At 37.7% G+C, this 72,089-nt stretch overlaps 1 long non-coding RNA gene across 2 annotated transcripts; it reads left to right on the top strand.

Annotated features, from left to right (window-relative positions):
* The first annotated feature begins 21,520 nt into the window (after positions 1–21,520).
* Positions 21,521–43,137, top strand: LOC123569987 (uncharacterized). Of its 2 annotated transcripts, XR_006693877.2 has the most exons (5): positions 21,521–21,619; positions 25,408–25,852; positions 32,763–32,794; positions 40,030–40,106; positions 40,905–43,137. It is a non-coding gene; the product is annotated as an uncharacterized lncRNA (long non-coding RNA). The 2 variants fall into 2 exon arrangements; XR_006693876.2 differs by lacking the exon at positions 25,408–25,852 and having other exon boundaries at positions 21,529–21,619; positions 40,905–43,134.
* Positions 43,138–72,089: the final 28,952 nt, after the last annotated feature.

The following is a 72,089-nucleotide window of genomic DNA, read 5'->3' as shown; positions in this document are numbered from 1 at the left end:
TATCAAAGCAGTTAAATTTCTTCAAACTGTCAACCAGAGCCGTGTCAGCATCTTAAAGACAGCCACTGCTGACACGGCTCAGCAAAGCTGAATTGATCTTTCACCCCGTAGGGCATTCCACACGGAGAGCCAGTGCACCACCACCCTGAGCTTGACTTAAAGTTCAGCCTTTTCTGCCTGGTTGTCGGGAAGGCAAGCTGTGCTGTTCCATAGCAGTATTTAAAAATACTTCTGTTTCTGTGTATTAACACTTTGGCTTTTCTCTTGGCCTTGTAAGTGCCTAAGTGAGAAAGTTTAAGGAAAGAGGGGAAAAAAAATCGGAGGTAAATCCAATATGTTGTGTGTCCCATGACTTAAATGGTAATTGGAGTACCCTACTGAGAATTCAAATGACATGAAGTCGTGCTATTTGAGTACCAAAGAGTGTTTTCTTATCAAACTCTCAACCCTTTTTTTACCCTTCTCCATCTCCCAGTTCCCTGACCCTTCCATGCTTAAAGTCCTGTACATTTCCAGAAAAGATTCTGAAACAAATATAGCTGCCTCAGACAGTTTCCTTATTATTGTGACAGGACTTTTAAAACATTTTCTAGGATCATCTTGATTGAAGAATACTTTTCCATTTCAATAAGCAACCATACTTTAAGCGTCATTTCAAGACTTCTCCACAATATAGTTTATCTCCAAGTTACTTTTGTGCGTAACTGTTATGGAGCTATTTATAGAAGAAATCTTGTACCATAGAATTTTACTTTAAAAATATTTGCTCTTGGTTTGTTAATAGTTCTGCATAAAAATTTGCCTTTGAACTTACTATACTAAATAATTTGTTGAGTAAAATGGACTCGTGTTATCATAAGCCCTTTGATACAATTGAAACTTCCTTGAATTCAATAATAACTTATGAGCATTTTCTATGAGTCAGGCCCTGGGCCTACTGTTGGAATTATAGAGATAAATAAGGTAGTTCTTGTTGTCAAATAGCTCACGGTGTGGTTAGGGGATACAGGGAAACAACAACTAATGCCAACTAATTGCTCTATGTAAGCAATCAGGATAACATATTTTCCATAGACAGAATATCATAAATTCCCACATGTCTGAAAAAGAAACAGCTCCTCTCTGCTGATAAGAAAGCGTTATCATATGAAACTTCACATTTGATGAAATAAATGACACAGAATTGAAGTAATTTATCCAAGACCAAAAACTTCCTGGTTGACCAAGCTGTGGTTAGCATTTCCACACAGGGAATATATGATATCCAGGAGCTGAGAAGGAAGACTGAAAAATCTCAGAGGTAATAAAGTGACCATTATACTGATTCCAACTTAATCTTCCCTGAACTTCTGCTCTCCTATCAGCATACCATATATTTCCTCTAAAAAAGCACATACATTTTCTGACTTTTCCCTTCCTTCAATATACTAATAAAGTTGATTTTCTCTTTCCTCTTTCTTCTCTCGTCCTCTCCCCTCTTTCTCCACTCTCTTTCAATACACACACACATACACACATACTACATATAATATAGTTCATATATATGCTACTCACAGCTTTTAGCTTTCTTTCTTTAATTTCATAGATCCATCACAGTTAATGACCTTCAATATTGTGATACCAAACCATTGGTTTAATGTTCAAAGGTCAAGAGCACACAAGCATGTCCTGCAAGATAGTGATTGAAATGACCTTTAGTAGACTTATTTGTTCATAATTTTACCATTGAAGGCTGCTGGATATCATAAATCATAAGAAGAAACAAAGATAATTTAGTTTATGAAGGCCCATACATTAAAAAAATCAAATACATTAGGCCCAACTACTATTAAGTCTCTGTCTAGGATTCTAAGAAATTACCAACTGTTCGAATTTGAACTACTGTCTTGACTGCAAGTGTCATATCCATTCAGGAATCTTCACCTGATTTCATTTTCATTTTATAATCAAACTGCAATTACTATACTCTCTCTGCAACTATTCACAACACACATTTAGATATCATTGGGACATTAGGGAATACTTTTTTCTTGTTCTAAAATTTTCAAGAATATTTCATATACTTTTTCATTTCTCAGGAAAACTTTTAACACTACTGCAACCAAATGTAAGCTTTGTAACATGAGGTTTATGGAAATTGTTTATGAATATTTAGTTAACTTTAAGGCATGAGTTATCACTTGGTATATCTTACTTAAGCATTTTACTGTATTCAAACATCATTTCCCTGGAAGCTTTGCAACCATTTCAGAATAACCATTTACTTTATCAATGTGTGCTCTGAAAGGAATCACAAAGAACCTTAGAGTTTTTATATAAAATTTAAACTGAAAGAATGAGTTAGCCCAGCACATAGCAGCCTTCTTAAAGTAAAATTTTTGGCTCACTGGGGCTAAACAAAGGAAGAGATCAACAGGCTCCTAAATGTATGTTACTTGGGAAATGAGTGATTGAAAATACACACTTTTGTACTTAGCACCTTAGATGCCAATAGGGTGAGTGAGGAAATCGGAAGAGCAAAAGTGAAGGCAGGCCAACCCTGAGGAGCCTGTGGCCGTTGTCAGCCCAGAATGATGAGGATCTTGGCAAGCAGAGATGAAAGAAAGATCATTATTGCCAGGTCTCGAGAAGAGGGACTATTCAGGGATTGGTAAATGACTTGAAATGGCAGTAGAGATGAATAAATCAAGATGATTCTGAGGTTCTGCTTCAAGGTTGTAACACATCTAGGATTGAATTCATCACCTCTTTACAAATGCAGCTCCTCCTCCTAACTTGAGACACCCTCATCATCTCAATCATAGAAGGTCCATTTTCTCTAAAGTGACCCTTTACAAGAGCCTCCTACTTAGTCATTCTGACTTTAGTTTTCCTATATCTTAACAGGTTTGTGTAATCTATCACTGGGAAATTTTGAGCATTTCCAACAGCTCTGTTGATGTCATTGGTATGATTGGCAATTCAAATTGCATGGTTCACCATCATCTTCAGCCAGTGACCTTGGAGAGTTTGAGATTAGACAATCAACAATTGAACAGAAGGACAAATTTATGTTAAATTTGTAGATTATTAATCATGCATCATACAGTTTTCAAAGTATTTTCTCATTTAATTTTTACAATTTCATAAAGTAGGAATCCCTTTCCAATGATAGAATTGATACTCAGAGATTTAAAACTGGCTAAAAATCCCAGAAGTGGTACTTGTTAGTAACTTTCTGCAGAACAGAATGTAGAAACTTGCAGTTATTATATAGTTCTTTCTTTTTATCCAAATTTAACCCCCATATTAGAGATAGTAGTCTATGAGGCATAAACTCCAGGATTTATAAGCTTAACAACCAGAGATTTTATAGATTTATTTTCAAAAGTCTTTCAATCACACTAGGGACTTGACTCATGACTTTTAACCTTCCTCTTCTGTATGCCACAAAAGATTCCAGGGCGCAATCTAAAAACAGTATTTTATGACTTCTTTGTCATCAAAGATCAAGAAATATCACTGGACTTTTCATTCTCTAAATTGATATGACATGTAAACTAGCTGTCATGATGTCATGGACAGCCCAGTTGTCCACCCCTCACCTCTGCCCACAGCCCTTGGGCTAGCAGTTCCTGGGAAATAGTCCCCACCCTAAAAGTCATCAGACCCCAATTCCCAGAGAAGAGAAGGTTGAGTTAATATCAGGCCCTCTCTCTCAATTTATGCTTCATAGTAATTAACCTGATCCTTGTTGTTCATATTTTTAGCTTGAGCTCCTCTTGCTTGCTTTCCTTCCCTGCAAACACACACAAGTACATACACTTCCAGAATCTAAGGCCTCTGATTCCGTTCCAGACACCTCTACTCAAAGAACAGCTATGCCACAATAGATCACTTACTGGACTTAACATCAGAAGACCCATATTTAAATCCTAGACCTTCCTCGTACAATCAGCACGATCTTCAGCTAATATTTATGGATGCATACTGCATGTCAGACTCTATCTTTTGCTTTCCAAATGCTTTGACTTATTTCTTTCTCACAACATCAATATGAGGTAAGTATTATTATCATCCCCATTTTACTTTTGAAGAACCCAAGATACTGACACGTTAGGTTACTTGCATAAGCTGGTGAGTAGTAGAGTTAGGACAATTATTAACTCATTAACTCTCTCTACGCTTCCTTCCTCCTCAGCAAAATAAAGATAACAACATGTGTTTTATAGAACTGTGCCTGGATAACACAAGAAAATGTGTATGAAAATACTAATTATGCTAATTAAACTATAAGAAGCTCTAGAGGATCCCAACATTATTGTTATTGATGATGCCTTGAAACCACCTTTTGTCAGATCCTAAATGATCTGTCTGACTCTGATTCATGGTTTTATTAGACTTTCTAGCTACTTTCAACCTGGGCACCCTCTTCCATTTGTAACCTGCAGGTAAATATACATTGATATTAACAAGAGCCTCCATTCTCAAAATCAAATGAACTATTATTCCTCCCTTATCTTGACAGCTGATATAGGTATGCTGAGCTTATTACCTGCTTTACAAAAGGATTTCCCAAATGTCTCAAACAACAATTCCATGATATAGACATTCCTAAAAGCTATGTAAAAGATACATATGTGTAATAAAAGCTATGATATATCATATCTTTATAAACATAAGAATTCATACCAAATACATGGTTCACATAGGACAGAATCATCCCATAGCCAATTAAAGCAGAAACAAGAAATAGTAATCGAAGGCAGGCAGTGTGTGGCCAGCAGGGAAGCATTTGACCTTATGGTTTGTGTCCTTTTATGTGACTATAATGTCATGCTGTCTTAACATTAATAGAAGCATCAAATCCATAAATTGATTTATGGATCCAAAGTGCTTTGACTTTGTGTCTTTACCTCTATGTTTGAAGCCCAGCTAGCTGCCTGGTTTCTCTTTCATGGGCAGGGTGTCCTTCCTTATACAGCCTTACTTTGAATTTTTACTAAACACTTTACTTGTTTGCAAACTGTATTTTAAAGCTGTGACTCTAATCTATAAGATGTGAGCTTCCAGACAAATACAGTGTATTGGCAACTTGAAGATGAATGGAATCCTTTCTTTCCTATATTAAAGAAGAGGAGGTCCATTATTTCTCACAGCAAGGCTGCTACAGCACCACAGCCCTTGTTCACACATTGCTTTGTATTATTACATTGGAGCATCTAGAGAAGCCAAATTAGCAATAAGCAGAATAAGACTGCATGGTTCTGCTTTAGGGCACAACATACCTTCAAGGGGTGAAGCCCAAGGTAGAAAGAGAACAAAGCCTATAAGCCATCTTACAAATTTCTTTCCAAGTTTGCCTGCCTGCTTTTTTATTGATAAAGTATGCACAATTATATAAACAAAGAAGTAGTCTCAAAAGGATTGATTTGCCCAAGATTATGCAAATGTTAGAAGCATAATTGGAACTTAAGCCCAAATCTTCTAACATCTATTCCTAGTTCTTTGTGGTATAGCAATGCTAATGAAATGTAACAAATACTTATTGATCATCTCTTATGCTAGCATATATAAGGCACGATCCTTGCTCAAAAGGACCTTACACTCTATTTTTGAAACATGACATAAATATGTGAAAATTTTACATGCACACAAGTTATTGACAGGTTAAAATACAAGGTTATCATAAGTTCATATGGCTAGCACACTTTCAGTGAGAATGCAAAACAGTGCAGCTGCTATGGAAAACACTGCACGGAAGTACTCAAAAAATTAAAAATAGAAATATTAAAAGATCCCGGAATCCCACTTCTGGGTATTTGTTCAGAAGAATTGGAAGCAGGATCTTGATAAGATGATAGCACTCCCATGTTCACTGCAGTACCAGTCACAATAGCCAAGATGCGGAAACAACCTAAATGTTGATCTACAGATGAATGAATCAAGAAAATGTGGCATGGACATACAATAAAATACTATTCAGCCTTAAAGAATAAGAAAATTCTGTAACATGCAACAATATGGATGAACTTTGAGGATATTGTGCTAAGTGAAATAAACTAGTCACAAAAAGAAAACTACAGCATGATTCCACTTATATGAAGTATTTAAAATAGTCAAATTCATGGGATCAAAGGTTGGAATGGTGGTTACCAGGAGATGGAGGAAATTAGGAGTTACTAATCAACAGGAATCCCATCAGTTAACATGAATAAGTTGTTGAGATCTGCTGTACAATTTTGTACCTATAGTCCATGGTTGTTGATTATGTACTGTACACTTAAATTTGTTAGAAAGGTAGATCTCATGAGGTTAAATGTTTTTACCACACTAAAATAAAATGAAACAGAATAAACGAAAGAGAGAGAGAGAGCCTTGTTATTTCAAAATGCTATCATCATAGTCTGAATAATAGATCTAATAGAGAAAGATTTTAAAAGTCAAAAAAGTTGATATCAGATGAATTTACAAGTTTTAGGTGTATGTGATAAAATCTGTGTATTTGGATGAGTATGTGGTTCCTGGGTGGGAACTATCTGGCAAGTTGGATCAATTGTCAAGTTTATACTATTTATAATTATCCTTGATTAAATATGGATAGACAGAGAGGAAGAAAGTAAAGAAAGAAGAGAGGGAGAGAAGTAAGAAGAAAAGGAGAGAGGGAGGGAGGGAGGAGACACTGCAATGAGGGATGGGAGTGAGTAAATGTATAACGATAGGAAATTTTAAGTATAATCACCCTTAGAATTTGTTAAATTATCATTACATGATTACCTTAATACACTAGTCAAATTGTGTAGGAAGACACACATCCACACTCACACTAATTCATAATCACATTGAGTGGATCCATTCCGGTTTGACAAAGTCTGTGAGTCTTCACATTTTTGTCAGGTTTCTCTGCTCATTATGTGAATGGAACCCACTCTTCTACCTGTCCCAGTGCAGAGGCAGACTTATTCTACTAGCTCTCTAGACAAGCATGAACGTGTCAGAGCCTACAGTGTAAACAAACAACTTGAGTCTTACTTCTGTAATGATATTTACAAGTGTGTGACCTTTGTCTGTGTTTATGTATGCAACACACACCAACATGGCACAATGAAATATACCACAAATTTTCTCTAAGCAAGTAAACCAGAACTCAGCTGCTATATTTCCAAAAGACAATATCTCATGCCAATTAATGGAAATAATTCCATGGAAAAGCATGAACTGTATTATTGTATTTTTACACCGACAATTATATAAAAATCTTTCTTTTTTCATTGTAACATTTGCCAGCTGCTATTCTTTTGCAATGCATATGGGTGAGTGTTAGGGTACAAATATAATGTATCATCCAAACCAAGATACCTTTTAGAGCTAAAGGAAAAGCTATTAAGTAATGACCCTCAGACAACCAACATAAACCAGTCTGTCACAGGCAAACCGGACAACTGTGTGTGGCTACTCAAGCTAGGGATCACTGTGTAAGAAAATTCATGTACCGACATGAACTTTAATATAAAAATGACGAGGAAGCAGGGAGAGGCTCACAGGTGGGCAGTATAAAGCAATACCTTATGTTTTTTTTTAATTGATTTCTGCCATTTTAGGCTTTATGAAATAATCATTATTCCTATTTCAGTTTCAGGAATGAACACCAGGATTTCGTACTTCCAGTTTCCTCTGGCTTTTCCCTCCTTACCTACACACCCCATGACATGGAATAAATTGCATGAACCTGATACCATAACTCTCTACCCCCTAAAAAAATGTGCAACTCTGACCAGCAGTTATTGACTTGGTCAAGGGAGACAATTGTTAAAATAGATCCATTCAAGAGTACGGCGTACAATATATTAAAGGCTCTTGCATGTGCTTCAATATCCAGGCACTGATCACCATTCTGTGCTTAATTTGTTTTAATTGTTTTAACTTTATAGTGTGAAATCCAGAATATGAAATATTTGGCAGACACATGAAGTTGTGAAGGTATGAAAACATCTAATTACTCTTTATAAATATTTAATAGAGAGAAGCCAGACTTTGCCTGAGAATTACAGGCTTTGTAAATTACCATGGTAACAATTAGTGTGTTACTCCATGTACAGGTATTAATGAGAAATTGGGGACTTCTGCACTATGGAGTATACAATTTTAATCAGTGAAATGGTTGTAGAAGTTATTCTTGAAAATAAGGATAAATTTAGTTTTTATCGGTCATGCAAGTGTTTGCCCCATTTGCTTTTATCAGAATTATTTTGTTCTCATAAAATGTAATTTATTGTGCACCTACATTTACATGGTACAGTAAGCAAATATAGTTTCTGCCTTCAAGGGAAATCATAAGATTATGATATTTTCTCTCTAAATTATATCAATAGAGTTAATTTAGCTTGAGACTTCAGTTTGATAATGGGCAAAAATGGATATAGATTATTCGTGAGTGAATATGTCCTTTTACTCAATAACATAAAGTCTTTGTTAACATTTATTAAATGTGGTCAGAATTACCTAATCAAATTCCATTATTATGAAAACATTATATATCACACTATTCAATTATTCATTCATTCAACAAATGCTCCTAAGTGTTAGAGATTTGACAGTGAACTAGAAGATAAGGTTCCTGTTTTTCAACAGCTTGCATCTTTAGTGGATAGCTAAGATCCAAACACACAAATCTTATTTTAATATAATTTCAGATAATGATAAGTTCAATTTTAAAAAGTAAGACTTAAGTTTAGTAGAGTTTAATCTAGGCAGGGAGGGCTGTTTTTGATGTGTTTGTTGTTGGGTTTTTGTTTTTTGTTTTTTAGTCAAGATGGTTAGAGAAGGTATCCCAAAGCAAGTGACAGTTGAGTTGAATAGAGCCCTGATAAAAAAAAAAAATGGGAAGGGTAAGGAAGATGTTGAAGAAGTTTAAAGCTAAATGGAAAGTTTGAGAAGAAAATATTGACTATTGTGAAGTCACACGAATGGAGCAGAGTAGTAGAAAGAGTTCAAAGAGGTAAAAAAGGACCAGATCAAGCAAGTGATCCAAAGTCTCTCATAATCAGAATAATGGCCCCCAGATGCCCATGCTCTAATCCCCAGCACCTGTGAATATGTTACCTTACACGAAAAAAAGGGACTTTGTATCTACGATTAAGTTAAGAATTTTGAAATAGGGAGATCATCCTGGATTATCTATGTGGGCCCATACTAATCGGAGACCTTAAAATCAAAGAGCCTTTATTGACTGTGGTCAATGAAAGTGGTGAGGAGAGAAGCTGGCCCAGAATGATGCTCTCTTGCTGGCTTTAAGATGGAGGAAGAGGCCACAAGCCCAGGAGTGCAGGTGGCCTCTATAGGCTGAAAAAGACAAGGAAACTGATTTTCTCTAGAGGCTCCAGAGAGAAACACAGCCCTGTGGCCACCTTGATTGTAGTCCAGTGAGACGTGCATCAGATTTCTGACCTACACAAAGGTAAGAAAGTAAATTTGTGCTGTTTTAAACTACTAAGTTTGCGGTAATTTTTATAGCATCAATAAAACTAATATGAGGGATTTGAGCAAGGGAGTGATATGATGTGTGCAACCTGTGTTTTAAGTGATTACTCTGACAGCTATGTGGAGAATATATTGTCAACACTCTGAAGTATATTCCCCACATAGCTGTCAGAGTAATCACTCAAAACAGGAGTGGTTTAACACAAGAAACCCAAGATAGTGCCAGTAAGACAAGATAGGATGCCATAGTTGCTGAAAGCAACTATGATTGCTTGGACTAGGGTAACCAAAGTGATGATAAGAAGTGGAAACACTTGAAATAAAATTTGGATGTAAAATCGTGAAAGTAGTTCGAAGTCATAGCATTAAATGAGACCATCCTACTCTACCACTTTCGTCAATATGGCAGCCACTAGCTCCATGCAGCTACCATTAAAATTAATTAAAAGCTAATAAAATTAAATGTTCAGTTTCCAAGGCACACTTGTCACATGTCAAGCTCAATAGACACTTATAGCTATTGGCTACCTATTGGGCAACACAGATAGAGATTTTCATCATCATAGAAAATTGCATTGGACAGGACTAAAAGAAATGGGACAAGATAGAGAAGAAAATTTTAAAAGGGTCAAGACGATCTCTGGACTACTCCAACTCTCAGAGTGAGGGATAGGAAAAGGAACAAGCAAAGTAGACTGAGGAGTGGTTAATGTTCACTTTTTCCAAGATTTAAAAATATCAAAACACAAATTAGAATACTACACTTAAAATAGACAATGTGATTCCATATGTGATTAACATAAGTGTTGTTTTTGCATAGCTTTAGCTGTTAAATCAACTAACAAGCTGGAGGTACTAATGTTCTCTGAGATTCCAGTTATTGTTTAGTTCCTTCTAGAATGGAGCTTGGCTCTGAGGGACAGAGTCAGAACAGAAGAGACACAATGAGAGAAAGGGCGGAGTGGTTCTAGAGTAGAGTTTGCATCCTTCATTATTGTATATTGTGCCATTATTAGACGTGATGAGCAGAGAGTCTAATGGAAAAAGAAAAACAAGATTAATTTGAGTAACAGTTATTTTCCCTGGCTATGCCCAGACTCATACAAAGAAGCTCAAATTAAAGTTTTATCTTTGTACTTTTTCTATTTTCTTGAGAGCTTGTGTTTTATGTCACTAATAAACAATCACAAGCTGAGGATTTCTCAGATGTCTACTGCCCCTTAGCCACAGTCAAGCACTTGAAATCTTAGAAGCAGTTGACCTCTGATACCACATTATTTGATGGTTTTGATGTGTTCATGTAAAGAACACATCATCAAAAAAAGGGCAAAATTCTTACAAGGAGGCAGACCTTGGGTGAGAGACTAATGGGTCTCTGAAAAACCAGAGGAGAACTTTAAGAGCTGGAAATTCTGAGAAGGGCGGAAAACAGTACAGTTTAGAGAGAGTGCTGCCATTTTGATTGTTACCATGCAGTGTCTATAATAGTTACCTTAAAAGCATTTCACAAACTCATTTACTCTTTGAAATAGTGTTTTCTGTTATGGGATAAAGTATAAATATAGACTCAAGTTCAGCTTCCTGTAATTATTGCCTTGTTGGCATCAAAGAAGAAAGTGAAAGAAGAACTGAATAAAATGTATTATGAAATACAAAATTTGCTGAAAGACGAGAGAGGGGAGAAAAGTCGGATATGAGAATTCATTCATTCAACACGTATTTTACTCTTTGTCAAGCCCTGTCCTTGTTACAAGGAATGCAGTGATTGAAGATGCAGAGTTTTTCCCCAAGAAACTCACATTGCAGTAAAGCACTTAAAATGACCATTTCAGTAAAGTACTTAGTAGAGTGACCAGCACAGAGCACAGAGTATTCGTCAGCATTTTTTTTTTTTTTTTTGAGACAAAGTCTGGCTCTGTTGCCCAGGCTGGAGTGCAGTGGTGCGATAGCAGCTCACCAAACCCTCCACCTCCCAGGTTCAAGAGATTCTCCTGCCTCAGCCTCCCAAGTAGCTGGGACTACAAGTGCATGCCACCATGCCTGGCTAATTTTTGTATGTTTAGTAGAGGTGGAGTTTCACTATGTTGGCCAGGCTGATCTCGAACTCCTGACCTCATGGTCTGCCCGCCTTGGCCTCCCAAAGTGCTGGCATTATTCTTTTTTAGTTTGTTTGTTTTCTCAGAGATAAGGTCTAGCTCTGTTGCCCAGGCTGGAATTGCAGTGGTGCGATTGTGGCTTAATGCAGCCTCAAACTCCAGGACTCAAGTGATCCTCTCGCTTCCGCCTCCTTAGTAGCTGGGAGTACAGGCACACGGCACCACACCTGGATTATTTATTTGTTTATACTTTTGTGAAGACTGGGGTCTCCCTATGTTACCTAGTCTGGCCTCAAACTCCTGGGCTCAGGTAATCCTCCCACCTCAGCCGGTCAAAGGATTAGGATTATAAGCATGAATCACTGCACCCAGCCATCATTAATCTGATACGTGAATTCTCTCCTTCTGGACTCACTGTGGAACAAATCCTTCTGAAATAACTTCTGCTCCACCATTCTGTCTAAAAGATAATATCCTACTGATATTTTGACATATTTTAGCATGATTTTATTAGTCCATGCTATTAATACACAGCTAAAATATTAGAAATATGGGCAGTTACCACATTATAATTAGTGTAAGTTATAACTGCTCTTAAACATCTCTGCTAAGATGTATCTGTGTTTTTCATTGGCAAGGAAGTAGAGCAAAGCAAGAATAGCTTTGTTCTTCACTGACTTCACCCTTGGGTATTCCAGAAGTCAGTATTTCCTAACCTGGTTTTTTTTTAGTTTTTTTTTTTTTTTTCGGTCCTCTATCTCATCATAAGTCTCTCTTTCTGGCATGCCTTTGCACCTAATGAACACATGAAAACACACACGCAACGAACAAATGCACACACTAGCACATAGAGCTAAGAAAATAAAATAGTAAGAACATGCAACCAAGAATCCAAGGAAATCTATGTTCTAGTTAAGCTTGGTGATTGCAAGCAAGAGAACTGCTCAAATTAGTTCCAGTAAACAGTGGCAGGGGGAACATCTTATAGTGCCAGAAGGTAAGAAAGTGCTAAAAAAGAGAGAGAGAAAAAAAACAAATGCCAAAAAGACACAGGAGCCAACTGAAGAGTTTCCAATAGGCAAAGACGAAAAAATTTAAACAATAAAACAAATAGCATAATACTGGGTTATAATCGCAAGTATGAAATAAATATTCATAACAGTGTATGTATTCATTATATGAATATAAATAAGTAATTGAATAAGTAAATACATAGGAGAGAATTTAAAAATGTCCCTTGCAGAAGAATTCTAAGTAATTTATGTAGATACTCTGACCTAAAGGAGAGGGAACATAATTCCCCATTTCTTAGCTGTAGGTTACACATAGTGACTTTCTTCTAAAGAGTACAGTATAGAAAGCAAGGGAAGAGAGGCTAACTTTATAGTGGTGGAACCTACCAAACACTACCTCACCCAGGTGACCAAGTTGACATCATCAACAATAAGTTATGTTAGTAGCATGTACTCTTTTTTTTTTTTTTTTTTTTTTTTTTGAGACAGTGTCTGGCTCTGTTCCCCAGGCTAAAATGCAGTGACATGATCCTGACTCACTGCAACCTCTTCTTCCCAAGCTCAAGCCCTTCTCCCACCTCCGCCTCCTGAGTAGCAGGGACTACAGGCACATGCCACTATGCCTGGCTAATTTTTGTATTTTTGGTAGAGGCAAGGGGTCTCACTCATTTGCCCAGGCCGATCTTGAACTCCTGAGCTCAGGAGATCTGCTGGGCTTGGCCTCCCAAAGTGTTGTGGTTACAGGCGTGAGCTACTGCACCCAGCCACAGGTACTCTTATTTATTTTTTATTTTTTAAAAATTTTATATTTATTTCTTTACAAAACAAGGTGTTGTCTTGCTCACTTTCCCAGGCTGACATGCAGTGGTGCACTCATAGTACGACTGTAGCAGTCGTGCAATCATAGTTCACTGCAGCCTAGAACTCCTGGGCTCAAGTGATCCTCTTGCCTCCACCTCCTGAGTAGCTGGGACTACAGGCACACACCAAAATGCCTGACTAATTGTTTTAGTTTTTGTAGTGGTGGGGTCTTGCTGTATTGTCCAGATTGGTCTTGACTTCCTGCACTCAAACAATCCTCCCACCTCAGCCTCTCAAAATGTTGGGATTATAGGTGTGAGCTGCCATGCCTAGTCAATAGGATGTACTCTTGCAATGTGATGAGAATGGTACTTTATCTCTGTGAACTTCCTCTCCAAAACACATTACCCCAGTCTAATCACACACACACACACACACACACACACACACACACACACAACAACAGCAACAACAGGCAAATCCCACTTGGAAACATTCTACAAAACGCCTGACCAGCAGTCCTTAAAATTATCAAGGTCCTCTAAAACAAGCAGTCTGAGAAACTATCAAAGCCAAGAGAAGCCTAAAGAGACATGACAACTAAATGTAATGTGGTGTCCTAGATGTGATCCTGGAACCAAAAAAAAAAGTATATTAGATAAAATCTAAGGAAATCTGAATAAATTATGAACTTCAGTTAATAATGCTGTAACAGTATTGGCTTATTAGTCGTAACAAATGTACCACGTTGATGGAAGATGTTAATAAAAGCAATAATAGGGAGAATTAGATGTGGATTTCTGGGAAACTGTTGTCTTATCTTTGCATTTTTTCTGTAAATATAAAACTGTTCTAAAAATTTAAGTTTTATTTTTAAAAAGTGGAGAAAGTGAAATCTGGCTGGTTACTGAAGGTAAAAGAGAATATCTTAGAGTCAAAGATTGGACTCATGGTCATGCCTATGAAAAGCCAGACCTGGAGACTAGAGAGCATTAAGGCACAAGCTATCCTTGATGTTTTTCAGTAGCCACAGGATTTCTCATCTATGCTTTATCTGATATATTAGCTTCTCTTTCACGACCTTCTTTATCTACTAAGTAACCATGCACATGGTTCACCATGGCTAGCATTTCTATCTCTCAGTCACTGCATTAGCTTCAGCAAGCATTTTGGCTGACTTAATTCAATTTTTTCTTCATAATAGACATGGAATCTGATTAGCTGCCAGTCAGGCAATGGCTTGTCTGTTCTTAGAACAGATATGCAACCTTAGTCCACATGATTATTTTGGGAGGAGGAGGCAAAGAACCATGTGATATTGTAGGGTCTCAAATATGAAGGGTCTTTAAAATGTTCATGAAAGATGTGTATTATGAAAAAATTGTGCATGGATCTCAAATTTTTTTGCACCAGAATAAACTCGTACTAACTTGTTATAACGTATCTGAACAGAATCTCGTTTGAGGCACTAAGAAGGGTAAGACATCAGTTTGAAAGGAACCCCTATCAGAGTAACATGATGTCTGCTAAAACTGAAACAAGAACAAATAGCAAATTTAAGGTGAAGTTTGGGTGAAAGGATGGTGAAATCACTGACACTTTACAAAAAGTTTATGGAGATAGTGCCCTAAAGAAATCAGCATTATGGAAATGATAACTAGTTTTAAGAAGGGACAAGACAATGTTGAAGATGAAGCTTGAAGTGCACGCCATTCACATCAATTTTCAAGGAAAAAATTAATCTTGTTCATGCCCTAATTGAAGAGGACCAATTACTAATAGCAGTAACAATAACCAACACCATAGACATCTCAACTGACTCCGCTTACACAATTCTGACAGAAAAATTAAAGTTGAGTGAACTTTCCACTTGGTGGGTGCCAAAACTGTTGTGCCTAGATTAGCTGTAGACAAAAGTGGAGCTTTCAATGGACATTTTACATGAGGGGGATCAAGATCCTGAAACATTTCTTCAAAGAATTGTAACAGGAGATGAAACATGACTTTACCAGTACAATACTGAAGACAAAACACAATCTAAGCAATGGCTACCAAGAGATGGGAGTGGCTCAGTCAAAACAAAAGCAGACACATCAAGAGCAAAGGTCATGGCAGCAGTGTTTCGGGATGCTGAAGCATCTTGCTGTTGACATTTTGGTTGGCCAAAGAATGATAACATCTGCTTATTTATGAGAGTGCTTTGAGAAAGCCAAAGCTTGAGCTGAAAAACGCCCAGGAAATCTTCACCAGAGAGTCCCTCTCCACCACTACAATGCTCCTGCTTATTTATCTCATCAAACAAGGATAATTGTGCAGGAGTTTCAATAGGAAATCATTAGACACCACCTTACAGTCTTCATTTGACATCTCTAACTTCTTTTTGATTCCTAATCTTAAAAAAATATCTTTTGCTTGGCATAGTGGCTCATGCCTGTCATCCCAACACTTTGAAAGGCCAAGGCAGGTGGATCACTTGAAGTCAGGAGTTTAAGACCAGCTTGGGCAACATGACAAAACCTGATCTCTAACAAAAATACAAAAATTAGCCGGGCATGGTAGTAGGTACCTATAACCCTAACTACTTAGGAGGCTGAGGCAGGAGAGTTGCTTGTACCCCAGAGGTGAAGGTTGCAGTGAGCCGAGATCATGCCACTGCACTCCAGCCTGGGTGACAGAGACTCTGTCTCAAAATAAATAAATAAATAAATAAATCTTTAAAGAGCACCCACTTTTCTTCTGTTAATCATTGAAAAATATTGCATTTACATAGTTAATTTCCCAGGACCCTCAATTCCTTAGGATGAACTAAATGGCTGATATCATTGCTTACAAAAGTGTGTTTAACTTGCCAGAGCTTATGTTGTGAAACAATTTCAATATTTTTATTTTTATCCTTTAATTTTATTTTTCCATGAGATTTTTGAAGTCCCTTTATAGAAAGTTATTTAAGGCTAATAAGGACAGAGGAGGATAATGGAATAGGTTTAGTGCATATGACAAAACTGTAATAAAAATATATACCTATACTATAAATTCTAAAATAATATAAATATAAAGAAACAATGGAAATTATCCTGAACTATGCTACAGCTGTGTAACAAGCAATCTTGATGTCATAAGACAATACATATAGATTTAACTCATGAGTCTGTAGGATTCAGCCAATGTAGGCTGAGCTCAGCAGGGTTAGTCAAATATCTGTGGATTATTTCCATAGTAATGATGTCTGGTGGTTGGCTAGCTATCATTTGGGGCACTAGGGACACCTAGGTCACATGTCTTTCATTCTCTACCAGGCTAGCCTGGACATGTTCTTATGGCAAAGTCAGAGCAAAGCAAAAGAAGAGATGGAAATGGCAGGTACTTTAACAAGCCTCTACTTGCATCACAACTGTGAACATATGCTGGCCAAATTTAGTCGCATGGCCGAACTCTAAATCAAGGATCAGGGAAATATATTTTCTGAATGCTGTGCTCTGCTAAGTCACATTGCAGAAGGCGCCAATATGATTGGTGGTGGTGGTGATGGAGAACTGGGACAATTAATATAATCAATGTATTGCATAAATGAAATATTTAAGTTATCAGATGGTGAGATTAATTTGAGAAGCCCATCCAGACAAAGTGATTTTGAATAAGTGTTTAAGTCAAATTATAAGAGAGCGCAGATGGATGTATTCATCATTTTGTCTGATTTAAAAGTATTCCTACTTTTGTTATTATGGATAAAGGGATCAAAAGAGGACAGGATGTAGCAGCTTCTATGTCCTGGAGTGAAATTATGATTCAGTTATTAACTCTGCTGCTCGGTAGCCCACAAGAAGTAATGCTGTATCCTTCTATTTGGCCTTATCTATTGTGACAAGGCTCCGGGGAACTGATGCGCATGAAATTCATTTCATGTCTCATTCACAGAATGCCTGAGTTTTGAAAATACCTTTATGATGTTTCAGGTTTCAGTTACCTAGTGTGTGATCTCACAAACTCACAGTCTTCAAAAGAAAGAACATTAACTTCTCTCAGAAGCTTCAGATTCTTTGTTACGGGAAACCCAGGAGGCATCATTGCAGGAGAAACATACAGGAGCACACAGGTCACTTTTGATAAAATGTCATGTATTCTAAGGGCACTAGAAATACGTTTTTATGCAAACTCGCAGTTGAAAAGATAGCACAGGTTTAGATAAAATAGATTCAAACCATGCTTATGTATAATACATTAACAAATAGATCATAGTCTTCCCATATCAAAGGTTTCTCAAAATACTTCATATAAATAAGAAAGATGATATTGTGACCATGGTAGCAAATAGATAAAAAATGTGCAAATAAGAACAATGGCATTTTCAGAATCTCACAGGAAAAATACAGTAACATCTTTCTTCCATTAAATAAGAAAATATAAGAATACACAAAAGACTGGAACAAACATATAATGTCCTCTCATTCTGCAATATATTGCCATTGTTGCTTTGTATCACTCTTCTTTCCATGTCATAACAATTAAATCTGAATCTTCCATTTTGGTTCCCTTCCAACAAGCCCTTGAGAATAAGGCTGAATTGGCAAATGCTTGACACTCCCCTTAGTCCCCCAATGGTACACATCACAGTTTGATTTGGGAGCCTTTCCCAATAGAGACTATAGCAGGTCTACAAATCTATCTCAACATATTTCTCTGGTTAATTCCATGTGGGATTAGAACTAGCAACATGAGGAAACCAGTGTGACCTCCCTGAACCATTCGCGTCTCCTTCCTCTCTGCCTTGATTAGTCTAGCCAACTCCTATTCACCCCTCAAATTTCAGCTCACTTCCACTCTCCCAGAAGGCTGCCCTGACTGATCATTCTCATTTTGGTATACCTCCCGTGTTCTCATAAAATCCTGGGCATATCTCTATGAAAGAGCTGTTTGCACTGTGTCATCTTCTATATTTAGTTGTCTGTCTATTCCACTCACTAGTCTATGAGAGAGATATGAGTGAATCAAGAAGAGAGAAAAATTACATTGTGATTTGTCTGCAGAGAGCAACTAAATCTCATAGCACAGTGCATAGAACATGGCGCCTACCATTTTGGTGACTGCATGCTTGTCTATGAGATGGAGAGTGAGTGAGCAAGTGAGTGATTTATAAATTGAATTAACTTGAAGAGAAAAGGCCCATGTGTACGTGTTTTTCCTTCTATCCCTGCTCCCCACTCTGAAAACTACCAAATGTTGGTGACATTTTTGAGAGCTTATTTGAAGCAAAAACAGGCCAGTTGAAAAATGTCAGTCTTATGTAACATCTCTAAAATTCTTGGGCTGGGATGAGGGGGTGGGAGCAGCAGTGAGGTGCTGACAGAAGAGGTTTTATTTTTGGCTCCATTGAGAGCGCTGAGGATACAAGTTGATTTATTTATGCAGGCAGCTCAATTCCATGACAAGAGCAGTGGGGCTTGGAATTGAGAAACTACAGCTTACCTCTATCAAGTTACTTAAAAATTCTAAGCCCCAGTTCCTATTTTTGTAAACTAAGGATAACAAGAGCTACCTCCTTAGAATACTCCAAGGGGTTGTTATGACAAGATGGACAGATCACTGCAAGCCTCTTCACCAGGGATACACCCTGGCAATGTTGGCAGAATCATTGCAGCTACTGGAAGTCACCGAATAAAGCTGGTTATCTCTTCCAGCATCTTTTTATTCAAGGAGGTAGGGGACATATTAATTTTGTATTGAAATAAACAGGTATATTACATGTATAGAATGTAAAATACTCATGAATATTTATGAGACTTCAAAGAAATTTCATACTTAGAGCAACAGACTATCCCCTGAATTGCCCAAGGGTTCATATTTACTTTTCTCTACTGCTAAGTTAGGAAAGTTGGAAAAGCCCTGATTATGGTAAGTAGTTTCAAACACTTTCAAACATCACATAACTGTGTCAGATGGTCACAGATTTAATATTATTTATTTACGATTTTTCCTTAGAAATGAGTCTTGTGACTAAGTACAGCTTATAGATCCAAAGCCAGCAGCAGCTACTTTGTCTTATTTTATAGACCATGTATGGAATTCTTGAAGTGCATCTACATAATAATTTCCCCAATCATCAAATTAATTAATTTTTAAAATTTTTTTGTCAGTCATGAATGCGAAGTACATCTCTCTTTGGCAGATCCTTATAAGTAAACAATAAGAATGAGAAAAAATGTTAGACTTTCTGCTCAAGCAGTCTCTCCAACACGTACAATAGTGGTGGCAACTCAGCTTGCAGAAAAAATAAATTACGACTCAGCCAGTGTGGAAGAGTTTTCAAACACAGCGTGCAAAAGATGCTATTCTATGTTTGCTTTTACGATTTGAAAAGAAATCCTATGTAGGTGTTTTGTGAGAACTAGAAATTGCCACCGCTGTTTAATTTCATATAACAACAAATTCCTTCAATATGTGGTCATATTAATATTGCTGCTTAAAAGAGATTGATGCTTTTACCTACTCACATACACCTGAATGTGTGAGTAAGTGAAACCTACACAAACCTGCACAAAATGCTATTGAGTTTATTGGAAGACATGACATTAAAAGCCATCAAGCCCAAACTGCTATTCAGTTTATGAGACAATGTGATATTAAAAGCCATCAAGCCCAAATACAGAAGAAAATTGGAAGTATAGAAGTGTTACAAATAGAGAGGAGAAATCAAATGTAGAAGAAAAATTGTGAAGCAAGAGAAAGCAAGACTTCGGCAAGATAGAACCAACATTTGATACCAGAAATACCTGACAAGAGTGATTGTTATCAAGAGATGAAAAGATATTTGTATTTTCTCAGGTTCTATGTGCATCTGTTTGTAATTATGTTTATAACTGACAAACTTCTGTTTCATATTCCTTGTGAGAGACGTTTTTGGTTGTTTGGAGAGTGTGTACATTTTGTTTTGTGTTTTACGTTTTAGGGCTGTTGACTGTTAAAAGAAAAATATGGATAGAATAGGAAGACCTCAGGGTTTCAGAGTTTGAAAAAGTTCTAAATATCATTTCTGGACTTTGCTCAAAACTCTAGCTGAATTTCAAGTCTGAAACTGAAAAACAAATCCTAGAAAAGCTTGCATTTTTGCAAATGTATTTCAGACATCTGCCTAGCCTTTGCAAAAGTCCTATTTTCTGATTTACCTGATGGCCCTGATTCGGCTGTAGGTTATTGCAAGAAAGCTTTTCCTTTTAGTTCAAGACCCAAAGGACAAAGGATCCTTTTTTCCCCCTAACAATTTATTTTACAGGCTTCTCCTGGTTCAGTGATAGAAGAATACTCACACTTGAAAAGTACTTTGGACTTGATGATAAATGCTAGTTAGGTATTATTTCCATTCAAGTGGGCAAAACCCTAGAGAACTGATTGATAGCTGTGGGACTGCATTATGTGAAGGAGGCTCCTCACACCCACCAGGAGTTTGCCTGATGAAATGACTATGACTTGATCAAACTGTTAACGAGACACCTGCAATTCCAATACCAAAGACCATTTGGTCGATGAGAGATTCTTAACCTTTGTTACAACTTTTGGATGAATAATCTAAAGCTACAGACCAAAGATACTGAAATTATATCCTGTACTCTACTCCTTCTCACTGCTCAAGGCAGATTGCCACCAATATTCTGGAGAAAGAGAAAGAGAATACATCAAAGAAGGGGCAACTTCTGGACCACATTTTTAGAGAATGTCTTTTGGATTGTTAGGAATATAACAAATGCATGCACAGTACAACTATTTAAGAAATGGATATAAGCCAGTATACTCAAAAACATCGAATTCAGGGGGCAAGTAATGTTAAAATGATCTACATGGATTTTGAGTTGTCAATGCTTTAACCATTTTCTTAGAGAGGTACACTGTAAATTGAGTCAAATCTGCATTCAGATTTATATTAGAATCCTTGAGGAATTAAATCCAGAATGAAAAACATCACATTCAATCAATACCCAGAGTGGTCTGAGTTTATCTTACATGTGCCCCTTCGTAGGGGTGTGTGTGTGTGTGTGTGTGTGTGTGTGTTTGGAAAGTTTCGGGTTGATCAGCTTTACATGTCACTGAAAGATGCATTCAAAATAATTAAGAGCTTTAAGTGTAATGGAAACGCAAGTGTCATTGGAATGACAATGATCTCAGCATGCTAGCTCTGTGGGATATCTATAGTCATTTCCTCCTAAGTACACATGCTTCGGTTCCAGGGTCTTGAATGATACAAAGTCAGTGCTTCCTGAGGTAAGCAAATGTTTCCACAATATTTCCTTTTCTACAGAATCGTCATGCTGGGGATTTGTGGAATTTAAAAGAGAAATTTTATTTTAACAGGAAAACAACTTGTGTGGCTGGGAGGATAGGGGAAGGAAAGCCCCTAGTGTGGGAGACTTTGCCTTTTCTTCTCAGAGGAGGAGGAGTGGGCGGGTGTGTTGGCGGAGATGCAGAATCTTTCTCCCCAATCTCTGTCATCCAATATTCTCACTTACAAGGCACTTAGCCATCACTTCTCTCTGCTGATGGCTCTCCTCCCACCATTTAAAAATATCCATTCACTTCTATTTTTCCAAACTCTTACCTCTTGCTGTACTTTCTCATTCTTTCCTGACTGCTTTCTTTCTTTTTTTTCTCCACTTTTAAAGAAAAAATATTCATGACAATTGCTAAAGATGGGTAAAGCGGACTTTATTCGGTAGGGGCGAGGGGGCTGTTACCACGGAGTTCTGAGGTAAGGGAGAGTGCTTGGGCTCAACTCGGAAAACAGCAAGGCCAAATGGAGATTTATAGCCGAGGAGTAGGATTGGGTAATCAGAGGCTAAAAAGTTACTAAGAGGAAACATCAAGGCTAGGGGAATTCTTGCTAGACCAACCACTTAGGATTCTTGCTGAAGGCAGGCCAGAGAGTAAGATATTGAGGCCAGGGAATGAGGAATTTAAACACATATCAAGAATGGGAAATTTTTACTAAACGAATTCAGCACTATTCTTGCTGAAACAGGAGTAAACCAGCCAAGTAGAGAGCCAAAGGTCAGGGCCTTGAGGGCCTACGGGAACCCAACTAGAGTTAGGTCAAGGAGAGCTTTTGTTGTCACCTAAAATAAGACGAATGGTCCCCAGAACTTTGTTTTCCAGTCTTCACAAGAAGGCACTCTTCATCAGATTCTTTTTCCTATGTAGACCCACATGTCTGTGAAATAAATATGTACGATTGTAGCCTACAGACTGGTTCTGGATAAAACTGCCATTCCCCGGATAAGACACAGGTCTTCCTGTCTTGTTTCCATTTTCTTCCACATTATTTTAGCAGAAAACTACAGTCATCTTTATACTTATTGCTTCACCCATATCCAATCTATTAACCATTTCTGAACATTCAACCTCCAAAACGTATCTCAAATATTTTGTTGTTCTCCATTCCTACAGCCACTATCTTAAGTCACTTCCTTCCTGGATTTCTACAACTGTCATCTAATTGGTCTCTCTAATTCTTTTCTTGTTTCCTTCTATCTACACCAAACTTTTCCACTCTCAAGTAAAAAAAAAAAAAAAAAAAAGCCTTTTTTAAAACAAAAATGGAATCATATTATAAAAATAAAAGCCCTCTTTATTGGACTGTCCATTTTACTTAGAATATAATCCAAACACCTGGCTATGGTCTATAAATCCATGCATGCGTGCCTCAAACCCTCTCTCTCTCTCTACAACCTCATGTTATTCCAGTGTCCCTCTTGTTTATTTTGGTTTATCCCATCTCTAGGCTTTTACTTACTCTTTTTCTCTGCATGGATTGCTTTTGCCTCCTTTACTCCTTCTGCCTTTGGATCTCAGGGTCCACATGGCCTCTTTGGAAACATCCCTAAAATGGCCTCTGCTCTTCTCCCTCTAAGCTCCTTGTTTGTTCTCTTCCTGGCACTTACTAGACTTGAACATTTTTGTCTATCTTTTAACTTGTTTTGTGGCTACCTCCCCCAGAAACAATTAGCTCTGTGAAGATTAGCACCTGTCTGTTTAATTTGTGATCGTATTTCTCATATCCAGATAATTGTCTAATACATGGTAGATTACTCGATGAATATGTTTTGAATGAATGAATGTTTCCAAGACACTTTGAAAAAGTGCCTTGGACAGGAATTATAGTAAGAGTATAACCAGTCTTATTTCAAAACCTTATTGTCTTTGAATGTAGAGCGATTTGAAATTATTTTGAACAAATATCAAATTCTTCACTCAATTTCTCCAACCATATTCAAATTATGTTTACTAATGAGTCTGGGTTGTTACTGAGTTATAGATGCCTTGAGTAAATGGAGAAAAGGTACATGTCCAAAAAAATCAATTTTTACAAAACCGTCTAAGTCTGCTTTCGATGTTGTGGTACAATCTTACCAAATAAAAAGATGATAACATGGGTAAATAAAATGGAACTCCCATATTTATTGTTACAACCAGAGTGACTACAGAGTTCTGCATGTTCTAATAGTGACCTCAGAGTAAAGTAGACTTGTGCTTCTACATCCTCCAATGTCATTAGGAGTAAGCCTGCCCTGAGGTCATGTCTGTTTTGCAGTTTCTGCCAGAGGTAATGATCAGTGGTGAAGTATGGCCAGCGCAGGGTTTGAAATGCTTTAGAAGGCCAAGACAGCTGGCTGAAGTAATTTGGCCTCAGACAGGGGAATTGGCAAGTGCCTGAGACACACACTGGATTACCCTCCCTTTCCCAAAATAAATTAAATGCTGACCAGCATTTCTCTTGGGATAATCAAAGAAATTGGACCCATGATCATGTCATCAAATATCCTTCTCAAGGGAATCCAAATTATGTAACTGGCTCCACTCTGGAAGGCTCAGTCACGTACTCATCATGGCACACTTTTTGGATAAACTTTGTTTGTTTCAAAGAGCTGAACACAAAAAAGTATAGGCAGCATTTTGTGTCCACTCTTTCCAAGGTCACACCAGAGTTTGTGTTATACTATGAAGAATTTTATGTCACTTTTCAGGGACAGTGGGTAAACTGTTCTCTCAAATTAGATTTTACTTCCATTTGCAGTTACATTTTTAGAATGAAAGCCTTATTTGACTTACTTACAACAAAATTACTGCCACCAGTTTCTATAACTATGAAGTTAATAAATGTGGTTCATATTTTTTAACCCTTTAAGAAATGGTAGCACATTAAGTACTTTCTATAGGAATATTTCTAATAAGTGATGAATATGCTAATTTTTCTCATTTGCTCAAGTGGGTCTTTTTTCAGATTAATGTATCTCAATTATCATAAGAGTTGCATATAGTTAATTTTTTTCAACTTTCTCTCCCTCTAATTCTACTTTAGTCAAATCCTTTTCAGAATGAAATGTCACAAATTGAATATGATGATGCAGATTTTATTCAAATCCATGTAAACTATAATGAAACTATAACCAGGATAGTAGAAAAATAGATATGAAATCATAGCTACATTCCTATTAAGTGAAATTTCAAGTTCTTTGCCCAGCTTCCGTGTTACTGTTAGTGGAGCAGATGGTGCTTATGTTCACCTGAGCACTATGGTGGGTTGGGGGAAGCTTGGGACTGAGCCTCGGAGTGGAAGCAAAGGAGTAAACCAATTTTTCTGCCAAATAGAAGAATTTGGAAGGGAGAAGTCTTGAAAAATTGAGGAAGAGAGGTAAGAGAAAAGGAGAGATAAATAATAGAAAATAAATTATGACAGATTAGGGAAAAATCTCAAGTGGTAGGGTAGTTAAAAGACTTTTTCAGAAGAAGGACATCTAATATACAATTTCAAGTTTTTATATTTCTACAATGTAACTTCCTGTAAGTCTTCAGTGAGGTGTACTCTTCTCTCTGTGGGTCTCAGTGTGTGTAAATCAGGGAAAGGTCCAACTCCATCGCTGCACCCCATATCACCACGTGAAAGAGGAGCAGCTGCTAAAGACAGTCAAATAATCCATTACCTGGGTTAATTAAGTGGAAGTAAATCCCAAAGCCAGAGGTGGCCATAAGAACATAATCCCTCTCTGATTTTACAGTCATTTCTGAATCATGTCCAACTTGGAGAAAATTGAAGACAAGGAAATCCCTTCTGCTAACTATAGAAAAGGTACAAAAGAGTTACTGGCAAGCAGAGAGAAAGCCATCTCTAGAGCTTTCTCAGTAACTGAGTCCAGCAATGTTCAGAGAGAGAAGAGTGCAAAGCTGAACTTCCTTAGACACATAAGAGATCACTACAGGAAGGAAGATTAATGAATTTCTGCAAAAAGCAGTAGAAGTTGTGAGAGAAGCAAGAAACCATTTTAATAGAGGCTGGTACGGGATGAAGGCAGGAAGAAGGACACAGCCACAGGATAATGAAAGCAGAGAATGCAAGCAGGACTTGGAGGGAGAAAAGTACATTAGATACATCTGGCTACAGGCTTCAGGTTCTTCATGAATTTCTTTATGTGGAATAACTGAGAAGTGTCTTGACCAGAGCAGGTATTGTATTTAATAAGGTAAAATAGAGAGTAAACCAACAGTGTGAGCTCATTCATGTTCAACTAATTGTATGTCTCTTTTTGAAGTCTTGACTCTGTAAAGTTCTTTAAAACATGATATAGATCCTACCTGGACTGGGAGGTCCCTATCTGACAATTTTTGGTGTGATTCTGGACTCAGAGAGAGCAAAACAGGTTAATTACATCCCTTGCAACCTACTGCATCAATAAAAATAATATCCGTTTTCACATAGGTTTAACATGTGATACCAAGTAGGCACAAACAGTGGAAGAAAAGAATGACAGGAAGGTATATCAATATAGTACTTAATCAGTAGTTTCTCTGCTTTGTAAACAATAAAAAACATGGTTAAGTGATATTTGGCAAAGTAAAGAGAATCTTAGGAACTGACACCTTATATAAAACCCTTTCCATCCAGAAGGAGTTCTATTATGAAAATCTTCTTCTTCTTTTGAAGCATTATTTCATGAAAAAAATTGGTTGGCCTGCATCCTGGCTAACAGGGTGAAACTCCGTCTCTACTAAAAGTACAGAAAATTAGCCGGATGCGGTGGCAGGCACCTGTAGTCCCAGCTACTCAGGAGGCTGAGGCAGGAGAATGGCGTGACTGAGGCGGGCTGATCACCTGAGGTCAGGAGTTCGAGACCAGCCTGACCAATATGGAGACATCCTGTCTCTGCTAAAAATAGCAAATTAGACAGGCATGGTAATGCATGCCTGTAATCCTAGCTACTCGGGAGGCTGAGGCAGGAGAATTGCTCGAACCCAGGAGGCGGAGGTTGTGGTGAGCCGAGATTCTGCCATTGCACTTCAGCCTGGGCAACAAGAGCAAAACTCTGTCTAAAAAAAAAAAAAGGATGTGATTCAATAATAGCCCTACATTTTTCTAAGAAGCATTTTTTCTTCTCAGGTAATGAAATGATAATAACAAAAAACAGAGAACTCTTGACACAAAAGGACCAACTCAGTGTTCCACAATAACTCATATGTGTGTGCGTGTGTGTGTGTGTGTATATATACTTACTATGGTTCTTAGTGATGTTCTTCTCTTCTATCACCATGGAAATTGACATCAAATTATTTTCAATGTACTTCTGAAAGGAGAATGAGTGCTTCTAGCACATAATAGAAGTATTCATACCATTTAATAAAACTGACCACAGTGCTAATGGAAATCTACTTGATGATGTATGGTATTTAAAAAAATCATTCTTTATTCTCTGAAAGCAAAATACACTGCCTTACTTTGTAAGGAAACCTACTCAACAACTCCACGAGAGGTTATGAGTGGCAGAAAAGCTCTCACATTCAAGGGAAAGGTGGTGAGATGAAAGATTTCTTTTCAATTTTAGTTTCTTTTCATTTAAAAGGAAAGCGGAAAGAAGACCCTGGCTTCAAATGCATCTGAATAGAGTAGATGAATTAATAAATGTTGTGCATACTTGTAGTCAAAAGAGAGCTGATGAAAAGGAAAGGCAAGATGCCACTGCTTGGTGAACACCTAAGACTTTATGAATAAGGAAATCGTTAACATTCAGATGAAGTCGTAACCAAGCGGCTATTTAAATGGGACAGTTAGCTGGTGCCTTCCTGAAGGTGGCCTGCACAGGGGCAGAGTAGCTGACTCGCTATTGACAGCATTACCTTCTTGCTTTCTTCCAGTCAGAGTACACATACTCTGAAATTGCATGCTTTCATCTACATTATATTTATTTCCATCACTCCCTAAAGGTAAAGAGGGACTTTCTCAATGGTCCTTTTATCATAGATCATAGATTAATACCCCAGGAACCTATTCTGCTTTGTACGTTTCCCTCAGTCATTTTCCTCAAAAATTCTATTTTTCTGAGTTTATGGCTATGGCCAGTCCTGCTGCACCGAAACTTCAGATAGGGCAGATGATGCGGAGAAAAATCCATTGCAGAAGTTCATGATGGCAAGGCAGGAAATCACGAATCTGGAACCCAGGCGTTCAGTCTAGGTGAGGTGCCATGATTTAGATGCAGAGAATCACTTCTTTCTTCACCGTAAAATTGTTTTAAATGGGTCTGAGCTCTTTGGATGAGGTGGACTCCTCCTTCCTCGCAGCCGCCTGAGAACATGGAAGTACCAGCATCTCTCCCTGAGAGACCAGTGAGGCCCTGAGAAGTAGGTCCCCCTGGATCTATAACTTCAGACATACTATGTGCACTATGAATTTGCTCATTGAATAGCAAAACAAAGAAAAAAGTAAATCCAACCAAATCCAAGTGGTCATTTTTAACCAATTTGAAACAGACATAAACCTGTAAGGCCTGGCCTGACTGACCTATTCTTTGTTCTGGGCAAGGAAATAGTAGCCGGAACACTAAGTTAGTCTGGGCAGCCCCGACTGTGTTGATGGCAAGAATTTAGGGATTACCCAATGCTCCTCAAGAATCATTTGTTCCAGCTTCACTGCAGAGGGTGAGGCTGGGAGTGGGGGTGATGATGGGGGATGTGTGCAGGGAAATACTTCTAAGATTTTTTAGAAAAAGAGGACCAGGAGCCTCCAGGGAATGCCCTTGAGTAACTCGCGCGAACCACAGGCTCAAGGTGGCCGGGAAGATGCACCCAGCAGGCGCCTCTCCTCCGGCGGGAATCAAAGGAACCAGTAGATTTTTCACACTTAGGACAGAGAACGCGGGGATTCAGCGGAGACGTCACGGGGAGCCCGAGGAGCCGAGCAGAGGTAGCCGGGCAGCCTGCACGGAGAAATCGGGTGGGCAGGGACGGCCTGCAGCTCCCATTACGGGTACGGGGTAAACGGGAAGAAGTCCCCCACTGCAAAGCAAATTCACAAACTTGGAAGAAGCGATTAACACAGGATGAGCAGATCTCAGCGGAAGGACACGGGAAACATGAAAAAGCAAGGAAATGTGACGCATCCAAAGGAACCCAGTAATTCTCCAGCAACCGATCCCAATCCAAAAGAAACTGATAGAGAATTGAATATACTGATTATATAGTCGATGGGCAAGGTGCAAGAGTCATTTGGAAAAGAACAAAGGGAAAAGATGGAAACAAGGGTCTGCAGAAACAATTTACCCACTGCAATGATATTTTTTAAAGGAACCTGACAGTACTTCTGAAACTGAAAAAAAATCACCAGATGAAATACAAAGTAAACTCAAAAGCTTCAATGACAGAATAAAACAAGTAGAAGAAAACCTCTCAAAACTTAAAATCTGAAGCATGTGTCTCAAAGGTTTAAAGGGTTATACTCTGGTCATTAATGTGAATGAAATCTGCTGGGTTAATTGTTATAGAGGTCTTGGATAATCATTAAAGTGAAATGAGAATAAAAAAGAAAATAAAAAAAGAATATACTAGACCCAAAAATCAGTCAAGCATAGTTCAGAGTATCACTGAATTTCAGACTGTGCCAGTGAGCAAATTTGAGAGTATTTCAATGAGTGTTTATGTTAAGGAATTATGCTCATGTTCTCGAAGACTCTTATGGATCTGATAAGACTTCCATCAGTCTCCTTACAATTAAATTAGCATGTGTTGTCGTTAGATATGTCACATTGAGATCTGTGTATACTCTTCCCCAAAGATAAATTCACAAATTGCTGCCAGTAAAACTGCAATGTTTGGAACACTCCTGTGAGGAGATTATCTCTAAAGAGACCTACCATCTGATGTTGCTATTGAAAAACAGAGGCAAAACCCATCAGCTAAAGCCACCTCAAATGTGGTAGTGGATTTGTGATAGACTGTCAATGCTGCCAATCATTTCTGCTCCAAAATGACTTTTTAAAAGCACCAAAACAGTTTCCCCATTATAAACAGACACTAGTGGTGAGAAAAAAATATGGGAGTGATAGAAAGGTAAGTTCTAGCAAGATATTTAGTTAGAAAAACAAAACAGAAGAAAAACAAAGAAAAAAGAAGAATTATATAAGCAGAGGGCTAAAGCCAGTGCAGCCAATGTAATTAATTGTTGTTTGGGGCAGAAAATAGGATAAAGGGACAGTAGAAACACCATTGGAAGTGGTCTCTACAGCTGTTATATCTTCAATTTGTTCCTTTCTTCATATTTAAAATCCACAAATGGTGACTCATACCTGTAGTCCCAGCTGCCTGAGAGGCCAAGGCAGGAGGATTGCTTGAGCCCAGGAGTTTGAGGCTGCAGGAAGCTATGATTATGCCATTGCACTCCAGCTTGTGCAACAGAGCAAGACCCTATCTCTGAAATGAAAATCCGTAATTAGGGCCCTAGAAAAATGAACAATTCCTGGCTTGAACAATCACACACATACACACACACACACAAAACTCTATTAAAGTGTAAAGAGGAAAATAACTTTCACTGCTTTCTACCTCTGTTGAGCCTCCTCTCTTTCCATGAGTAGTATTGTCATCTTTCTAAATGAAGCACACGAAGCTCAGAGGTGTGACCTCAAGTCCTAAGATCACAAAGGCACTGAGCAGCAGAGCCTGGGTCCAGAAAGGGGCCCATGGTGTTTTTACTACTTCATCCTAGAATGCCTGGATACTGTAAACTTTTGCATTGCATAATGTCATTAATATCTATACATTTCACCTGGTTCCATAAAGCTAAGCTATCAAGAACACTTTGAAGTTGTTAAAGATAACAGCATATTTCTTTTGTATGTTGCTCTAAAGTTTGCTAATACATTATTCTTCTACTGTAAAACGCAATTATCAGAATTAAGATCCATAGCTAAAATAGAGTGGAGAAGGAACCCAAATGTTATTTCCTCATTTCCAGTATGCTTTGGACTACATCATGACTGTCTTAGTTTCCCTAGAAATTTATCAATTCATTCAGTCTACAAATATACCAGAATGCTTACTATGTGTTAGGCACTGCACCATTGTTGAGACAATGGCGAGAAGTAACAAAATACACTGCTTGCTGTCATGGAACACAACTAACAGTGAACAAATAATTTATGTACCAACATGCAATCTCCTATGAAAGAAATTATGTGTTTCATGGAGAGCATGTAATGACTGGGAATGGGGAAGGGTGAGTCTGACACAGTCATGAGAGTCAGGTGAGAAATTCCTGGTTCTAAGATCTGAAGAACATATACAAATTAATCAAAAGAATGGAGGTGAGAACATTCAAGGAAAGGTAATAGCAAAGGCCTTGACACTCAAGAGAAAGCGGTGGGTTCAAGAAACTAAAAATACATCTGTTGTGGCTAGAGTTCAGAAAATGAGCAGAAGAAAGATAAGAGATGAAGCTAGAAAAGGTAGTCAACACTAGATGACTCACGGACACACAGGCCATTTCTCATATTTCTGGAGGCAGCGCAGTCTAAGATCCAGGTGTCAGCAGATTTGCTTCTGGTGAGGTTCACTTCCTGGTTTGCAGATGGCCATTTTCTCATTGTATCCTTACATGGCAGATAGCACAGAGAGGAAGCAGGCTGCCCTGTCTTCACCCGTAAGGGCACTAATTCCATTCATGAGAGCTCCACCCTCATGATCTAATTATCTCCCAAAGCCCTTGCCTCCTATACCATCTCCTTGAGGTTAGGGTTTCAATATCAGAATTTTGGGGTGACACAACCATTCAGTCCATAATACCATGTGAAAGATACTGGTTTCAATTTGAAAACAAGGAGAAACCCCACAGAGTTTTCATCAGGGTAGATATGATTTATATGACACCAATACATATATATGCTAAATATGAATGAGACATCTGCCAATTTCTATTTCAAGTGTATTTTTTGAAGCATGAATGAGAGTTGAATTTTGACAATTTTTTTATTTTTATTTTTTATGGAGACAGAGTCTTGCTCTATGCCCCAGGCTGGAGTGCAGTGGTGCGATCTTGGCTTGGCTCACTGCAACCTCTGTCTCCCAGGTTCAAGCAATTCTCATGCCTCAGCCTCCTGAGTAGCTGGGATTACAGGCACCTGCCACCACACCTGGCTAACTTTTTGTATTTTTAGTAGAGACAGGATTTCACCATGTTGGCAAGCCTGGTCTCAAATTGCTGACCTCAGGTGATCTGCCCACCTCAGCCTCCCAAAGTGCTGGGATTACAGGCGTGAGCCACAGCGCCCAGCCAAACTTTAACAAACAATTTTTTAATGCTCTATGAAGATAATTGCTTGCTTTTCTTCTGTTATTAATATGATTAACTCCACTTGGTCATGACATATGTTGTTTTTATAAGGATGTGGGATTCTGTTTCTAATTTATTGACATTTTTGTATTGATATTCATAAGTGAGATTGCACTATAGTACATTTGGTATATTCTTTGTCAGATTTAATATCAATGTAAATGTATTTCATAAAACCAATTTGGAGGTTTCTTACTTTTGCAGTGGTCTGGAATGGTGAAATAGGATTGAGAATATCTAACCTTGTGAAGTTTGGGAGCATTATGCAAGAAGCCATCTGGTCTTCAAGTGTATTTTAGTTTGTGGAAGAGCTCTTTTACAACTTTCTTTAACTCTTATATGAAAATTTGTCAGAAGAGAACTTCTGTCTCTATGGGAGTCAATTTTATTAATTGCATTTTTCCAGAAAGGTAAACATGTTATATAGATTTTCAAATTTATTTACGTAGAGTGATACGAAGAAGTCTCTTACTTTTAAATTCTCCCCCTTTTTGGTGGTTATTTAAACTTGTCCATTTTATGAATTTTTGCTTTCTTCTTTTATGAAAGTTTGATTTGCTAGACATTCATCTATTTTGTAGATTTTTTTTTCCACCAAAGGATGAGCCTTTTGATTTATTAATTAATTATATTGGTTTGTGTGTGTGTGTGTGAATGCATGTGTGTGCGTGTGTTTTAAGATTTTCTAACTCATCAATTCTTGTCTTCTTCTTCTTCTTCTTCTTTTTTTTTTTTTTCTTATTTGCTTCTTGAGTTTAGGATGCCTGTGAACTTCCAGGTGGAACTGTCAGGTAGGCAATTGGATGTGTATTTCTGGACCTTAAATAGAAGTTTGAAATAGAGATATAAATTTGGACATTACTGCATGTTCCTGTTACTATCAATATGTAACAAACCACCTCAAACTTTATGGGAAGGGAAGAATCATTTTATTGTGCTCATGGGGTCTATGAGTCAAGAACACAGAAAAAACACAGCAAGGATGGCTTGACTCTGTTCTGTGATGTTCAGGCCACAGCTGGAAAAACTCAAAGTTAGGAGAGCAGCTCCACAAATGGAGCTGGAGTCAGCTGAGGGCTCCTGCACTCACATGTCTGGTTCCTAACCAGAAAGGGCCTAAAGTCTAGGACTGCTGACTAGAGCAGAGATCTTTCATGTTGTGTCTCTGTGTAGCTGGCTTCCTTACAGCATGGCAAACTCAGGGAAGTCAGACTTCTTACTTGGTGGCGCAAGAACCCAAGTTGAGATGTTCCAACAAGCCAAACAAAAGACTCTCCATTTATTACTTATTTTCAGAAATTACTCAAACTCAATTATACTGTGCATTATTGGTTATAAGCAAGTCACAAATCTGCCCAAATTCAAGAGGAAAATAATGACATTCCACCTATTTTATTTATTTTTTTTAAGATGGAGTTTTGTTCTTGTCGCCCAGGCTGGAGTGCAATGGCATGGACTCGGCTCACTGCAGCCTCCACTTCCTGGGTTCAAGCGACTCTCCTGCCTCAGCCTCCCAAAGAGCTGGGATTACAGGCGCCCACCACCATGCCTGGCTAATTTTTGTATTTTTAGCAGAGATGGGGTTTCACCATGTTGGCCAGGCTGGTCTCGAACTCCTGACCTCAGGTGATTCGCCTGCTTCATCCTCCCAAAGTGTTGGGATTACAGCGTGAGCCACCATGACCAGCCAAGATTCCACCTCTTGATAGAGGTGTAGCAAGGTTCTGAAAGGGTTTTTGAGACAGGAGATATGTAGATATGTATGTGACCATCTTTGGAAAATACAGTCTTCCACAGTATGTACATTGCACCTGAAGCCAGTAGTCAAGGATCAGAAAGCCTCATAAGAAGAGAGAGAAAAGGTTCTCAAACTTGAATGTACGTTCAGAATCATCTAGAGGATTTGCTGAGCTTCTCTCCAGAGTTTCTGATCTAGCAAATAAGTTTTGAGATTCTGGGGTGGGGCCTGAAATGTGCATCTTTGACAGTATCAGACATGTTGATGCCACTGACTAAGAGATCCCACTAGTAAGACACTGAGATAGAACCAAACGAAAAGGGGGCTGAGATAAAGCCCAGAGGAGATTCCAATAAAAGAATGAGCCAGTACAGTTTACTCAGAATACGCGTCTAAGAGCGAGTGTTGTCACAGAAGCCAAAAAAAAAAAAAAAAAAAAACAGTGTTTCAAAAGAGGTCAGAAAGGGAGGGTTTCTTTCATGGTTAATTCCATTACCAAAACTTTGTTATCTTTCTTTCATCCTATTGCTCTGAGAGTTTCTAATTTAATTCACATCAGAAGATAGGATTTGCTTTTATTTTATTTTGACCTGAATTTTATATGTAGACCCTTCTGTGGCAGACATATTTCAAAGTCAAATTTACTTGACTCAGATATATAAATTCAATAAAGTGTCCTGGGTACAGGGATTGAAAGCTCCTCATTTTCTACTTTAACAAATGGTGGTAATAGTCTATTATTTTATAGGCTCAAAGATCATTTGTATTTTACATGATATGATATTAGACTTGCATTTGAATTTAACCACAACTAATGCCCTGGGAATCTACACATAAAATAGAGTAGTGATGTCATACTAATAGTCTGATTAGAAATTAATCAAGGAATTTTCTGATTTTCTTACTCTCTCTCCACCCACTTTTATTTGTCATATTGTCACGCTGCGTGGGTATGAATCACAAATAGAACTCAGTCTAAACAAAGGTAATCTTTCTAGGCAAAACAATTGTTGGAACTATATTTCCCCAATAGAATGGAAAGAAGACGCTTAAAATTTAGTGGGAACTGTTTCATTTGTCATTTGAAAAACTACTATTGGCCAGGAGTAGTGTCTCATGCCTCTAATCCCAGCATTTTGGAGGCTGAGGCCGGTGGATCACTTGAGGTCAGGCCAGGCAAGACCAATCTGGCCAACATGGAGAAACCCCACCTCTACTAAAAATACAAAAATTAGTCGAGTGTGGTGGCGGATGCCTGTAATCCCAGCTACTTGGGAGTTTGAGGCACTAGAATTGCTTGAACCCGGGAAGCAGAGGTTGCAGTGAGCAGAGATTGCGCCATTGCACTCCAGCCTTGGTGACAGAGCAAGATTCCATCTCAGAAAAATAAATAAAATAAAATAAAATAAAAAGGGCTACTATTGGTTTAAAAATATGCAAGAGAAAATAAAGAGATAATAATGATATCAATAAAAGACTTGAAGGGAGCCAACATATTTATTGTACATGCCTCCCCGCTGAAGTCAACAATGTATGTTTTCTACATGAAATGGTAAAGGAAGCCTCACAATTAGTCAAGCCTCACACATTTTGCACCCTAATGTGTGTTTTAAATATCCTCTGGGTGTTATTTTTAAATTTGATATTAAAACTTTAATGACAGTTTCTATGCAACATACATGAGGAGATTCTTGTATGTGTCCCCTATCTTGTCTGCCTCTTACTCTTACCTACTTTTCCAGAGATAGATTGGGATAGAATAAGAGACATAGTAAAGTGCCTAAAAATAAGGCTTCATTAGCTAGGCATGGTGGCTCACGCCTGTAATCCCAGCACTTCGGGAGGCTGAGGTGGGTGGATCACCTGAGGTCGGGAGTTCAAGACCAGCCTGACCATCATGGAGAAACCCCGTCTCTACTAAAAATAAAAAATTCACCGGGCGTGGTGGTACATGCCTGTAATCCCAGCTGCTCAGGAGGCTGAGGCAGAAGAATCGCTTGAACCTGGGAGGCGGAGGTTCTAGTGAGCCAAGATCGCACCACTGCACTCCAGCCTGGGCAACAACAGTGAAACTCCATCTCAAAATAAATAAATAAATAAATAAAATAAAAAATAAGGTTTGATCTCCTGTAGTAAATTCCTAATAATTTTGTATTAACATCATCCCTGTTTGGATGGCCTTATAAGTTAATTTATACTTTATTTTAGTAAGAATATTCATCCCCATGTCTCATAAATGAGAGGTAGTTGCCCCTGGGCAGCAACTGTGTGCTAAGAAAAAGCTGAAGGTCACCTTAAGATCTGCTGATTGGATCATCCATTAGCAGTCAAGAATTCACCATCCAAACTTGCTAACTAAATTCATACTTGTTATCACTAGCAGGGGACAGATGAGAACCAGGACACCTAATTCTCAGCCTGGTCTTCTTAGGGTGGCTCAGGAGCTCCGGCAGGGCAGGGCATTTACACAGCAGCCAGCAGTCATTGCCAGGCATGGATGGGGAGTGGGCAGAGGAGGTGGTGGCAGGTGAAGGCAGGCCATGGCGGGAAGCAGGGTGGACAAACACTTGTAGTGTAGTAACGGCAGTGAGGTGCCCAGGAGAGAGGGGTGTAATGCGAGGTTGAAAATGAGAGTGCCTTATCTATTAATCCATACCAAGGAGGTTAAAAGAATTAGCTACCAATGTGGGGATAGGAAGAAAGATTAAAAACAAAGGCTTTTGAAAAATGAAAGGCTTAATGACATGCTCTTGAAAATTTTTGATAGTGCTATTTCCCAGTTAAACTGACCTCTGCTATTTCCTTTTAATCATTTAAATTTTTTCTTTCCCTCTCTGTAAAAATATTATAACATTGTAATTGTCATTTGTGCTTGTATATGTCGCATACAAGGCTGGAAAATTGGAATTCGCCTGTGTCCCATAGTGGCAGGGCAAGCCCTTTTGTGCTAGCAAAGGTGCGTGCTGTGCAGTTTTCTATCCTCAGCATGCATTTGTGAAATTACTCAACTCTTACATGAAGGCAAGAAAGCAGATAAACAAGTAGCTATAGAAGTCTCAAGAGGAAGAAAGAGATCAGGATCATCTTAATGTTCCCAAGTATGAAATAAAAAAAGAGTTTTCAGACTCCCAGACCATTTCAGCCACATTATAAAAGCAATAAGGTAGACAAAGATATGCTCATTTCTGTTTCAGTAATAATATGTGTCAGCATTGCTTTGCATGAAGGTTAGCAGAACCATCCATCATTGCAGCTGAACTGCATATTTTCTTGTTCAGCATTGATAGATTTTTCTTTTAACCTTAGAAGTTCCTCGAGGGACTCTATTAGGGACAGTGTCATTCTTTATTCTGCTCTGTTACTTCTCTTTTGTAAACTTTGATGTATGCAGACAACACATCCTGGCTAGGGAAATTTAATTAGGTAAGTCTACAAATTAATTGTTGCAATTAGACTGCTTCTAACTGCTTTGTGTTATGAATTTATTTATGCATTAATTATTATCAGATGTCTGGGATAAAAGCCTGCAAAGCTAAAGGTGGTACCTTGCAGATGTATGCACAGCATTCCACATTTATTAACCCTCCAAAACAAAAGCATGTATTTAAAAAAGAAAGGAGAAAGAAAGAAAAAAGAAACAGTATCTTGCCTCAGTGGTCATATTCACATACAGATTTTGACAGACAACCTGTTAACAAAACCTAAACATGATTGTTTGTATATTGGCAAAATCCAAAATGTTAGACATTGTACAAACCACTATAAAACAATTTGCTGGTATAAAAACTAAATGAAAATACAAACTCAAGTCGATCCTCTGAAAGGCGCCTAGTTTTATTTGTTCACAGTAATGAATGCAAAGGCATATTGGAAGAAATTGATGATTTTTCAGTAAATTTTGTTTTTAATCTTTAAGATCATATACCATGGCAAATTTTATAGAGACTCCTAAGGAAATAACAATGATGCTTCAAGTTGTCTCCTCAAATATTTTTTTCTGTAACAGGAGCATCGCAACTCTTAGTAGAGAAAGACAGATCTAATACCATCATTTGAAAGGAAGAAAGCAGGGAGACGCCAACACTAGCAGAGACAGAAGCCCATGAACAGAAGTTTGAAAGTCAAACAGTAAAGTGAGAATGAATCATTGGTAGAGATGTAAATTCATAGAATCTTCCCGAAGAGCAATTTTGAAATGGATTTCTAGTCACTTTAGAATAGTCGTTATCTTAGACCCAGTGATTTTAAAAATGGATTTTTTATCTTAAATAAATAATACCAAATTTGAAAATAGCTTTATATACAAAGCTATGCATGTCAGTATCAATACTAAGAACTCCCACACACTAGCAATTTATATAGTAATCATTATTATTAGCTGTCCAAAAATAAACAAACATATCTTAAATTCAGTTATTACCACATTCATTTAATAAATATGTATTGATCACCGACTGTATGCAAAGCATTTTTCTATGCCGTGGGCATAGAAAATGTTTCTACCCTCCGGAAGACTGCATTCTTTTGCAAGAAGAGGCATAATAAATAGCAATTTGTTAAGCAATGTGAGTTAATGAAAGGGACAGGTGTGGGAGTTTAGAGTGTTCTATTTTGGGCAGAGTAGTCCGGAAAGGCCTTTCTGACATGGTGACATTTGACAAGAGACCCAAATTAGTGATTAAAGAAGGCAATACTGAAAACAAAAGGATACAGTGATATTTCATCAGTTATTTTACATAATACTGACCTACTGATATTTTACAAAAAGAAAAAAAGTTCAAATTTCACAAAATAAGATACAATACCATGAAACTAGATATTTAATATATTTCAAATATAAAATCTGTAAATGTATTACGACATCATACATTCATAAATTCAAAGGCCAAAGAAGCATTATCATTTTAAATATAAATTATTAGCTGATAAAATTGTTAGGAAATTATTATTTAAAAATAAATGTTCCACAAAATGAAGACATTTAACACAAAAATGTCAAAAGTAACATAATTTAGTCTATGTATTAAACAACAAACTGCATTAATGTCATAATTTTGTAGCGAAGGTCATTGTATGCCATTTGTTGAACTAACACCGAATATTTTCTTCTGACTCTTTCTAATAACTCCACTTCTTGATAAAATATTTGAAAAGATCTTTTGAAAAACCATGTTTATATCTTTATTTTGATATTTTTAAAGGACCTTCAGTGTTTTTGTTGATAGAAAGCTGTAGTTTTTGTTTCAAAAAAGACTTGTAGTTTGTCATAGTTTGAGTTTTATCATATATAGATAAAACTGCCTGAATCAATATCAGTACCCTCATATTTATATTCCACTCACTCTGTCTTTGAACTAAAGTGAGAATTATAGTTGCAACAGAAGCTCTGCAGTACCTCAATACATTGTCATCTCTGTAGGTATGGACCACTCCAGATGTGTACATACAACTTTGTTTTGTCTTCTGATAGAAATAGAATAATTGAATTTTTTATCTTGATTCCAAAACATTAACGATTCCAATTTCAGATTATTATTATTGGTGCAATGATGGTATAATACTAATAAAATAGCAGAATTTTACTTCTTAATAATAACAGATACGTTACTCCTGGGAGACAGAAAATCAGTATTCCTAACCTGTGTAATTATCATTAAACTATATGATGAAAAGGAGCACACCTTTTAAAGATCTGGAAGAAGTTTCCAGAAGATCAAAAGTAAGTGCTAAAGCTCTGACCTGGAAACCAGCAAGGAGACAAATGTGCCCAAAGATTGTTTCAAAGAAGGAGGGAGTTACGATCTTCCTCTGGAGTTGGAAACAGAAGACCGGACATGTAGGGCCTGATGGGCTTAACAGTTTGGGTTTTATTCCAAATGTTCTGTTTGCACAACTTGTAATATCATTAGGACATACTATTGAAATGATGCAAAGTTGAAAAAAGGATACAAAATTATTATACAGCGTGATTCTAACTGACCTAAAAAATGATAAGTAAAAATGTGTAAAATGAAAGAAATGAAACTGAAATTAAACCAGTCCTATAAACTTTATAAAATTAATTAGGGAAAATAGGGAGAGAAATGAAAATAAGCCAAGTTTGCAGCACATTTGGCATTAATCATTAGGTCAGATGCTTTCTGACCTGCTTCCTCATACTTGTTTGGTGCCTGTTACCCAAGAGTTATGCAGACCCTGCCACAAGATTATAGTTCCCTTTAACTGCTCTAGAGATAACAACTTGAATGATGTGAAGTGTTTAGTTTTTCATTTGAGATATTCTTTCAGGTCCTGCATACCAATAAAACTTCTAAAGTCTGCTGTTGTGAACAACCCCATAGGAGCTGACTCACTCACCAAAGAAGGTAGTTTCCACATCCTGATGATTTCATCATCCTTATCCCAACCAATCAATGGCCCCAGTTGTACAGCCCCTTGCTCTCCAGGATCTCCTTAAAAGCTCCAAGCCAGAACTCTTCAGGCAGACAGATTTGAGGGTCCTCCCATCTCCTCCTTCAGTCACTCAGCCACCCTGCAATCATTAAACTATTTCTCTGCTGCAAACCTTGCTGTTTCAGTGTATTAGTTTGTTACTACAGGGTGGGCATACAAACCTGGTGGTCCTGTAACAAAAATGTACACAAGTTGCCTATATTTGGGGGATTAGGTGTGTTGATAATTTTCTTATTATGATTTGTATGTATGTTTTTATGATGGAAAGTTTTTGGAAAAATTTATGACACTTTTACTCAAATTACGTGGAGAACTTTTAAAGAGATAAAGGACCACCTGCCAGGCTTCTTCTACTGATAGTTTGCCAGTGAGAGCTGAGTAGGAACTGCAAAAAAAGGAAGATGAGGCAATAGAAAGAACCCAATAAGAGGCTTGTTGGATGGGGTCCTTATCAGCATCCTCAAATGTGTTCTGCAGGGCTTCAGCTCTAGCAAATGGCAATTGTGCTCCATGAAACAGGATCCTTATGGGAAATTCTCTTTGGGAAATGCTACATCAGTATTTAATCCCTCTTTGAAAAATACCTAAAATATATTTGCATATTTAAGTTGTTGAATGGTCCCAGAGTAAAGAACACTGAGCAATTTGATTTAACCCAGTTTTTCCTGAACGTTTTTTAACCAGAAGATACTTTGCTGTCTTTCTTTCAGAACACTTAGGAATGCAGATTTGAGGAACATTACCTCGGAGAAAGGCCCAGCCCTCATGATATCACACTCTTTATTTAGTCTGTGGAGTATAACTACCTGGGGATGAAGAAATCTTTACAGACACTGACTCGATTAGTAATGGAGATGAAGTCTGTACTAAACTGGATGTGTATCCTTAGCCCCTTAAGCAACTAAGAGGTGTCTAAATTCAAAGTGATGAAAATATTTGAGTTGGAAGCCCCCTTCTCAAGACCAAGAACCCAATACAATGTCAGAAGTAAAGATAGGAGAGTGGATTTAACTGGGAAAAATGGAAATTTGGAAGGAAAGAGTAAGAGGATTAGTGTTCCATTAATCATCAGACAACAACAACTGTCTTCCTTTCCTCTCAGCTTCCCTGAAGTCCTCACTAGGGCCTCACCAGCGTAACCTTGCCCTCCCCACCCATCCAGTTTTGGTTAAACTTCACAGGTTGTAGTGATGGTTAGACTGTTCTTCATAATGTCAATTAACTACCATCACTTCCCCCTTATCCGCTGTCTTCTGTGTTCTCTCCCTGGAGTTATGCTCCACACACTCCCACCCCCCACATATATCCTTGCATTTGAATATGCAGAGAGACAATCATCTTCTCTTTTTGGGGGGTAATGCCCGCACTAGCATTTGCTCATTCTTTGTCAGCTTTAAGTATGCCAAAACTCTTGATCAAGGATAAAATACATGGCAGAAATTGAGGTCAGACCAAAATAAATAATACACATTGCAAAGCAGTCAGTTCTGAATAGCATTTTAGAATGGTTATGGATGAGAGAATTTACACTAAAACTCATTGTCCAAGAATGTACAGAACGGTCTGCCACTGCTCTAACTCTTTAGCTCACAGCATAAGATAGCACTCAGAGCATGGGGGATGGGGAAAGGAAGTGTATATATGAGTGTACCGAAATGGACTGTTTCGTAAGCATACAGCAGAAAGTCATGCAATGAAGAGATTTATACTGAATGAGCACTGTGCAGGATGATGTAAAATAGGTTCTGTGCATCCTCCACAATGGCTTTTAAGGTGGAATGTTTCCAAGGCTGATTTTGTTTTCCCTCCGCCCTCATAGAAATTCAGCTCTTGATCAGAAGGAAAGCAAAATTTGGAAGAAATGTGTTTTATTATATAAAATACTGCTGGTCTAACTTGGACACTGTAATTCTGGGAATGAAAACATGCTAGCTTGCTTTCATTAATATTGATAGAAGGTAGCCAGTTTAAAGAATACTGCATGGTCAGGTGGACAAATTCCACCATTCACCGGCTATATGACCTTGAACTTGTCAGTTACTGCTCTGGGCCTCAGTTGTGAAACGGCCTGTTGTAAAATATAAAGTTGTAAAGTTGTAAATTGGCCTTTCCTGTAAAATGAGGATAATTATAGTAACTGCCTTGCCTCACAGGTCTGATATTAGGGTTACACATATTTGTCCGTATTTTTAAAAAATGTCTTGCAATAATATGTACCAAATAACTTTAAAGAAATAAAAACTAGTAATTAAGTATCATTCAATTAATGTGCCAAAGCTTATTTTTACTTAATTTGTTTGATTCTAATTTTGTAGAATTATCAACGGTGTTTTTGATTTATAGTTCTATTTTGACACATATCTGTGTATATTTCCTTAGGAAAAATTCATGCACATGGAAAGATCGTGTCATGGGCATGCAAACATTTAAGGCTTTTTGGGCATTTCTCTAAGTTTCCTAGTAGTGCATGAAAATACACATTTTTCCCACTAACGTTGAGGTTTTTTTTTTTTGTCTGTTTTATTTTAAAATTTATATATTTTTTGTTTTTAATTGAATTAATAATACTTCATTTTTTCCTTCTATTGGTCATTGCATTTTCTTAATACAGCGCCCATTTTTGGAGATGTTTGTCTTATTTTTGTTGTTTTGCAAGAACTATTTATCATTGAAAATAAATTTTTCCAGTTTATCTTTGCCTTTAAAAAAAAAAAGTCTTTTTAATGCCCAGAAGTCATCGCGTGTGTGCACGTTTCTATGCACAATAGCTACTTGTGTATATTTAAAATACTTACATTTACCAGTCTTTTTCATTATGATTTCTCCCTTTTTTGTGTATTTACAATGCTCTTTCCACCCAGAATCACATAAATAAGCACCCACAATTTCTTTTAGAAAATAATTTTGCAGTTTCATTTTTTACATCTAAATGTCAAATTCATGTTAAATTTATGTTGATTATGATGTGAGTCAGGCATCTAGCTTTTACTTACTTCGGAATGGTCTTGGCTCTCATTTAATTCTCACATTTTACTGAAGCCACCCCAGAGTATGCATTACATCATTATTTTATTTCTCTTATAACGTAATGGTGGAACTAAGGGTGCTGAAAGAAGTATAGTCAAGTGGATAGCAGGCAACCTCTCCCAGGTGATATCCATATGTTCTAATAGCCAGTAGACTTGTATGAACTGAGGCTATCAGTACAATACTTTAAAGAATAGTTGGGCTTGGGGATTTTTTAGCCTAAAACAGTTCTGTTTTTCAGATTCAGTTTATGACTAGGTTGAATAAAAATCAGCACCATCTTCAAAGACAAATAAGAATAACTAACTGCTATTCCATGATAGCATGTAAGAAAAGTCTGGAAGTACTTTCAAGTATGTCATAGTTGGCTATATATGCCTATATGGCTTTTTTTTTTTTTTTTTTCCTGAGATGGAGTCTCGCTCTGTCGCTCAGGCTGGAGTGCAGTGGGCGCAATCCTGGCTTACTGCAAGCTCTGCCTCCCAGGTTCATGCCATTCTCCTGCCTCAGCCTCCCGAGTAGCTGGGACTACTGGCGTCCACCACCATGCCCAGCTAATTTTTTGTATTTTTAGTAGAGACGGGTTTCACCGTGTTAGCCAGGATTGTCTCAATCTCCTGACCTCGTGATCCACCCGCCTCGGCCTCCCAAAGTGCTGGGATTATAGGCGTGAGCCACCGCACCCGGCCCCGCTATATGCCTTTTATACACATCTACTCTGAAGCTATTCTAAAGAGTATGCAAAGACGTGCAGATTCACCTTCACTCTTTTTGTCTGTGGTTCCATTGTGCCTAAATATCCAGATAAAAAATTTACAGTTCAGTTGAATATCTTAATATAAAAAATTTACAGTTTAGTTAAATATTAGGATCTGTTAAATATTAGGATATTTAACTGAACTGTATGCCTTAATATAATACCAGATATCTGAATGTGCAGGATCGGCCAGAGTGGTGGGAAAAGCTATAGGGAAAGGACACAAATCTTCTGAAAGGTCAGAACGTTCTACAGAGCCCCGGGGGAGAATAGCTGAAGGCACCTGTTCTGTAACCCTGAGGCAGAGGGCAAGGAGTAGGCGCAAGGGAGTGTTGGGGAATTTACCTTAAACAAGCTTGTTTGTTTATTTGACCAGGAACTGACCTTTGATCATCCACACGTGTGACGTTCCCTGAAAGGGGAAAAATAAGAGTTAATTACCTATAGGTTGTGTGGGCTCCAGGTTTTCAGCGTTGTGCCTGCACCGAATAAAAGCAAGCAGCTCCAGCTTCTCGGGGCTGCTCTCTGGCCGCTAGAGCCAGGCAGTCACCTAACTGCTCTTACACTGCATATCTTTGAATGAGTACTCATTTTATCCATTGGCCAGGGTCTGTGTGATAGACGCAGCAGGTTCTGGATATATTTTTAAATATCTTGAATTTCACTATAGGGTCTCATTTACATTTCTCTGATATACAATGGTTAGGAGGAAGTTGATAAGCTTATTGTGCTGGACAAAGAAGCTAGCTATTTGAATGATGATTCAGAAATGTAACTCCATAGATATGCTTAAAGTTAAAATTAAGAATGTATAGAGTTAGGAATCTAAAGTTACATATAGGTATGCAATTAAAAAAACTGTATCTAACTGTATTGACAGAATTTCAATTCTGTTTTCTAAATTTGTTTCCTGGAGAGGACAAGAAGTAATCTTTTTGAGACCACAGGTTCCATCTATGTAAAAATAACTGGAAAGATACCTAATAACCTTTCTTGAAGCTCATATGAAATTCATAAGTTTATATTCAGTAAAATTATTTGCATTTTTTCTCATTATTATTTCAGTAGTGGATGATCTAAGGATTTTATAACTCATCTGTAATGGTCATTTACTTATATAATTATTTCTGAAGTTGAGCTTACACAGCCAAAATAACTTGAAAGATACTATGAAGTGTAAGCCCCGAATTATTTACTCCTCAGGTACTATAGTCAATAGAATTTCTCCAAGTTGCAGCACTAGTTCTAGAAGGTGTTCGTTTTCATTAATAACCAAACCTATTATTAGATGGAAATAGTATTTGCACATATAAGCTCACCCCATCGTGCTAGTCTGATTGATTTTTCAACTCCCTAAAAAAAAAAAAAAAAAAGACCCACTTCGACTTGGAGAGCTTGTTGGTTCTGATAAGAGGGACTGTCTGAAAAAGTCAGGAAAATTGGAGTGCAGTTCTTATAACATGCTGCAGAAGGGAGCCGTGAGCATGCGGAAGACCTGGACCCTGAGAAAAAAGGAGGCCAGAGTGATATTTCCTAATCTGGTCTAAATCAGCACTGTATGTTTCACACTCTCACTGTATCTACCCATGGCCTACAAGCTGATCTAAGGATTTTATACCTCACTTGTAATGGTCATTTACATATAATTCCCTACATATCGGGACAGTGGTTTTCAAATATTTTAACTCATATAATCTTACAATATTTGGAAAATGACATCCCTCCAACCCATTTTAATTTGTCTGAAATTTTCCATTGTGAATTTTTAAAACTTTATTTTAAAATTATTATTTGGAGGGAATAATAGGTTTAGTAAGTTAAAAAATAATAAGAATTTATTCTAATGGAATAAATATTTCATGTTTTGGTAAAAATAGATTTTGACTACCTGATTAAATACCATGTTATAATTGGATTAAATAGACATTAACAACTGTAATATATATACATAATTTGAGAAAACAAATCATACAAATATTCTATTAATAGGTTTTTATGTAATGTGTTCTTGAAAATTGTGATAACCCTAGAAAATATTCTAGTTTTATATTTAAAAATCAATATCATGACCTGTACTCCTTAGGTTTTTCTGAATTCAGAACATTCTAAGGTAAGGAAAATCTCATCTTTAACAGACATGAATAACAGGGAAAGAAAGCTCTTCAGATTTAAGATATTCTAATTAATCAAAAATGGAGATATTGTTAAAACCAGTACTTTAAATTATGATTATTTTAATGCTCAGAAAGTTTTAATGATTAGCCCAGAACTAACCACCCCAATATAATTTGGAAAGAGTATAATGTTTGCCCTTTGTTGCTACAATGGTGACAAGACTAGTAGGAATATAAACCCCTTCTCAGGCAGATCTGTTTTTGGGAAAAGCACAATTGGAATCTGATAATCTATCAATTAGTGCTCATAAAACTCTCTATACAGAAGTACTCTGTGAAGTGTTCGGTCTATACCTCCAGGGTTTATGTTACCACAGTTTCCAGACTCCAATTTGACAGTGGATTATTAAGTATCTATAAACAAACGATGAACTCAGAACTGCAAGGCAGACTATAGATCTAAACTTGGGAGGCTAGCCAAAAGTCAACATCTGAGGACTGAAAGTGAGTGAGTCCTCAAATGAGATAGGAGAGCCCAAAATAGTACATTTAGGACTAAGCTTTGGAAACACCATACTTCCAAGAGGAGGAGGTGACATAATGTTGGTGAGGAGGATGGATAATGTTTTTATTCCCCCTTGTGCAGCATTAATTTGCTCTTTTGATATTTTCTGTTGAGGTCCACCCACTCCTTCCAGTTTTGTGTACTTTCAAGGAAGTGAATACTACCTTAGCTCCAGGAGAAGGCACATAACCCAAGTCTTGTCAACTAAACATTTATATTCTTGGAGAGGTGACCAATCAGAACCACCAAGTCACATTGATATTTTTTACTGAGTCTTCTGAAAGAGACTCATATTCTTCACCTCTGGATCTAAATCTCTGTGCCTTTAGACTAAGAACTATTGGAAGTCCTCTTAAAACCATGAGCCAACCGGAAAAGCATCACCTAGAAACAAGAAAAGAGAAACTAGTCCTGATGCCATCCTGTGCATTGTGAGCCTTGGGTCAAGCTTCACCCATAGCCCCATTTGCATCTAGAATGTTCAGTTTTATAAACTGCAAATTGTTTTTCCCCATCAACTGAATTTGAGAACTGGGCTCTGTTACCTAGGATGAGCTATAATTGATACAAGACATGTGCAAACTTTTTATTTTCTAAAATTGGGTGTGAAAAGCTATACACCATACATGGTATACTTTCTTTAAATCATTCTCTGAAATTGTAATAGCTGTCTTAGGGTGGACGTTGTTGGACAGTTACACCTGTATGCTTGATATGGGTTGGCTGCTTTGTCCCCTCTAAATCTCATATTGAAATATGACCTCTAATGTCGGAGGTGAGTCTAGTGGGATGTGTTTGAGTCATGGGGGCAGATCCCTCATGAACAGCTTAGCGCCCTCCCCGTGGTAATCAGTCAACACAAAATCTGGTAATTTAAAAAGGAGCCTAGGAGCTTCCCCTCTCTCTCACTCTCTCTCTCTTGCCTTGTGATTTGCCGGTTCCCCCTTTGCTTTCTGCCATGATTAGAAGTTTCCTGAGGCCTCACTGTGAGCAGATGCTGGCACTGTGCTTCTCATATGGTCTGCAGAACTGTGAACCCAAACAAACCTCTTTTCTTTATAAATTACCAAGTCTCAGGTATTCCTTTACAGTGATGTAAATGGACTAACACAATGGTCCAAATCATTAATTGCTTTTCAACATGATTAACTCATTCCCACAGCATGTATGTATGCATGTATTATGTATGTATAGACATATTTACACACATGTGCATTAACTTGTACTTTTCCTGAAACAAATTATAAATTAATTATAAAAAGCGATATATATCTTAGAATAAGTTTTATTCGTATATGTTTTCAAATGTAATTCAGTACTTTAAAAATTATCTAGAATTTGCTAAGATTTTCTGGATATTACTGTCAAGAATGAGTCAATTCATGGCATTTCTTTTATAATTAGAAGCCACCCATTCCACAGCTGAGTACTTTAAAGCATCAAAGGAACTTGGTATCAAAAATCCCTTTGAAAACATACATTTGTGCTTTCATCATTTTATGAATAAAATAGATTATTACATATCTGATATTAATTCTTCCAATTAAATATTCCCAACTGGTAATTTTAATTTTTTTCTCTCATTTGTTTCCTTTTTCTTGTAGGGAATGGAAAAATATTTTAGTCATACTATATACAAGTTAACAGTACAAGATTTCTCTTTGGAAGGTATGTTTTTTAAGTCTCGAGTTGGAAAATATGACAAAAAAATGTATTGACCAATATTATTTTACTAATCTTGGGTTTCAGCTCATTAGTAAAAAGCTGACTAATTTTTTGAAGAGTTTAGGATATTGTTCCACTGAAAATTTGAAATCTATAGATACATAATTAGGGCCTTAAATATAGAAGGATGTTTATTTATCTATGGGATATATTAAGATATTATGGATTCAACCATGATACTGAGAAGTAGCAGAATAATGCACTAATGAGAAAGGGGGGGAAAGGAGGCCGTTTCTTGAATTTGTCTACAGAATTTTTCAGTCTTTCAAAGAAAGAGCAAGGAATGAAAAAAATATTTTTGAAGTTGACAAGAAGGACACTGCTAGTTACCTTCAGAGATCAGTTTCCATAGCCCAAAACAAAGTAAGATCACATTTCTTTTTTGAAATATGGTTCTCATGTAACATGAGAAACTCTCATGAAACATGAGAAACATGCTAAAGTTACAAAGAACAATATCATGGACATAGTGTCCTTACTCATCACGAAGCTTTGTTGACTCAATATTTTTCTTTATTCACAACAGATTTATAAGAATAATAAAATATTCTACATACACATTAAACCTCAGTATTCTCTTCCCCAATCATAATCTACTCTTTCTTCAGAGGAAAGCACTATGCTACATTTATTATTCCCCTGCATATTTTTTTATACTTCTACTACATATGTGTGCATTCAAAAATCATACATAGTAGTGTTTTGTATTTATTAACTTAATATAAACTATCTGATGGATTGCATGATTAAATTATTATTTCAATTAAGACTTTGGGGATTTTTTCAGGTAGATATTTAGGGCTATAATTTATTTAAACCATTATATAGTATTTTAATATATAAATACATGCAATTCAACTATTCTTAGTTTATTTCTACTTTTCTTTGTTCTTTTTTTCTTCTTTTCTTTGCTATCACACATAGTGATGCAATGAGCATTTTGGCATTTATATCTTAACATACATATACAAGAGTTTCCAAGGGGTGTACCTAGGAGTGGAACTTCTAATTTATGGATATATAGAGAAAGAGATACATGATTTTCATAGTAGTTGTACCAATTTATACTGGAAGTTCAAGTTTCCTCAAATCCTCTGTCTCAACTAGCAAACATTTTTCCAGATGAATTGTTATTTGGTGACACTGCATTGCTTTTATTGATGGCATTTCCCTGACTATTGGTGAGACTTAGCACAGAGTCAAATATTCTTGACAATTCACAATTCCTCCTCTGTGAATTCACTATTCATATCACTTTGCCTATTTCTATTGAGTTGTTTGTCTTTTTTTCTGATTTAAGTTTTATTTGTATATTTTATACAGTAATTACTTACTGAGTATTTGGGTTATAACATCTTCTCCCGATCTAAGGTTTGTCTTTTGTTTATGGTGTGTTTTGCTGAAAAGACGTTTTTATTTTTTAATGTTGTCAGTAGTGTCAGTCTTTTACATTAAGAATCATTCTTTTTTGTATTGTCTGAGAAATATTTTTCTACTGACAAAGTTATTTTTCCATATTTTCTGCTAGAAATCAGTTTTAGGGAGTGACAAAAGAGATACATATTTATTTCAAAATCAGTGACACACATTTAAAAATGTATGACTGTGTTAAAACAAGAAAGGGAGGTGATTAGAGTAATAGTGTATATAAGGAGATCTGTTTTGTTGCTTTTCAAAATAGGACAGATGTGTGAAAGGATAAAGAGAACAAGTTGGGATTTAAAAAGTCATTGTTAATGTTGACTGTTAAGATGGTATAAGCATGTGGGTGACGTCTCTCAGGAGTGGAAACAGATAACATATGTGATGACATTAATAAAGCATTGACCCAATATATTTTTGTCTCCCAATATGTTTAATAATATTGAATACATAAATAGACCACTAGGTGAAGCTAAAACAGCTCAGTTTGGGTTCTGATAAATTCACCGATTTTTCTATTAGTAATAGAAACAATTAGGATGTCTCATAATTTTTATTTGTGGAAACAAAGAAAATATAGGAGAGAGACAGACACAGAGCCTATGGAAATGCAAATGTGAACTCTATTGCCATATTTTGATTTCACAGATGATTAAAATATATTTTATAGCCATGCCTGGGGTCTCGCGCCTTTAATCCCAGCACTTTGAGAGGCCAAGGCAGGCAGATCACCTGAGGTCAGGAGTTCGAGACCAGCCTGGCCAACATGGCAAAATCCCATCTCTACTAAAAATAGAAAAATTAGCTGGGCATGATGGTGCACACCTGTAATCCCGGCTACTAGGGAAGCTAAGACATGAGAATTGCTTGAATCCAGGAGGCAGAGGATGCAATGAGCCGATACTGCATCACTGCCCTCCAGCCTGGGCAACAGAATGAGACTCTGTGTCTCAATGAAGAAATAAATAAATGTAAATAAATAGAAATAAAATAAATTTTATGAGAAAGACTACATCTCAGACACTGATGCATTCTGTCCACAGATTGGATCTCCAACCACAGAAAAGGAGTCTCTAAGAAAGAAACTCAGATAAAAAATCAAATGATTTTAGGGATGGAAAAGGTCCTAGAGATCATCTGGCCCAATGCTCCCATTTCACAGCTGATGAAACTGAAGCCCCAAATCATTAAGTAACTTGCTCAAGATCACACCACTAATTATTGGCAGAGTTGGGAGCCAAGTTTTGTTTCTAATTCTGCTTCTGATGCGCTCCATGACAATAAAGCAAATGCTGAGTGTCTTAGTACTTTAGCTACCTCTGTTGTTAAATGGAGTTAATACTCCCTAGTTCTTCAATATTTCACAAGCATATTGTTAGAGTTTCCACGATTTGTGAGAATATATTTTAGCTTCTATAAAAAGTAAATTGTTCATTACCATTCTATCAATTTGAATTCTTTGGTGACAAGCAACAGAAAACACACACAGCTTACCTAAGCAAAAAGTGGATTTACCAGAACCATATGAGGAAGCTCCGGGATTGAATAACTGGGTTGGTCCAGATGAGAACAAGGGTGCTCCAGAGGATGCTGGGAGTGGGAACAGCCTCACCGTCTTACTAGGCACTGCTGTTGGGATGACTCTTCCCCAGCTGATCCTTCATCTCATCTGCTAAGGTTTCCAAATTGTGGAAGACAGAATCAATTGGCTCTAATTAAATCCCAAATGTATCCTCTTTGCATCAACAGAGCAATGAGAAAAAAATTATCACAAAGAGTCTCCAGAAACCTTGTTGGTTTCCTTAGCAAGAGGAATGAGCATCTCATTTATTGGCTTACAAAGACGACTCACCTGGAGGAAGAGTAAGTTTCCCAAAGGAAATGGAGATGCTATTAGGAAGCAGAACTCATGCATGACTAACCCCCCCAAAAAACAAATAAATACAGCCGCCATATTTAAGTTCTCTGCTGAATTTTGCATTTGATGAGAGAGGCCTAGGGATAAAAGCAATAAATACAGTTCATATCTACCTGATTAAAAAGGGCAACCTGGTATTATTCTGCTGGCCAATTTACAACACTCAACAAGTCAATTGAGTTTGTCACATGAGAAAGCCAATGTCAGAGTAAACTTTCAAATGATCAATTTGCTCATTATGTAGGCACAACCTGCTCTCATGACCCTTTTAATACAGCTGCCAATGTTGCATAGGATTTAAGAGATAAAGAAAAATCTTTCCGTTTAAATTTATATCCAGCCGGTAAGCTGAGCACCTGTTGATCAAAAAACCAATTCAATCTGATCTCCCATTGACTTAACATGACTTAGTGTATGTTAATTGCAAGGCACCTCCTAGACTCAGACCTGTGAGATTGTAAATATAAATGAATTCCTCTATATTTGGTTCATATGGTTAGTTTCTCTAGATCTACAGCAGCAATCATTTTATTAGAAAGACAGGAATTTAAGCCAACTCTTTTTTCTGTCTCTGGTTTAAATTTCTTCACTCTCTGGGGAAAAAATGTATTTCTAAAAATATTAATGATGGTGTGAATACATATTTTTCTTGAAAATATGTGTGTAGAAATTTGAAAATCCTAAATTACATAAGAGCTAAAAGGAGGAGGGAGTCAAAGGTATATTTATCTTTAAATGTCATATAGATTTACCTCCACTATTTGTTCCCACCATTACCTCCACCTCCCACTGTACATGGGACAAAATCCATTTCAAGACAGAGTGATCTTCTAGAATGAATAAGATCATGTTACTCCTCCATACGAAATTCTTCACTGGCTCCTCATAACGTTGAGGTTGGAGTGCAACTCTCTTCACACAAAGACATGAAGAGCCCCTCAGGTCAGCCCTCTGCTGGCCTCCCCTTCTCTGCTGTCCCTCTTGGTCACCGTAATTCACTCTACAGTCAACTATGCACAACTATTTGTGGTTTCCACAACTTGTCACTGAATCTCTCTCTTTTGTTTCCCCCACCCTAGAACACCTTCTCTCCTTCCTTTATGAATCCATCCCTCCTTGCTGTCTCCACTCATCACTATTCCTCATTCCAAATGCTTTCTTCCATCAGCTTTGTTCACTATGCAATGCTCAGCTCAGGTGTCTTCCCTTCAGAAACTTCCCCTGCGCCTCCCAGTCCGTGGCCTAGTAATAATACGCTGCACGTGGCCACCACCATCACAGCTGTCATCATACTGCACTGTCTTAAGCATTTATTAATCTAGCACCTTCATTAAAACTGTGAGTTCCCAGACAACACAGTGTGTATCTTATTCTTCTTTGTACTTCCAGTACCTGACACAATATCTGCTACAAAATACGTGACAAATAAATGTTTATTGAAAACAGAATCACTATGTTTTTTTTAATATCAGAGTTAAAGAGACACATTATTCTGCTCATCCTCATTTTCTGCCATGAATGAAAGTCAGTATTATAATCCTTCTATCCTCCCATGCTGAGAAAAAAATAACTATATCCTCTCTGCTTAAAGAAAATTGACAAGAGTGTGTTCGGTCATCATTGCATACTAAATTAGGCTTGAGTGCAATTATCTATTCATCTGGCCTCCTACTTGGATAACTATAAAGTTTTTCAATCGGTGTGAAAACCTCAGAAGACTTATTTCACAGGCAATCAGGGCGTGATTTGAAGAGCACTGGCTTAGATTCGTATGGAGTTCATTTGCTAGAGGAACTCGAGGGTGCAAAACCAGAGAGCCTCACCTGATCTCAATGTGATTTGATGTGATAGTTTCCAAGTGAAAAGCAAAGGACAGATGCAGAGGCAGGCAGTGTCTTGTATTTTTCAGCAGCGTAGAAGTAGTAGTGGCTCCTTGAATGCTAAGGGCTTCACAAAGATAAAGGAACACTTCTCCAGTGTTATATGCAAATGGACCAGAGGTGGCAAGTGGTAGACTAGAAGCAAAGGAATGAGCTGCATTGCAACTAGAAAGCCACTGATATTTCAGTCTAAATTATCTTTCTCAGATTTACTACCTACCACTGGTGAGGCTGACAAAAGATGAGGTTAGCTGAATGAATAATCAAGTTCCCAGGTCTTGGCTATTATGACTGCCAGCATTCCTATTAGCAGGTGGGGGTGTTTTGCTGGCATTTTATACAAGTGTCTTTCTTCATTCTAGTCACACACAGCTGCTCTAGAGCTTCACAAAGCACAAAATGTTTTTAAAAGCTGGCATCATTTGGAGTTTCCACCTATAGGACATTTGAAAAGTTGGCATTTGCATTCCCTAAAGTATCAATCTCTAATGAAAACAATGTCAGAGCCTTAAGCACTTTGGTTTTTTCTGGACACATTATAAATATACAGGATATATTTTATCATGTATTGTATATTAGAGCACAGGGACAAAGAACAAGCACCAGGGACAATGGTTTGAGGCAATTCTTTCAACACATTTTCCAAAGCCATTTCAAATGACTCCCTAGTCCTTGAACTCCCTGGTGATAATTTTAATAGCAGCAAGGACCATTTGGTAACTGGCTTGGATGGCAGGTTGCATTTGGCTTTAGCTGATAGAAAGTCTACTGCCTGTCGTTAGTGAGGAGACAATATTCTAGCCTATTATAAAGATATTTAAACCTTTTCTACCACCATATCCCTGAACTTCAGAGTGCTGCTAAGTGTTAGTATTTCCTCATACGCTGTTTTTTTTAAACCTGCCTATGGAACTGTTCATCTTCCTTAAGTGTAACCACCCTTGATTGTTGATTTGATAGCAGAAGTTCTGCACAGAAACCCTAGTCAGCTAGAGGTAACCGTCAGGATTAGGAAAATGCAGATGGTGCTTCAGGTGAACACTGCCTCATCTCTTCCCCAGTAGGCTCCATCTTACTGCAACTCACTTCATTATCCGCTTGGATGATTCTGGAACCATAGAAAGTCAGGCAAGTCTCCTACGGGGCAAACACACGTTTACAAAAACAGTTTTAGTCTCACCTCTAATCATTTCCCCCTTTTTGAAATTTCAAAGAGAGCTGAGCAAGCTGTTGATAGTCCGGGATGTGTGGTCGCTATTTACAAAGAGCACTATGAAAACACCACCCATAGTTTTTTGTTGTTGTTGTTTGCCAGCATCTATCAATTGGATACAAATTATCAGACAGATAGCAGATGAGTCCCTACTTGGAGAATGCCCATTTATATAATAGAGGAGGCTCAGCCTGTCCAAGGCCTATTTGTTGGCTGAATGACAGCTCTGTGTGCCCTGGATCAAGTTGTGGCACTGCTGGTGGGTGCCGTGGAGAACTCAGCCGAAACCAAGTGTCACATCACATGTCACCATGGAAGCAATTGTCTTCACAGAGCTGTACCTGTAAATGTAAAATGTTTAACGATGAATAATTTGTTTGAAGCTCTTCTTACTCCACATTTCCTTGGAAAACGAAACCACAGGAGGCATGAAAATCTCTAAAGGGCCTTTTTACATAGATTAATGTGGTAATTCTCTCATTACTATGTTCTGAAGAAGAGCTTCTTACACCCAGCTCTGTGCTTTGCCGTCAGTTATAACATGGCTTTGCATTAAGTGTTCTAATAAAATGTGAAATTAAATGATCATCCTGGTGATATTCAGTTCTTGGTTGAGGTGAGGAAAAATGTAGTTTCCACAGTACATGAAAACCAAAGAGATTATTTTGCCTCCAATGAAGAGATCATTGGTCAAAGACAAGGTTTCCCATGGGCTCACACCTCTCCATTCATGGAAATGTTTTAGTATTCTCTCCTGCATCTTTGAGGATTACAAATAATGTAACCAATTTACAGCTATGGAATATGTATCACATCGGAAGCTAACCAGTTTAATTTACTTTTTATGCACATTTAACCAGGAAGTATTGGATGAAAGTAATTATTGAGAGTGATCGTTTATACTGTCATTAACTATCTGTGCTTCTTTCTGTTATAATAGGTGAGAAATAGAAACTTCCTGAGCAGCATTGATCTATTGACTGCTGGACACATTAGTGATAAAAGCCATAGATCAATAAAGGGATATGGAATAGAGGTGTTTTTTGGTATAAAAATGGTGAAATATCTTTTCAAATGACTCGTGCTAAAATAACAAAGTCCTTCAAAACTGTTGAGGTTTTGGGTTATTTTTTAAGCAAGTGGTATTGACTGAAGAGTAAAAGGCCTTCCCACTAATGGTGCCAAGGAAGATTACAGTGAGTGTTTTGGCAAATTGATTGTCCTCATTGGGTATCAATACTTTAGTTCTTTCTTAAAGGGACAAAGTGATACTAGGGTTGACAAGCCAAAAGACAACAGCTATATGCTAATTGAATTAATTCTTCAATAATATCTTATTATTTTTGCATTCTGGTGCGTACACAGCAGAAGATTTAGTTCTGAGACTAGTTACCAGAAATGATAGTTTAGATCATGGCTTAGGACTGAGAATTGCAGGGTTCAAATCCTGGTTCTACCACTTATTACTTCAGGCAAATTTCTTAACCTTCCTTCACCTTACAATCCTCATCTATAAATCAATCATATATATTTCGTATTATTATATGAAGATTAAATGAGATACTATTGATAAAGTATGCAGAGCAGAGCTTGGAACATGACAGATGCTCCATGAATGTTAGTTGTGCTCAGGCATAAAACTTTCCCAGTCCTACCATTCCTAATTTCATGACATGGTATAACCATGATTCCCTTTAACAGTCGTGCCATTTCCCTAAAGAAAAATTGGTAGTATAGGAAAGCCTGAAAGTTGCCACATTGGGAACACTGGTTTCCAGGAATGACATGGAGTCCACGCTGTGTGATAAACGCTGAATAGTTTAAATATCACCCGCCATGGCTCTCTGGGCCTAAAAGACGGTTCTCCATTTTGGCAGAATCGGGGCTGTTTGATCACTGGCACCTGAGCCAAGACCTAATGATTTCAGTGGCATTGCTCCCTGTGCTAGATTTCACTTAAAGGTGCTCAGTTTGCATTCTGTAAATGAGGGTAAAGGAAATCACGATAAAAAATGCAAATAATTCTCTCTGGTTGTAACAAAATCACTTGTTATTGTCTCCCTTTCCTTCTGACTACAGTATTATACAGAGACTTGCACAATGTTCTCAAGGGCTATTTATAAAATACATTAGTAAACACACAGCGTGGCCTTGCACAAGAAGCAATACTTACAGGCATATTGCTTTGACTGTGAATTTAAAACAGCACACACATGCGCGCGCGCACACCCACACACACACACACAGGTTCTTCACATTATAAGCCAAATACATATACCAACTGATGATTATACAAGTAAATTGGAATCTGTTGATCACAAAATCATATGAGAGTTTAGGAATCATCTAAAACAACATACACCCTTTACATATGTTAAAAGGAACACTTGACATCTAGGTTTGTTGAATTACTAACTCAAGGTGACAAAATAAGAGGCAGAGCTCAAACTAAAATTCAGACTCTGTCCAGATCTTCTTCCTCGGCATCATCCTACCTCTGTTGGGAATAGGACTCCAAACTTGCTTTCACTTATTGAGAGTAAATGCTGAGTAAAACCTTGTTAGAACCTGGGAACATACACGATCTTTATTTCTTGACCCAACATGCCAAACTAAGGTCAGATTGTTAATTTTGTTTTATTTCTTGCTTCAAACATTGACACACAATTTAGTTCTTTCCAGAAGGGTTAATAGATTTCTCTTGTGTTAAGAGATATTTACACCAGAGTCTTAAAAATATTGAGTAACATTACAGAAAATAAATCAACAAAAGTTCAAGTTACCTTTCAAATATCAATCATATTTTGACAAGTCACTCCCTTACAAATTACAAATGGCTAAGCACTCTCCAGTGGGTAGCAACTGCTAGTGTTTTAAATGCAAGTCTTTTGCGAAGCTATTCCTTATTCTAAAGGAATAGTTTATTTTCTGCAAAAGGAAGGTTTTCAATTTTATGTATGTAATATTCAATTTTCATGGACTATACTCACATCATTCCTGATATTCCCTTGTATGACAAGTTTGCTTTCTCACACTCTGATAGCATTTGTAATATTTTATATGTTTAAAAAGAAGTGCTAAAATGAAATCCATGTCTTTGTATGTAATCCAAATCTAGTTATTCATCAATTCATTGATTCTTAACCATGGTAACTTCTGCCCATTGGAAAAAGGAGAGTGCATTGGCTAAAAACCCACTGCTGCCACCTAGTGTTACTGGACAAGCACTGCCTCAGCTTGATACCTTGCCTTTGTGGATCAGAAAGACATCATCCTTTGTGTTGAGACACACACGCGTGCACGCGCACACACGCACGCACACACACACACACACACACAGAGAGAGAGAGAGAGAGAGAGAGAGAGAGAGAGAGAGAGAGAGAGAGAGAGAGAGAGAGAGAGATGTTACTTTAGCAATGATCTTCATAATTAATTATTTAGGAAACTTTTGTCTCTTCCTATTGACTCTTTTATATTTGAATAGTCTGGGTTCCAGACTTGCTTCTTTAATATGCTTGGCATTTGAATTCTTTGAAGGCTTTAAGTTGACGAATACTAAAGACAATATGGTAGCTTAAGGCAATCATCCATATTGATGAAGTTCACTATAAATAGATGTATGCTGCAATAACCCATGGGTAAAAGCAATGTGTCCTTTTTTATTCTATTCCTATTGATTCCAACCCTCTAAGGATGTTGTCAATAGCTCAGCCAAAGGCTTCGAATGAAACCCACAACCCACCAAGTCATTTTGCTTTGCAAGGCAAAGACAAATCCCAGGAAGAAATGCACTGCTGTATTCCAATTAAATTGATCAAACAAAACATAATGATTTTCTTGCATGAGAAAGTTTTTGTTGAATAGGAACTACCTTTCAAAGGGTCTAAAGTAATGATATGTAGATGGCTTTCAAGATTCATGTCCATTTTAGAGGGGTGTTTATATGCCATTCAGTAGAAGCTCGTAAGAGTAGGGATGTTAGAAACGTGAAAGGCTAGAGATCTGTGGTAAGGAGCTCACTGGAGTGGCAATTGTGTGATGACATGAGAAGTAGATATCCGGAGTGGTAGGATATTGGCATCACCTCTCATCCTGCTGAGCACAAGGAGAGCAGATGTGTTCCCAGGGACCCAGGAAGCCTCTCAGGATGGAGTGGAGCAGGGTGGAAGAGAGAGCTCTGTCTCAAAAACAGAAGAAGCATAAAGTAGTGGCAAGAGCACAGGATAGGGGCCATCAGATGTGGAATTTTTTACTAATCTAATGTGTATTCTAGAACCATAATCTAACCCTCTTGGGTCTTTCCTACTCTTACTTATTTCCACCCAGCACACCTGCACAAAATGATGTCAGAAAAGTTTCCCTTGTTGATGTGATCAAAACAGGTCTTTGGGGCATTCTCTTCTGAAAATGCAAATAAAATGAGCTACCCCTTGGTATCTTCAGCTTTGAGATACATTTAAAAGAACTGAACCCCTAAATCTCAGTGGCTGGACACACAATTAAAGTTTATTTCTCACTCACACAGTAGTTACATGTAAATATTCTGTGGGCAGTCTTTCATGCCAAGATAAGGGACCCAGGGTCCCTCTACCTTGTGACTCTTCCATTCACTAGGACCTTGGAGCCTTTCACTCCAGATAAGGAATGAGGAGAAGAATTGCACCAGACATTTGTGTGACCAGACCTGGAATTTGTATGCTTTATTTTATCCTCATTTTGCCGGAAGGAATTTCGATGCATAGCCACCAATACTTCAACATACTCTGGGAAATATTACCAAGATTTGGGCTTGGGAAATTGAAGAAATGGATTTTGGTGAATATGTGTATATCAATACAATGAACATGCTACCCACACATTGCCTAGACACCATATCCAGGGGTTGGCAAATAACGGCCTATGTGTTAAACCTAGTATGTCATCTGTGTTTGCACAGCCCTTGAGTTGAGAATTATTATTACAGTTTTAATTAGCTGGAGGAAAAAGAGAGAGAGAGAAGAATACTCGACAGGGTGTTTATGATCCCCAAAGCTTAAAATATTTACTATCTGACTCTTTACAGACAATGGTTGCCAACTCTTGGTCTACCTGTACGACTTAAGATCCTAGAAAGAAACAAATATCACCTTTAATAGAACATCAAAATGAAAGAACTTGTGTGAGTTTTCTGCTGCATAAAAATTACCACAAACTTAGTGGCTTAAAATAGACTCATGTATTATCTCACAGTTTCTGTGGATCAGAAGTCTGGTCACAATTTACCTGGGTCCTCTGCTCATGGTCTTACCGGTTTACAATCCAGATGTTGGGTGGGGCTGTGGTATCATCAGTGGCCTGACTGGGGAAAGATTCCTGTCCAAGTGCCTTCAGCTTGTTGGCAGAATTTCTCTCTTATAGTTATGAGACTGGCATCCCTATTTTATTGCTGGTGAGGGGCTGTCATAAGGTCCTAGAGTTCACTATGGTGGTTAAATGTATGTGTCAACTTGACTGGACTATGGGATGCCCAGACGTTTGGTCAAGCATTATTCTAGGTGTGTCTATGAGGGTGTTTTTGGATAAGATTGACATTTGAATCAGTAGACTGAGTAAAGCAGATGCTCTCCCTAATGTGGATGGGGCTCATCCAGAGAGCTGAGAACCTTAATAAAGCAAAAAGACTGATCTGAGCCTATACATATGTATATATATGTATAACATATATAAGTGTGTGTGTGTGTATTTTTCAGCCTCAGGAAATTCACAACATGCTGCTTTTTCAAGGCCAGCAGAGCCTCATACACATTCTAATCAAGAGTTGTATCACCTTTGCCATACTTTAATGGTTAGAAGCAAGTCACAGGTTCTACGTATACTTAAGGAGAGGTGGTTACACATGGGCTTGACACATTTGGGGACTACCCTAGGGAATGTCTGTCACAAGACTATTTATAAACATTTAGCAGAGTTGAGAGAAACCAATAAGGGATGGAAAAATCCTAGGTTAGGGGAAGCTACTGCCATCCTTAGACAAGAAGGGGAAAAAAGAGGAGCAGTTACAGGACTGGGTAAGATTTCTAGCCCTAGGAGAGGGCTACTACGATGGGATCTATGGACTTCATTGTGGAATACAGCCACTATCAACCCATGGCCTGGCAGAGGAACTGAGGAATCAATACCAGAGCTTCTCTTCCTTCCGGTTCTTTGTCTGACTCTTCCAACCCCAAATCTATCAGAAAAGCAGAAGACAAGGAAAACTGATGGAGGTAATCTACAGGAGTCACCCTCCTAGACAGCGAGCAGGGCGGGGACAGGGGAAGCTGGATCTGGAGGGAGCAAATAACAGCTCTTCCAAATATCTAGCTTTTGACTTTCTCAGATCTCAAGGAAAACAGCAGATGGCCTTACATACAAATGATAAATTGAAAATGTATCTATATCAGGAAAATAAAAACGACCAGAGGGTCTGCAGCCACATTCAGAGGACCGCTAAGGTTATTCAAAATCACCATGTGAGGAACCAACACAGCTTGGCTGGCCTCAGGCGTAAGCTGATCTCAGGGAACACTAATGCTTACCCAATGCTTAAGAAGGAAATGCAGCAGCCTATTTTACTCTAACCAAGTTATGCAGTTGGAGAAATGTGCTTTAGGGAAAACATGAAACAGCTCCACCCAACACCGAGAGCAGGTGACACCTGGTAGTCCTTCACATTTGAATTTCCAGCTCAGCGTCTGTTTTTAAATGAATTATGAGCTTGCTCCCACTGAGACAGGTCTGCTATGGAAACAGAGGTGTGCTCCCATCTGTGGAAAGGCGATATTTTAAAGACTAGCCTTTCACTAAGCAAATTTCTTAGGAGTAGAGCCATTTGACTACTAGGTCAGCTTCTCCAGACGGTTGCTCAACTACATCAACAGCATCGAGGAGCAGTGCCTTTAAAAAGCAGGAGCATATTGGATCTGGAAATGCTAATGGATCTTTAAGGAGAGAAATGCAAAGGAATTAAGGCACATCCCTCTTTGGCATGTTTGTGACTGTTTTTGTTTCGTTTCCAGTATATAAAAGAGTAGGTTATGATTATCCCAAAGTGACTTTACAATTAATATTGTTCTTAAATAATATATTCATAAAATTTAAGTATGTCTTGTATGAATAATGTCAAAAATTCTAGAAATGCAGAAAAAAAGAAATACTTCTAGAAAAAAGGACTTGGAGAGGAATCTACTGCTAATAAAATTTGAGTAAATTCTTTGGTTCATACAAGAGGTTTGTTTTTTTTTTTTTTTCCACATCACTTTTCCCATACTCCAGCACTCAGTATGATATTGTTGCACAATCAAAAAATTGCTACACAAGTTCAGGTAAAACTAATTTTAAAGAACTCACTAGCTATATGTTATATCATGGCAGACTTTCTATAGTAACTTTACTGGTTCCCTATAAATATAATATTAATTGATGACGAAGAAAATAAAGCAGTAACCATACCAGAGTGGGAATGGCAGTATTGTCTTAAACTTTTATTAACAATTATTTCATTACAGTGAATTACAATCACCATGGAAGATTCATCTGAATACCAAATTCACTTATGACTAGAGCTACTGGAGTCAGAAACTGTATGAACTCATAATGATGAGATATTTTAAAGTCTTTGTGTAAAACATGTAGCCTGGACAAGCATGAGAAGCAATGTTTAATTGTCTTTCTGGTCTGCAAACACATACTCACATACTTAAAAGTGGGAATCTTTAGGAGTTGGGTATAAAGGAATATTTTGTAAACTACTTTTCTATATTTTTGAATTTTTATATTAAGGATTGCTTTAATACAAGAGTAAAATTCATTTTAAGAAATGGAACTAGGGTAAAGTAGATAAAGTGTAACCAGGAAATTTGTCTTACATCAACAAAGTATAGTGGATAATTTTATATGTTTTGAAGAGAAAAATGGTGGGTATTAGAGGAAGAAGTTCGTTTTATTTATTTTATTCAAGAGACACTTGAAAAATTCCTTGCTATCTAATTCACTTTATATTGAAAATCCAGTATGTGGTTACCTAATACACTGTTAAGTGAAATTTGGTAGTCATCCATTCAGTTTGATCACAAGCCAAAACATTTCAGAAAATATCACACTGGACTTGCATTTTTCTAGAGTAAAATTTGTATTTTTCAATCAATTGATTTTTGGTCAGTTTCCCCTTAGTAGTCAAATTCTACAGTATATTCACTTTACATTGGATAAGATAGAAACAGAACACGTTTCATGGATTTAAAACATTACGCTTCAATGGTTTTTCACCCTTTTACTATATATGTAACATACATAATATATAATCCAGACTTATGCAGAGCAGTTAGCCCCTTCCTAACTCTGTTCCCTTTATTGTCCTAGAGTTAACTCACACCACTCCCTGAATATTCATGATCAGCCTATGGAACTAAGTGCTCCAGGTTGCTTCCATAGCCCCCTACCTCCATGTCTTTGCGCCTGAGATTTCCTCAGTTTGAAATGCCCTTCTCTTTTTCTCAGTCACGTAAACTCTTTCTCATCATGAAGGGTAAGCATATCCTCCCCTGTAAGCTTTCTTCATCACACCAGGCAAAAGTGAGTCATTCTTTCCAAGATACCATAATACTTTGTAAACATCATAGCATTCCCTAAATTTATCGCAATTATTTGTTGACATGCCCAACATCACCACTCAATTGTGAGCTAGCTTATTCTTATTTATACCTGCCCCACTATTAGCATGGTGGCACACAATAATCTTTAATAATCTTTGTCTAATGAATGAATATTAATGGCTGAATTTTAGAGTTGGCCTATTGAGAATCAATAGTTTGTTTTATATACACAGGAAAGAATAAGGGATTCAAAAGTTTATATATCAGTCATTTGTAGTTAGGGCAATGGTAAGAACAAACAACAGGGACTAGCGCTTTCTTGATCCTGGCGTATGTGCCAATTCCTAATCTCTTGCATTTGCATGTATACAGACATGGCCTTCGGTTTTCTAGCTGCCTCTGCTAAACATTAAGTACATTAACAGGCATGGTAGAGGCAGATAAGATTAAAAAAGAGAGGAACAGAAATTCATAGGTTTATTCTCTTAGGAAACACCATAAAAAGAATCCAGACCCCACTGCAAACCTCACATTCAGCAGGATAATTGAATCTTCACATTCCTGTTTTAGAACCACACTGAGCCAACACAAGGCTTGATGTATCACTTTCTCTAGGCCAGTAGAGGGCAGCACACACTTCATTAACCACGGAAGCAAGGCTGTGCTAGTCACACTTCAGCAGCCGGAGCTTGGAATAAGTGTTCTGGCAACAGAGATCCCAGGATTCTACCACTTCAACCAAAGTCTCCTCGAAAATGCTCATTCTTTCAAAAATTTTGTGGTAACATCATTTCACCGGCTTCCAGCACACTTTTCAAACTGTGATTATTCACCTTGAGGGACAGTGCAGCAGAGTGGAAAGACCACATAGAAGTTAGGACCAGACCGAATAGGTTTGTACATGTAGAATATACTACTGCTAGCTGTGTGCCTTGGTCAAGTTACTTAATCTTTCCAATCCTCCTTGTTCTTATTTTTAAAACACAGATAATAAGATGTACCTCGTGGGTGAATGTAAGATTGAATAAGAATATTTGCATCAGTTTGAGGTTTTATTATTGTCTCGCCCCTTGTCTGTTTCTTCCCATGTGGTGCAAACCAACAATATCTACAAATGTTTATCATGCACATTTTGTCTTGCAACATGTCATGGCAGAACCAAAAAGTGCCTATCCAGAACCATCCTTGAATCAATTTGTCAAGTGAGCCCAATGTTTCTGCCTGGAGCTCACACTGGAAGCAGGCAGAGGACCACTCAAGAGGCAGAGGGGAGGATGGGCCTGGCCCCTGTTACAACCTCCCAGAGCCTCTATGTGTCTAGGGTAGTGGCTGGCAGGCTGGAGAAAGGTGAGTCAGAGGAGTGGCTGGGGCTTTTCAGAGCTCAGGAGGGCTCCTAAAATGGGAAAGAAGATTAATTTATGAGAGGTCCTGTCCTGGGCCAATTTGAGATACCCACTACATGTCAAATCTGGAATTTGAAGGTGTCTTAGTTAGTGCTTCTGGCTTAGAGAACAGCCAGATAACAGAGTACTATAAAGTGGGTGGCTTATAAACAATAGAAATTTATTTCTCATGGTTCTAGAGGCTGGGAAGTCCAAGATCAAGGTACTGACAGATTCAGTGTTTAGTAAGGACCTACTCTTCTGGTTCACAGACAGCCTTCTTTTTGCTGTGTCTTCACGCAGCAGAGAGGCAAGGGAATTCTCTGGTACTAATTTCATTCAGGAGGGCTCTGTCCTCATAACCTAAACACTTCTTAAAGGCTCTACCTCCAAATACCATCACAATGCAGATTAAGTTTCACATATGAATTTTGGGGGGACGCAAACACTCAGTGTATAGCAGAAGATGAGCTGAGAATCAGAGGTGTCATAGCCAGAAATAATTCAGGAGCACCAGTGAACACCGGGAGGCCCAGCAAAGAGTAGTTCTGGGCACAGGGTGTGGAGGGTTTAGATAACTGCAGCAAAGAGAGGCCTCAGCACTGAATCAACAAGCAGAAGCTACTAAGGGCCTTGGGGTTTCTGCAGTTAAACTATAAGAAAGTAGGCAAAGAAACAGCAATTTACAGGCCAGCTGTGGTGGCTCAAACCTATAATCCCAACAGTTTGGGGAGGTCAAGGCAGGTGGAGCCCAGGAATTTGAGACCACCCTGGAAAACATGGTGAAACCCCATCTCTACAAACGAACAAAGAAATAAAAAATACAAAAATTAGCCAGGCATGGTGACATGCACCTGTAGTTCCAGCTACTGGGGAGGCTGAGGTGGGAGAATCCCTTGAGCCCAGGAGGTCAAAGCTGCAGTGAGCCAAGCCTGCACCACTGCACTCAAAGCCTGGGTGACAGAAGGAAACCTTATCTCAAAAAAAAAAAAAAAAAAAAAAAAAAAAAACCAGAAAGAAAGAAAGAAGAAAGAAAAGAAAAAGGAAAAGAAATAGAGAAATAGCAGCTTATTACTGCACTATTTCTCATACCTCTTCAATTTAACTTCCTTAAGCTTACCAATGGACAATACCTATTATTTTATTTCTTTGAACTTGTTTCTTCATCTGTACAATATGGGCCATAACACTTCAGGGATATCTTGTGAAGATGAGATAAGACAGCACTGCTGCAGTTTTGAGGACCTGGTAGGAGTTACCTTTCACACATACATATGTACACATACATATTTATATCACTCACAATGCTTTTTGATGTTGTTTATCTTACTATATTTTCCACTTTTGAAAAAGAATATTTGATCACTAGATTTAACATAATATTTTATAGACATGAAATCAAATATTAATAAAAGTATACTCTAATTTCTCAATCTTGTACAAGTTTCATAGATTTTATTACTAAAAATGCTTTGGTTTACACTGTTTTTGAACTAGAGTCAAACTTTATTTCTAGTGTTTCAATACAGACATGCCTAGAATTGGGAATTTGTCTTCTAATATGAAAAATTAATATATGAATGGATAATTGTAATAACGGATTTTCTAGAGTAAGTTCCACTTGGTGAAGATGTATTACTTTTAATGTACTAGTGTTGAATTCTGTTTGCTGTTATTTTATTTAAGGTTTGTGCATGTATCGTCAAAATTGAGATTGCTTAGGTGTTTCTCTTTTGTGTGCCATCTTTGTCCAAGTTTGGGATCAATGTGATACTTTACCATGAAATAACAGAGTTTTTCAAGAAAGTAGTTCACAGACATATTGTGAACATGTAGACGGATGGGAGGAAATTATTCTGGGTGAGGAACATTTAGGTAGTGATAGGGAATAGCACAAAATCCATAGACTATTTTACCTATGCAGCAAATTCCAGGAGTGATATGAGTAAGTAGCTCATGTAAATGTTACCCGGCAGGTATCCTCCCATGGAGAAAGAATGGTTGAAACCCACTGGCCCAGTTAATCTGTCAGGTTCATTCCGTTCTAGTTGTAATAATTCTCAGCTATCAACTCCCCCACCTCTCCGACATTGCATGACTGAGTGGGTGAGAACGAGGCAAACACTGTTCTAATGATCTCTGTGGGGTCTGCTGGCAGGTACATGTTGATCAGAGGCCAGGATCAAATAGTGATATTGATTTGGTCATTAAGGTCCTTTTGGTTTTCCAGTCCACCTCATTTGAACCTCTTCTCTTTTTCGGGTGTTTAATTGTCCTTGTGGAGTCACCGTCCTTGGTAAAAGTTTAATTACAAGGCCGGGATCAGTGGCTCACGCCTGTAATCCCAGCACTTTAAGAGACCAAGGAGGGTGGATCACTTGAAGCCAGGAGTTCGCGACCAGCCTAACCAACATGGTGAAACTCCATCTCTACTAAAAATACAAAATTAGCCTGGAGTGGTGGCAGGCGCCTATAGTCCCAGCTACTCAGGAGGTTGAAGCAGGAGAATTGCTTGAATCGGGGAGGTGGAGGTTGCAGTGAGCTGATATCGAGCCACTGCACTCCAGCCTGGTGACAGAGTGAGTCTCTGTCTCAGAAAAAAAAGAAAAAAAAACCCAATTTAATTACTATTAATGGTTCTTTGTGAACAAAATGTGAGGTAAAATGCCATATGCTGCCCTCTGCAGGTTATTGAAATAACAGGCCACTGTCAGCCATTTTGAGTAGTTTTGTCAGAAATTTTGATGCGCTCCCTATGTTTTGTTTTGCTTTTTATCTTGCTTACATAGTTACTATATGCACAATGTCAGCATTTTGTCCACTTAGTAAATGTTTGTTGTTCCTAGTAGATATCAAGTACTCAATGAGGTCTAAGGAAATCATCAACAAATAAAAGCAGATAAATTGCTAGCCTCACTTACATTCTAACACTGTATTTTGAAGGTAAATATGTAATGTTTCTAAGATGAAAAATACTATGAAGACAAGGAGATACAAAATGATGAGGAGTGTTACTTACATGAAGTTGCCATGAAAAGCATCTTTGATAAACTGATATTTGAGGATAGACCTGAAAGAAGTGAAGGAAAAATAATAAGGATATAAGAAAAAAGGTTTCTAAGTAGAGAGAAAAAGTACAAAGGCCCTAAACCACAACATACTTGGCATGTTCTAGATACAGCAAGGGAGCCAGTGTGGTCAGAGCTGAGGGATGGAGGAGGATAACAGATGATCGTGCTCTGAGAGGTATAGAGAAGAAAGATGATAGAAGGCCTTTGGGCCATGGTGAGAATTTGGGGTTTACTGTCATATGAGAAGGAATTGAAGATTTTAACAGAGAAATGATATGTTCCCACATATGTTTAAAAGTATCACTCTGGCCCTTATGTGAGAAAAGACCAAAGGGGACAAAGATGGAAGTAGAGAGACAAGTTATCCAGGACATTGCAATGGTATAAATGGGATAATAACTTGGCTTTGTTTAGCAAAGTAGCAGCGAGGGGGGTTAGAAGTTATCTTGTTCAGTATGAGATGTGAGCAAATGAAAAATCAGGAAGATTACAGAGCAGGTTGGGCAGGTTAAATCTGAGGCAGAGCTCACACTTAAACATGTCATTGGCCTACTAAACATCCAAGCGAAATATTAAGCAAATAATTGCAGAAATATGTCTGGAGTTCGAGGATAAGGTTGGGGCCAGAGTTATAAATTTGGGAATCATGGACTTACATAGGGGATTTATTGCAATGGAAATGGATGAAATTAACTAAGAAGTGAGAGTAGGAAGAGAAAACATGGAGACTTGAATCCTCAGGCATTCAAATATTTGGAATCTGGAAGATCAGTTGGAACCAGTAGAGAATGTTGGGAAGTAAAAGAGGGGAATCAAAAGAAAACAGTAGTTCAGAATCAAAGTGAAGAAAGTGTTTCAAAAATGGAGACACCAGCTTTGTTGAGTGATGCTAATGCAGTACGATGAGAACCAAAATAATTTTGAAATTACAACATAAAAATTGTACTTGATATTGACAGAAATTTTGGTGGGTTGTTGGAAATGAAAAACTGATTAGAGTGAAATCGAGAGATAATTGGAGTAGAGGTGACAGAAATCTTGAATACAGGAAATTCTTTGAGCTCTGCTGAAATGGAATACACAATGGTGTGTTACCTCTTGAGGAACAAGGAACAAAGTCTCCTTTTTAAAAAAATTGAGGCATTTTAACATGATTATATGGGGAGGGAAATTATCCACTGGAAAGAGAACAATTTTTGACAGGTGAGAGAAGGGATGCTTGTGAGAGTGTTATCACTGGGTAGCCAAGAATGGAGGCACCTAGGTTCCCAGCAAAGGGACTGAGTGGTGAATGTAAAGTTCAATTCAACCAGAAAGACGGTGAGCTATGCACACAAATGTAAGCAGGTGGATAGATGTAGTGATGGACGAGTAGCTTCTTAGTCCATTTTTCCGGCGAGTAAGAAGCAAGGTAATCAGTCAAGATTGAAAAGCAAAGAAAAATTAGAAGTTTGATGGCACATGGTCAGTATTAGAGGGGTGGTCTATGAAAGAGGATTGAGTTTTGTTCTCAAGACCGGTTATGTAGAGCAAACAAGGACTCAAGCCATGAAACTGGCGTACTCTTATAAACAACTGAAACAATGTATCCACTTGTTTTCACTCATGGATTCACCACTTACTTCTTAATGTACATTTATTGAGAGCCTGTGATCGATCCTAGAAAAATTACAACTCTGTGTCATAGTCACCGAGATCATAGAGGAGCCTAGTAAGGGAGACACGTGAGGAAAAAAATTACCCTTCTCTTCATTTATGTAGGATATGCATCATCTTTTCCGTGACCATCCTTAGTACATATCTTGAGACATTATCCACTTCAAATATTCTGTTTTGTTCTACTAATAAGTGCTATCAATTGTAATGCTACATGTTTCTATTCTTGCTTCAGGAAATGTGATGCCCATCACAATTACTGAGGCGTGTTCAAAATGCTAAGAGAACATAGAATAAGGAATGATTCATTCTAGTTAGAGAGTTAGAGATTCATTTAAGCAGCCTTGAAGGGTGAATTAAAAAGACAACTGCATGCCATGTACCAGAATGAAAATGTTTAAAATCCTAGAGGCACGAATCTGGACAGATACGCTGAGAATAACTTGCTAATGGAGACTCTTCAAATAAGCAGAAATCATTCACTGCATTGTTTTTGCTTTTGTTTTTAAGCAGAAAAAAAAATAGCATAGTTGGATGTTGTCTTGAGTAGACCAATTAGGTGGTCACATGGGAGGTAGATGGAAGACAAGACGAGGAAGATGTCAGATGTTAATAATTAAAAGGCTGATGAAGACCTGCACTGGGACAAGGACAGTGGTGGTACAAGGAATGAAGAGATTAAAGAGACATTTTTTTTTCGAGTGCACAATTGACAAGGCTTGCTGAAAGACGTGCTGATGGGGATAAAGGAGCACAGGGCATTCAAAGATTTCCCAACGTTTTCTACATTTCCAGACTGGGTGGGAAGTGATAGAGCTTACTGAAATAGGAATTATAGGAGATATGATAAGTCTCTTTTCTGTTTGTTTGGTTTTTTTTGTTTTTTTTTTTTTTTTCAGAGATAATGAAATTTGAATTTTCGCATTGTGTTTGATCTGTAGATACTTACTGGACCGTGGAAATAAGAAAAATGCTTAGGAGACAAGTAATGGAAATTATCACTGGGTAAGTACCAATTAAAACCTTGTGGGCTAATGAACTCATTGAGCATTTATTTCTGCAATGAGACAAGAAGAAGACTGAAGGTTGACTTGGAGAGAGAATACTAGTATAATTAAGAGGCAAGTTAAGATCAGCCTGTGAAAGAAGGACAAGATCAACTTGACAAATTATCCATGGAAGCCAGAAGCCAGGCTTCAACTCAAGCCTGAAGCCATGTGTCAAACAATGGTGACTTTAGGGAGCACAGCTTCCGTTGGCACCATGCATGAAAGAGAATAGAGACTTAACAACAGGGGTGAGGATCACGCATGTGTAAAAATAAAAGGGGAGTAAAAAACATTATGTATCCCAAGTTATAGGAATAATTTCAGTCCAAGGTAGGGGAGGAAACTGATGAGGCTAGAGAGACTTTATACTCGAATTCAAATAACTATCCCCCTCAGATCTAGCTTACATACCACCACAGCTGTTCCACTCGCAGGGAAATAAGATGGGAGAGGAGGTGCTGGAATGAAGCCAGTGATACATCACTTAAAAGATTTTGGTCACTTTGTTAAGGACGATATATTCCAAAATGTAAAATGTATCCTATCACCATATGAGCAGACACTTCTCAAAAGAAGACATTTATGCAGCCAACACCAAATGAAAAAAAGCTCATCACTGGTCATTAGAGAAATGCAAATCAAAACCGCAATAAGATACTATCTCACACCAATTAGAATGGCGACTATTGAAAAGTCAGGAGACAACAGATGCTGGCGAGGATGTGGAGAAATAGAAATGCTTTTACACTGTTGGTGGGAGTGTAAATTAGTTCAACCATTATGGAAGATAGTGTGGCAATTCCTCAAAAATCTAGAACCAGAAATACCATTTGACCCAGCAATCCCATTACTGGGTATATACCCAAAGGATTATAAATCATTCTACTATAAAGACACATGCACACGTATGTTTACTGCAGCACTATTTACAATAGCAAAGACTTGGAACCAACCCAAATGCCCATCGATGATAGACTGGATAAAGAAAATGTGGCACATATTAGTAGAGAGCCACAGAGAAACACTGACTAATAGAACAAAAATTTTAAATGTCTAGAATACTATGCAATCACAAATAAGGATGAGTTCAGGTCCTTTGCAGGGACATGGATGAAGCTGGAAGCCATCACTCTCAGCAAACTAACACAGGAACAGAAAACCTAACATCACCTGTTCTCACTCATAAGTGGGAGTTGAACAATGAGATCACATGGACACAGGGAGGGGAACATCACACACTGGGGCCTTTCGGGGGGTGGGGGCAAGGCAAGGGAGAGCATTAGGACAACTACCTAATGTGTGTGGGCTTAAAACCTAGGAGATGGGTTGATGGGTGCAGCAAACCACTATGGCACGTGTATACCTATGTAACAAACCTGCACCTTCTGCACATGTATCCCAGAACTTGAAATAATAATAACTTTTAAAAAGTATCCTATCACCCTTAACCAAGCTTCCTCTTGAAAAACTAGCAAACAAATAAACCCCAAATATACAGCTTTAC

The sequence above is a fragment of the Macaca fascicularis genome, chromosome 18 (assembly GCF_037993035.2).
Source record: "Macaca fascicularis isolate 582-1 chromosome 18, T2T-MFA8v1.1".
NCBI classification, from domain to species: domain Eukaryota; kingdom Metazoa; phylum Chordata; class Mammalia; order Primates; family Cercopithecidae; genus Macaca; species Macaca fascicularis.
This window is presented reverse-complemented; position numbering and strand designations above follow the sequence as displayed.